This window comes from Vanellus vanellus (genome assembly GCF_965231255.1).
Source record: "Vanellus vanellus genome assembly, chromosome: 2".
Taxonomy (NCBI): Eukaryota; Metazoa; Chordata; class Aves; order Charadriiformes; family Charadriidae; genus Vanellus; species Vanellus vanellus.
Window position 1 is genome coordinate 117,847,018 of NC_138906.1, and position 57,503 is coordinate 117,904,520.

The following is a 57,503-nucleotide window of genomic DNA, read 5'->3' on the forward strand; positions in this document are numbered from 1 at the left end:
GAAGCACAGAGGCACCTCAGATTACTAATCCCACTTTAAGGAAATTAGGAGGAAACGTATCTTTCACTTTTTCTCAGTGGACTGACTTTGTGTGTTTGGCAGCTCTTTGCATGTGTTTCTCCATGTAATGAGTGCCCCATTTTCTTCTCCTACCTGCTCTGGAGTAAGATAAAAACAACTTGAAAACAAGGAAAAAACGTGCCACAAAGTAATTTAAATCAGCAGTTAAGAGTCAAGGGCAAGTACAGAAAGTGAAACTAGTTCCAGCCATCACCCCTCAAACTTGTCCTTCCCCCAGGAGCCAGGGGAACTCTTTCCTGCAGTAGTGAATGCTCTCCTTCAGTTGCTTAACCAGCTCCCAGGTCCAGCAAAGCACAGGAACTCAACTAAGAATTTTTCTTTGGAGCTACCTGCGTGCTTCAGATGGTACTTAAATGTTTGCTGGTTTGCTTCAGACTCTTAGTTGCAAGCTTTAACTTTTTAGCTTCCTCAACCAACTTCTGAGCAAAGCAAAAACCTTAGCAGGCTGTATCATTAACAGTGTCCTAGTGAAGCCTTGTTCCTGAATTGCTTTTACAAATCTTTTGCTATCACAGCCTTGAGCACAAGCTCAAATGATCGGTTTAAAATCCAAAACCATACCTCAGTGGCTCAAAGCTTCTTATGCTGCCATACAAACACTCTAATTTTAATTACATGATTGTGAAATTCATCAACAATAAAAAGTCCAGTGGCCAGCAATTATGCTGAAATAATAGAATAGTTAGAGAGTTTAAGTCCATTATGAAGAAAAATAAGAAGCCAATACCAAATGTTGTGAGGAAACTGAAAATGTGAATAATACGATCATGAACAGACAAAGAATCCAGACTTGTCAGAGAGTCTGGGGAACCACCTAACCAAGGAGAGGAAGCACAGTGACACTCCAGGTACTACAGTGCTAGATACATCTTGTGATACATGCAGTTTGCTATTGGTTTTCATGAGAAATTCTGTCTCAAGACTATGACCAAGTCCCAGAAAAAGTGAGTAGGCTGAAAAGATCTTTCTTTAGTTTTGTAAGAAGTATCTGAAGCAAGCAGCCATCTGGAAAAGCAGCAGATCTGAGATTACCTTGAGCAAGTCAATTCAGCTGTTATTCCTAGGCTGCAGCCTGAAGGAAGGGTGGGTGCGCGCAATGAATGAAAATCATCCTGGCAGTATGCTGGTCTGCTCCACCTGCCAGTTAGGAACACGGCATGAGAGAAATAGGGCAGATCATTAACTTATTTCTGTCATTCAGATCCATCCCACCCAATTTATGGTACTTAACTGAGTGCCTAAGAGAAAAGCCTGCCTGCCCTAGGCTCCTGTAAGGACAACACACCACCACAGCATCATTCATGCCACGTCAAACCTGCATCACCCTTGGTTTCATCAGAATTGCTGCTCAGGAAGACTGTGCTCCTAACCTGGGCTCCACAGATGATGTGGACTGGGCCATACTGAAGGAACAGGGCTAGCTATGAGATATGCAAGTGAATACAGAGTGGTAGGTCTTTTACCCCTCACCTTCTCTCCTCTCAATGCGTCTGAGCCTGCCACCCCCACATCTTTTGTAGGAGTGGCCTAGCTTCAAGGCTTTTCATCTAGGAGGGACCCCAGCGGAAAACAGCCCATTTCCCACTCTCCCCAGTGATGATTAGGGAGATCTTTTGAGCAGTCTCGGAACCAGAAAGAGCTCTGCTATCAACCAAAGCCATTTTGCCATTGTGGGTATTAGTGTTCTCTTTGGTCCTTTGTTGTCACTTAGCCTGATTCACCTGCTGGGAGACTGGGGATGACTTTCCATAACAGGTCCCAGTAACCTGCTCACCACATGTCATGGTCATACAGAGTATGAGGAGCCCTTGGAAAGGAGCTGGGTTGCATCACCATAGTGGGTTGCATCACCATAGTGGGTTGCACCATGGCAATAATACTGCATCTTCTGGGCCTGTACTGTCTTCTTACATGTAGAGAAACAGCTCGCCTTGGTGTACTGTGTGACATGTGAGGCTGCCTGGAAGAAGACGACTTCTACTAGCAGCAAGCACTTGGAGATAACTGACAAAAATGTAAACACTGTGCTGATTCCAAGACTGTTCAGACGTTTTGGTTGAACAAACCATACTTCCAGATGCTTTTCCATACTTCTGTAGGTGAACTGTGCTTTAGTAGTTAGATAGAGAGTTGCATTAAGACAATGTTCAAAACAAGAAATCCTCTGGGGCATTTATTTCATGGGGAGACATATTGATGTTGCAGGGATTTTAAAGTGATTGGATTCTCTAAAGCAATAACAGTGACTAATTTCCCTTTCAATGAATCCACATATGCTCAGCTTTCATGTTTTGAAAGGCAGCCAAAGCGACATTCTTTCAGGCTTTAAGTTGATATAAATAAAGTATAACAGAGAGCCCCGATAGCAAAGTTTATCAATGACACATGCCTTAGTTAGAATTTACACATGGACACGGCTGGATTTTCCACTTTGTCTTCAGCTGGCTCTTAAAGAATGTCATCAGTTGCCTTAAGCTGGCAGTTTCCAGCAACAATCCATCTGAGAGGGTGACACGAGACCCCCACACACAGACGATCTAGAATGACATTTGGAGAGCAGCAGGCTGAGGTGAAACACAGGTCCACAAAGTGCAAGGTACTTCACAAACCTCCATTTGGGCATGGAGACCTTATGCTTTTTACAATATAAAGAACAAGAAAAAGTAGAAAGGGACATACTAGGGAAGTGAGCCAGGACATGTGACACACAAAGTTTGCCGATTCCCCTTCCGGCCCTTCCCATGGGTGTTTTTTTTGGTGTATCTTAATAAAATTGTTAGCTGTAGACCTTACCTATTTGAACATATTTAACTGAATTACACTACAGTATTTAAAATCATGGTTTTTCATCCTTTCTTTTCTTCATTCTTTGCTGGGGAAAATCAACACATCAGAGCAGAACATAGTGATGAACACCTGGAGGTGTTCAAGGCCAGGCTGGACATGGCCTTGGGCAACCTGGTCTAGTGAGAGGTGTCCCTGCCTATGGCAGGGGGGTTGGAACTCGATGATCTTCAAGGTCCTTTCCAACCTAAACCATTCTATGATTCTATGATTCTATGATGCAGTGCCTAAGCTAGAGGATCCCCTCTCCTAAACTGTGTCCTGTGCTGAAGCACAGGAGGGAAGCAGCAGCTGGCAGAGCAACAACTTCTGATCTAAGGACTTTGCCCAGATAGTTTGCCTTGGTTGGGGGAGATTTTTGGATGAATTCCTGCTACACAACCTGAGCGGGGCTTTTCCAGACTGTATTTCTGTAGCTTGAACTACAAGAGTTTATTCCTTCTTTTCATCCTGCCTATGAATGTGACAGTAAGAGGTTATTGGGACCGGACTAAACACCAGTTAGGGATCATTTCCTCATTAACCAAGCCTGCCACACAGAGCTATTGGGCAGACAAAGGATAAACATTTGGAGCATGATGGATTTCTTCCGTTTCAGGGCAAAGCAGGCTAAATGTGCTCTCCCTGCCCTTAGTTTCTCTTTTATTCCTCCAAGGGTTCCTTCTCTCCCTCTCCATTGAGGCCAGGTCTTCATGGCTCTGATTCTGCCTCCTTCATACATCTTACTAACTCCCACTCTCTTCGCCAATGTCTTTCTGGGATTCTCACTTTCCTGTCTTCTTCCATCCCACCCCAAGCCAGGACTGCTGAGTAGTTCTCTCACTTCAAATTTGTCATCAAAGAAAAGCTCATTTGCAAAAGCAAATGCACTAGTTGCCTACCTCTGCCACTGGCTTTTGTATTTTTTTCATGTGTATGTTTGAATTAGGCTTCAAATTCTTTGGGGCAGAGCCGTATTTTACCTGAATATTGACAAGGAAGGTCAAAAAGAGGATGACGAGGAAGTAATGAGCTTCAGCAGTGCAATCTACAAGAACTGAATCTGCAAAAACAGTATCATTTTTCAGCAGCATAACCACAAAACAACAGTATTCTTCAGTGTTCATACCAATGGCAGATGTAAAAGTAAAGAAGTAACCCCAGGCACTCGTGGTATAGAAACATAGGTATGTGGTCTGAAAATGCCTTCCTTCATTCTTTAATAACTAACACTGACATTACAAAGCACTCATGAATAAAAATAAAGGGGTTCCATGTCAGAGTATGCTCAAAATGAGAGGTATGTTGCAAGGAAATTCTAGCTGAAAAATGCCCACCTAATCCAAGTTCTCTCCTGAACTCACAGTAGTGTTATTAAGTTATAATCCAAAAAATATTACTGACTGAGGGAAGGAGCTGTTGATAGCATGATTATTGCAAATAGCAGCCAGATGTGTGACATCAGATATGAATTTTAGTAAATTCTCTTGGCAACAGAAATGACACATGTTCTTTGCACTGGGATAAAACAAACAATATATGGTAACTGCTTTCACAAACTGATATTCAAGACACCCGGATCTTGATGATAAATTAGCCAAATACAAAAGATACATTTAAAGGTACCAAATAATACTATTTGAAAATATTTCATGGACTTTTATATCTGTAGAATATTAATATTTACGTACAAAAATTGTGTATGTTGATAATTATGATGGCAACAATAAAACGTATAGAAATAGTGCAAAGTTTTAGACACAGGCCAAAAAAATAGTCCTTTTTCCTAACTCACCATGTAGAATCAATGCTGAAAAAGGGAGTCATTCAGCTCCTGGGATTTGGGTCATTGCAGGTATCTAGCTGCACTACGTTGCCTGATCATCATCTCTTGTTAGAGTAGAACAATTTGTTCAGCTCAATGTAGATAGAGACCATGGATTCTAGTTTGGGCAAAATCAACCATAAGTGTCTTTACCATGCTGCAGGAGCATGCTCCATGCTCTCAGCTTCCACTGACTCCCATTTTTATTCTACTCTAAGGTCAAAACCCTGGTCTTGATCATAAAAATCATTAGTGGGTGAGACCTATTGCCATTTGTGACCATATTTCCATTTATATGCAGAGTGGCAGTATTCTAGGACAGCTGTGCTAGTAAGTCCCGTGTCCCAGATGAAAGATGAGGAGTAGAAAAATCAATCATTCGCAGGTTCATGTGTGAAACAGTCTTCTAGGTTAATCCAGGTAAATGAACCCTTTCCAGGTACCCTTACCAAGCTATTTGAAAAATGCCACCAAAATATATTGGTGAAACACTTCTGCTGTAACTGACATGACAGAATGGGATCGTATGGTATATATTCCCCAGTAATTTATTCAGGAAATTGAGAAGAAACCCAGAAAGTATTATATGCAGCAGAATATCACCATGAATTGTAACAAACATAAAAGTTCTATGTATGCTCTGCTGAAAAGTGTAACATACTGATAAAAGGTAGAAAGATTCTCTGTTATACACTTTTTTGAAGTGCAATTTAAATTTTCCTGAGGGGCTATTTTTTGTGTTAATCTAGTTTCTCCTTCATCAGTCCATACATTATTAATTGTATCCCACAGTCAGTAACAAACTAAAGTGGCTGGCAGGATGCCACCTAAAAATTAAGTACCAAAGGTAGTACAGCTTTTATTCATAATTGTTTAAAAGATGAAAGTATCTTGTGCAACTTCCCATGACTGGTTTGGAAATAACAGCTAAACTACTTAAACCCAGCTAATAAGGCAATTTATCCACCTTTCAAGCCAGTCCTTCTACAACAAATGTGTGCAACTCTGTCCAGGGAGGAAAAGGGTTGAAAAGAAGAGCTCTTGAGCACAAGGGAGGGCAATGAAAGAGAGAGAACAAAGCACCACACACTAGTGCCATCAGAGACGGGAAGCTTGGGAGGGTCCAAGTATACCCTTCTGTAGGAATGATAGCACAAATTAAAATGGAAACTCAATTTGGTCTTGGAAGAGGGTTTTATTTGGAAAGATAGCATCTGGTTTAGGTGAAGTTTTTTGTAATTCAAACTACACAACCTATTGACATAAGGTAATATGATCTCTGTTCTATCAACTGCCCTCTGAGCACAGAGATGTTCTGAGATTTTTGTTAAATTTTTGTTAATTGCTTTCATCCATCTGGGCTTTCAGCTGGTGATAGTGTTTAAATCTGGTCTGAAAATTTATTTTGCTTACTATAGTTTTAAAGAAAATAATACTAAGTTATTTGCTCCCCTCTTAGATTCCCACCTAGCACATACTACAAGACCTAGCCTAACTGATGCTGTACTTTTCTAACATATTGCTAGCTAATTTAAGACACTGGCTCCTCTTCACATCAACAACAGTTGTGGCATTTGAATTTATTACTGCCTTACAGATACACAGCACTACTCCTCTGACTGAGTTTCTGATCCCCAAAACACAGACCAATTTTTGTCTGCCAGTCCCATGCATAGTTTGGAATCTCTGCTTCAACAGTTGATGAAGATGGCTTTAAGAAGCATTGTCAGATTTTGCATTGTGGCAACACCAAGTGGCAAGCAGAAGCAACATGCTGCTGTCATTGCTGCGGGAACAGTAATCTCTACCAGGGGTGCACAGCAACTGCTGGGGCGCTAACACCTTCAGTCACTGCAGCCAGTTTGCTAGACTTGTTTGTCAGTATCCCAACACGAGCATTAACAGCTCAGTGTTGATCTCCTCTCTGCATGAGATCTATGGGAAAGTAACAAACACTGTTCTAAACAGAGGAAAAGTTCAGTATCAAACAAGAAGTGGCTATAAAATGTTATTAAAACACAGTGGCAACATTGTTCTTCCTCTTTATCTGTCCCTACCCCAGGGAAAAAAAAAAAAAGTCTTTGTCTATGCTGTACTCACTAACAATTATATTGTACAGCTTTTCAGCATGTGCTGAATCTCTCACAGTGGTGTTAGCGCGGAGACAGATACATAACCAATTTTCTTCAGTTATATGCGGTGCTTTATTTCAAGGCGCCGGGAACCAGGGGTACGCACCCAAATCTGTTCAGTTACTATGACTACGTTTTACAAATACATTCTAATATACAATACGGTTCGCTACTTAATACTTATATTTCCTAACAGTGGTACTCTCTGTTCACGTACAACATCAGTCTTGGCTTAAGGAATATTTGTATTCTAAAAAAGGCTGCATTTACATTGGCATTATCTCCTTAGGACACTTGTAATTGGCTTTCTACTGTCTTTGTAAAATTTTAAAAGCTTTTTTTTATCCTATTCAAAGAGCTCTTCTCTGTTTTTCTTTCATACAGTAAGAGGTGGGGGCTAGAATAATCTCAAATGATTTATTTAGAATGGACCTTTATTCAGCTGATAGTATGGTTCAATTTATCAAAATAAGAGACGAGAAATAGTGAGAAAACCTTGTAAAAAAACCCAAGCAAACTGTCTCCCAAGCCTGAATGGCTAATACTCATCATGTCTACACAGGTGACTCATTCAAAATGATAAATCACGTTGAGCCCATTTTCAATGTTAGAAAGCCCCTTTCCCCGTGATTTGAAATGAACTGGCGTGGCTCTGACATATCCCGCATTTTTAGGCGGTGACAAACAATGGTTTCATTTGTAGATGAAGTGACAGACCCCGGGCTGGCGGCATGCCCCCAGCTCCCCGCCAGCGGAGCAGCCTCGGCGCCGCCTCCCCAAGCGCAGCCCACGCGGTCCCGCACCCTGCGCCTTCATTTTCTGGGCAAACACTTCCCTCTCCCGGTACAAACAACTAACTACAACCACATCACAGCAAAAACACTCCCACCTATCCTTTCACGTTATTTTAAATATTTGCTTTTAATAATAACAATAAATTTAATTTTAATATTATTTGCCTCTTACATAAAGAGCAGGATAATGGATGTTTGAGCTTTTTCTCGCCAAAGCAACAGGAGCTGGGCAGTACCTGAGCTTTCCAGCCAGACACCAAACAGCGTGCTTAGGAGCTCTGGGAAACCACACTGGGGCTTGGCTTTCTCTCAGTTCTCTGAATCAACACACAGGCTGAAGCCATGGCAGTCCTTTACCTTACAGAAAGAAATTAAAAAAGAAAAACTTAGCAATGGCGGACATCTAATTCCAGTCACACCCTCCCCTTGCAAGCACCTACCCTCCAAAACACACATTTCACCCCACACTGCCTTGGCCCAGGCTGCTCTGCCGCTGGAAAGGATCCTGGGAGCACCGCTGAGATGCCGAGCTTGCGCAGACCCTGGGCAGGCATGGGTGAGCTGACCTGCTGTCCTAGCTAGCTCAACCCAAAGCATACACGCGATCCCCTCTGCCAGCAAGGTGGTAAAGGCTCATCCCAGCCTGCTGGTGCGTGGTGGAGAAACACTGGAGCCTCCAGCCCACAAAGCTGGATGCAGGAAAGGACTTCAGGTCCAGAAGAAGACTTCTGCTCTTAGCCTGTTAATAGAAATCAAAGCATATAGTGGAGCATGCCATAATTTGGGGACATCCCAGCTGAGCATGTTCCCTTCAGGGATTCAGAGACAACTGCTGAAATACTCATGGGAAGAGCCAGAGATGGGCAGGAGCACTGCCTGCACATGCCATACTTCAGACGGCACAACAGACCAAAAGCCTGAGGTTACAGTACTGGAAAAGAGCGAGATCCATGACATGGAAGGCTTCAGTTCTGAGTTGAATTCCTCACACTATCCTAGTGATTTAAAAGATAAATGACTACTAAAGAAGGAGAGTTAAGAGGAGAAAAAAAAAATGGCTGGTTAGGTATCTGCAGTGCAGACCAATTCAGCAACTTAAAAGAGTTATGAAAATGGCCGATATTTCTCTTTCCCGAGACAAAAAATGACTACTTGTAACTCAACTGAAAGCAATGTTCTCGCTCAAAAAAACCCAGCCATTTGGAGCTCATCTGAAAAAAAAGCTCCTGCACAAGAAGTGACCATTTGTAACTCAGATGCTCAGGAGCAATGTTCTCACTCCACTGGGATTTTCCTCAGTACTGTTAGGATAGCATGTTGTTACAATTTTCAGCGTGGCACCATACCCGGGTGGGGAAATGTATTGGTTATGGTAGTTTGGCCTCTGCAAGTTGTTCATGGACTGGTGAGAATGGCAAGGTCAACAGAAATAAGAAATGTCTCCTCCAGCTGTCCCAGGAGACCATCATAGCTGTGTGACAAAGACGGATCACTGCTGTGCTTACCATGAGATTTAGCTAAGAAAAAGCTATGGGATGAGCTCATTTGTATTTGAATCAGGGCAGGCTCAGCCTCTCCTGACAGCAAAAATAGGAAGGGACACAGGAAAATTAAAATATCTTCCATACTACTCAGCAAACCAATTTTCTGTGCCTATTTCCTACGTGTTTTGCATAGTGCCAGCCCTGTGCTGTCTTTACACACTGGTATTGTATAAAAAGGGAAAAACACATCACCCAGGGTAGGATGCATCTCCCCTAACCTTAGCTGTCTAAATCAGATCATTGTAGTGAATGAACACAGAGAAACAGGCACTGGCAGTGTCATGTTCCTCTACCTTATCCCAGATGCTTTAAGCTGAGATGATTCATGCCTGAGAGATGAGTCTGAGTCTCCTTCTCCCCATGAAGTACAAAGGACAAGCTCAGCATAGACATCTACAGGGCAGAGAGGTGAATCCCACCATTACTTTCTACAGTTGCAAATTCAGGTCTTTACTGCCGATTTAGATGTGGAAGGACATCCCGCCTGGCCTCCAGCTGCTACTTCAGAAGGATGCAGGTCCCACAGCTCCCACTTGCATCTGTCAGCTCTGGGTAGATGCCTCCAGTACCCTGAGATGTTTAACATGGCACTGGACACCTTTCTTTAGGTACCTGAATCATAGAATTGTTTAGGTTGGAAGGGACCTTGAAGATCATCGAGTTCCAACCCCCCTGCCACAGGCAGAGACACAAATTGCTCCCTGTGTTTCTAACTGCGAAGTAAAACAGGCTGGGGTTGAAAAAGCTATTTTCAATATGAGAATTGGAGAATTTGTGACAAACTTCTGCTCTATTATATACTGGGAGTAGCAGGGGGAGGGGAGACTCCACATAAACTCCAAATAAATGAGACAATGCTTTCCTTATTTAAAATTATTGGGGGTTTTGTGGGGAAAAAAAAAATAAGGGAATCGAAGGGTAAGAAGGAGGGGAGAGGTGTTTGTTTTGTTTTTTTTTAAAAGGCCAAAAAATGATAGCACATTTTTTTCAGATTTAAAACCATCAAAAAATTGTGCTTGATTTTCTCATTTTAGGAAAAAAAGAAAAAGCTATACAGAAATATTTCCAGCAAATTTACACTTTTCATGATCATAGACTCACAGAATCATAGAATTGATTGGCGGGTTGGAAGTGACCTTTAAAGGTCATCTAGTCCACCCCCCCTGCAATGAGCATGGATATCTTCAACTCCATCAGGTTACTCAGAGCCCCAGCCAACCTGACCTTGAATGTTTCCAGGGGTGGGGCATCTACCACCTCTCTGGGCAACCTGTGCCAGTGTTTCACCACCCTCATTGTAAAATATATCTTCCTTATAATTAGTCTGAATCTACCCTCTTTAAAGCCATTACCCCATGTCCTGTCAGTACAGGCCCTGGTAAAAAGCCTCTCTCCATCTTTCGCATAAGCCCCCTTGAAGTACTGGAAGGCCACAACAAGGTCTCCCTGGAGCCTTCTCTTCTCCAGGCTGAACCCCAATTCTCTCAGATTTCACCGATGATGTGAAAATTCCTAATTATTCTTCCCTTAGTGACACTTTGAAGAGGGCAGCAGACTTGTGGCTCGGAGGTGGCTGTCACAAGAAACCACTACCGCATCTGTCACTCCCCCACACCTTAACCTTCAACAGTCATTTCCATTTTGACAACATCCGACAGCCAAACCGGCCGGCAACCTCCCTCCCTCCCCCCGTCCCCGTCCCCGTCCCCGTCCCCGTCCCCGTCCCCCCACCCTCACCACAGCGCGGCGCGGCGCCACCGCCCCCCGCCCAGCCTCAGTGGCCCTCCCCTGCGCACGCGCCCCGCCCTAGGCCGGAGGCGAGAGCGAGGCTTCCGCCCCGGGGGGGCGGGGCGAGGAGGGAGGAGGCGGGGCGTCTCCAGGATGTACGCAGCGCCGTTCGGCGGGGTATGGCGTCATCGGCGCGCGCCGCGGAGCGTCGTTCAGCAGCCGCGATGTCGCCGCCGCTCTTTAGCCTGCCCGAGGCGCGGCTTCGCTTCACGGTGAGCCCAGGCGGCGGTGGAGGCTTCCCCTTCCCTCCGTACCGCTCCGAGTGGGGCCGGTGTAAGGCTCTGACTCAGCGCACCGCGCGCCCCCCCCCCCCCCCCCCCCCCGCCCCCCTCTTCCGCCTGAGAGGCCGGGCCGGGCCTCCCCTGGGCCCGCAGTCCCGACCGGTGCTCCCGCTGAGGAGGGGCACGGGCCCTCCTTCAACGAGCGCTCAGCGGCTTTTTTGAGATAAAGCGGTTTAACTTTGGGGACAGGGCTTCTTACCGGCTCAGCCCGGCCTGCCGAGGGGAGGATCGGCTGTTTAGTTTTAACTAAAGTCAATATAAAACTGAATGAAGTTAAATTCTGGCGTACCCCCGCAGCAAAACGTGTGTAGCTTATTGCGTGTATCTCTTTTGTGCTTCTGCGGAATGTCGCTTTTCCGTTACCAGAGCAGGTGGGGCTGGGTGTGCGCCCCGGCCTCTGGGTCCCGCCATTTGCGGCCCAGTTTGTCAGACAGGGGGATGGGGCTCGCACAGAAGCGGTCGAGATACAGGCACTTGCTCTGTTAGATTGATTTCGTGACAGAATATGGTAATTTTCAGATCATCTTACTAGCAGGAGTCATGTTCCAAACCACCATAACCTGCCTGCGGGGCAGGTGAAGTTGTGCGCGTGGGACTTGAGAGTGTTGTAGATGCAGCATCAGTAACAACAGCGTATTCCTCTGTGTTTCTGTTGTGGTTTGGGCCGGATTGGCCACTTGGGCAGAACTACAGGTGCTTTCCCCACTATTTTTACCACACTGTTAGCCCAGGTTTGAAGTGTGATGCTCCACTAGCTCACATGCCTAATTTGTTAGGCACTTCTTATTTGCCTTACAAGAAGAACTTTGTAACAAGTAAACTTACACATGGTTTGAGGCAAATAAATTCCTTACTATTTCTGTGCACTGTCAGATAGAGGAAAGGGGAGATCCTTCTGGTTTTATACTGCTTTTGTAACTTTTCTTTCTTTACATTTTGGTAGACATCCACCAGAGATGCTCTGAATAACAAAAGTATCAAGCCATTGTTGAATGCATTTAATCAGATTCCTGGGAGGTAAGTAATGCAGCCTGATTTTTAAAAGTGTCTATTCGGATAATTTTTCAGTAATCTTGTCCCTAATACCTGATATGGAATGTTTGCATTTGCAGTGAAAATGAAAAGAAGTGTACCTTGGATCAAGCTTTTCGAGTTATTATAGAAGAAGAAATAGTAAGTACTTTTAAACTGCTACAGCTTATCTCTTGGTAAAGCTCAAATTTGTATTTGCAAGTTAACGTATAAATTTAACAGCAAACTTACTTTAGTATAAGGAAATACTGTCCGTTTAAAAACCTGAATTATGTAAAAGTTTGAATACAGATGATCAAAGGAGGTTGTAAAATACTTCCATTCTGTCCTACACCTACCAGATACCACATTATAGCGAGAGTTGTTGACTTAGCTTTTCCCAGCAGTTCTTTGTAATGCTTATGAAAGTCTGCTATGTCTTAAAATTCTAGTTCATAAATATGCATTATTCTACAACTATACTTTAAGAGTGGGGTGGAGTGGGTTATCTGTTACTAGCATGCAAGAAAGCTGCCTGTCAGCTGAAAAGAATAATGAAAGGAATCAAATAATGTTTTTGTTGGTATTACTTGAATGAACGCTGAATGTAGGATACTAATCTTCAGCAGTAAATGATTCTTTCTATGCAGCAGGTATTGTAGGGTCTTTATTAGCTGGAAGCAGTCAAGAAATGTTGCTAACTCGATAAAAGCTTCGTATAGTTAAGTGACAGGTCTAATTTCATAGATTTTTTGAAGTTTTGCAAGTTTGAATGTCAATGTTCATTTTAAGTATGCCTACTTGGAAACAAGAATTTTCGTTTTGTTGGATATATTTGGGTCAGAATAGAGAAGTTTAACACTGTTTTGTTTGTTTAGATAAACAAAGCTCCATGTGAAAATCTCCTGGCAATTATTTCTCTTGCTATTAGTGGCGTCACAGAAGGTGAGCATCTTTCTCTCAAATCTGTTGGCAGTTTTAGGGACCACTTGGGGGAATTTTAAAATCTTGATTTTTGTAAGTCATCTATAGCAATTAGCTTTGATAATATGTGGCCCTTACACTTGTGGTTATTAAGTCTGTTTCACGAGAGGAATGAAGTATAATATAATTAAATTCAGTTATATGTGTGACATTGGAGTTGGAATTTCTAAATTTTTTTTTAATGGAGGAAGATGCATGGTTTTGGCTGCAATATAATTAGCGTTTCCTATCTTTGTCCACCACTCTAAAATGTTTAGAAGTCCCATCTCTGAAATTATGATAGGAGACCACTGAGGCAGAGAGATTAAGTGACTTGTAGTTTTTGCTGGCAGAGAGAGAAATAACTTTTCCTGAATAGCTCTCGTCTCCCACTACTGACCTGTCAGTACACCACTGGTTTTTAGATACTTGGATCTGTTTCTATAACTGTGGTTTTGTGTCAGAAATCAGTATGCTAATCTCTTCTGAAGAGGCTTTCATGCTCTTCCCTTTGTTTATTTGTTCACATTACACATCAAATACTTACTTGTTTTAGTAAGTATAGATCAATTACATATGTGTTTTATGAACTGTAGAATGACAAGACCTGTGATTATGAGGACTGCAAACACTACTGAACTACAGAATGCGTGTAGACAGACTTGGAACACTGCTTTAGTGGTGCTTTGCTCCAGGAAAAGACTGTCAAACTTCATGGGTGTGTGTAGTATAACTAACTGTGGATTTAGAAGTCTGAAAGAGTTCACTTGCAGTCCGCAAGGAGGTGCAACATTGTTTCAGACTTGGAGGTTTTTAGAAGTTATTCTTTATTATTTGCTTTACTTTTGTGCAAAGCTCATGTAAAGCTCATCTACGTGTGTGTACATGTAGAAATAGCTTTAATGGAAGTTCATGCTTTAGGCCAAGCTTTTTGTTAGGATTTGAAGGATCCTAGGATAACTTTTTTTCTTCTTGTTTGGCATAATATCCCTCAACTGCTGTGCATCTTTAGTGCGTTTCAGTTCAAATTTGCTGAATAAAATATTCCCTGTTCCTCATAGGTATCTGCACTGCATCAACCCCTTTTGTGCTTCTGGGGGATGTTTTGGATTGTCTGCCTTTGGATCAGTGTGACAAAATTTTCACTTTTGTGGAGAAAAATGTTGCTACATGGAAATCAGTAGGTATTTTTCCAAAATGTGGTATAGTTGTGCCAAAGTCTCTGTCTACCCAAACCATTTTTACAAACAGATTTTAACTGTCTTTGTGTCTGTCTGTCTTAAAATAGTAGCATCGAGCACATTGTTGTTTTAAGGCTTAATAATGTCTGGGCAGCAGAGGTCAGAAAATTAGTAATAAAAGAAACCATAATTTTGATTGATGTTCTGATTCCTTTCTACAGTATACAGTGTTTGTGACATTCAGAAACTGGAAACTTAACTTCTGATGCACAATTTGTATGAGTAGCGTCTCTCTTGACTTATTATTCAGCTTCTTCCTCAGAGCTGCGGGAGATTCCTCCATCTCCAATTTGCAGGGAAAGAAGTCTTCTGGGTCACTTGCTTAATGAGCTTTCCACTACAGGACTGTAGCAATGTTCCTCTTGAGGAACAATTGGTGTTTTGAGGCCTGCGTGACTGTTTTACGTTCTTGCTGTGTCATGGTGCTGTAGCAGGAGAAGAGCTGCTGCAACAGGCTGCTGAGCTTCTTGTGCTGTAGGCGTTCTTAATTAAAGAGGGAATTAAGGGTCTTGGGCAGAAGTCCCAAGCTGCCTGCATTTTATTCCAAGATCATAAGAAACCTTGGATCTCTGTATCCTTGGTTTACTCTTTGGCAATACTGCCAGGACCACAAGTGTCAGCAACTTTATAGGTAACACCTGAAGAGCATTCCAGTTCCTCTGTGTTTTCTTAACCTGGATTTTGTAATCGGGACTACCTCCCATAGGCATTCACTTAGGCTGTTCTGTTTCAGGTAACATTGTGCCCCCTGGTATATTCACAAACTGTTCTTTATTGTTAATTCAAGTACCTATCAATTTCTTTCTCCTGCTGCCAAATTACTAGTACTGTGAATGCTCTGTATGTTTTGTGTATTGCTCTTCGTGTTTGCGTATAAATAATGCATGGAGTAATAAAGGCAATGAGTGTGAAAATTAGTGTGTTCCAGGAAAACTGCTCTTACAATTCACTGTCAAATGCGCTTTTTCTGTACGGAGGCTGAATTTAAATGTTGTTTTATGCTTTCTTGGAATTTGTGGAACTGCTTGTTTTATTTTGCCTTTTTGTGAAACCTGCCTCTTATTTAAGGGAAAACTGAAATTTAGAGTTAACAGTAGGAATGACTCATACTTACTCATGGCTTGTGATTGATCTAAATTCTGCTCAAGAAGGTTTTGTGTTCTCTTAATGATCTAAATACTTTTACTCCCTTTCAGAATACATTTTACTCTGCAGGGAAGAATTACTTGCTACGAATGTGCAATGGTGAGTTGTAGTTTTTCGGGGGATAGTGGGGAATTAAAGAACTCCCTATCTCGTTATTAAACTCGCTTTCATTTGCTTTGATTTACATTCAGTGTGTTCAATAAGTAATAAAGTTAAAAGGCAGATCACTCAGCTGAGCACATACTTGTGAGTCTTGCTGATTAATGTAAAAGTCATTCGGACCTTAGGGAAATCTCTTCATCAGTGGAAGTCGTTATAGGAGAACATCTAAGAAATATTTATTCTTCAGCAATGGCAAGACCCGTATCAGAGGCTGTATTTGAGTAGGGTTCGCTTGAATATATTTTTTTTTATTGCCATTGAAGGTGTTAGCGGGTTTGGTGGAATGCATTCGGAACAAATATGTTTGATCTGAGGAAGTTACTAGTATTTAAATTAAAAAATTTTAGTTTCCTTTCATTAGCTGTGTAGGTCTAATTGGCAAGTCTTAAATTCTAGTGCATGAGAAATTGAAAGAGGGATTAATACTAATATTCTTTACTTTTTACAATATTTAGACCTCCTAAGAAGATTATCGAAGTCACAAAACACAGTCTTCTGTGGAAGAATTCAGCTGTTCTTGGCTAGGTTATTTCCACTTTCAGAAAAATCAGGTGAGATTTTTTTTGCAGTTCATCACACAACATCTAACAAAGACTGAATATGCAAAATCTTTTAAGTTTATGATGGTTGCTTACCAAATTCAGTTGGAGGAAATAGCTTTGGGCTTGTATCTTAGTTCTTGTCTCTACCTTTGATATTGCAAGTGACTTCTATTTGTTGTGATTTCAAACACAAGTTTTGAATGCCATTTCTGAGAATTTGATATCAGCATCTCATAAACAACTGAGTGAACGGACTTAAGAACTTCACATCTTCTAAGGCTGACCCTTTGTTTTTTACAGGACTTAATCTGCAGAGTCAGTTCAACCTGGAAAATGTCACTGTTTTCAATACCAATGAACATGAGAGCACTCTAGGACAGAAGGTAAAACTTCCTATGTAATTTTTCACTCATTCTGCAGGAAATGTGTAAGACTATTTCCACAGAAATGCACTACTGTGCATAATGTTCAGAACTTTATGTTCACAATTTGAATGTCCCTCTTCCACCCTCTTCCAGATCAAGCTGCTGATTCTGGAAATAGGCATGTTACCTAGTACATTAAACTGTGCAGACTTGGGGGGGGGGGGGGGGGGGAGTCGATTTAGATTGTGAAGGATAAGCACTGTCACTTACTGTACCAAGTTTTCCCCACAGCGTACAGAGGACAGAGCTGGCCTTTCAGCTTTTTTTCAAGGGAAGTCAAGCTACCATTGCTTGTGTAGTGTAGTAAGGTATAAAGACAGGAATTCGTTGCGATTCAAAAGATCTCTAAAATATTATTCCAGTAAAATGTGCCAGCTTAAGTTTTGTGACCCAATATATAATAGAATGTTTAAAATAAAGAACATCATAAAAACTGTATGCAAATTATACTGGCAATTGTATAAGTTTTTAATTATTATTTCCTATTAGCACACTGAGGAGAGAGAAGAAGGAATGGACGTAGAAGAGGGTGAAATGGGAGATGATGAAGCACCAACAAGTTGGTGAGTTTATAGCAATTCTAAAAGCTGAAATAACATTTTATAAAGTGAAAGTAAAGATCTGTTTGGGAAATGCCCTTAAATGTTGTACTCAAAATTCTACTTACCTCCTCTCCTTTCAAGATTAGATACAACCTAGCAGTGTCTTAATCTGTTTAACTGGAGGTGCCTGGAAGAGGAAAGAAATTTACAGATTATTTGGAAAAAGTTGCATGACCTCACTGAGAACCACTGTTATTCTCTCTTTCACAATTTTCCCAGTTATCTTGACAAAACTTGTTCTGGTGTCATGTATTCAGTGATTCTAAGTACCTGCTGTCCATGCTTTTAGGAGAAAAAGCTGTGTTCCTCTTCATTCGCCAGGTAGCGCAAAACTCCTAAGATACCTTTCTCTCACTATTTTTGCTTTTATGGTGAGAGAGTAACAATAGACTGGGTGGAAAACTCTTTTTAGGGACAAATTCTGAATTACAGATTTTCTGTAAGGGCTCACTATTGACTCATCATTTCACTTACAAAATGAATACTTTTTACTGAGATGGCACATTCCTGAGTGGACTTGAATATTGGTAGTGATTATTTTTATTTTTATTTTTTCCCCCCAGTTCCATTCCAATAGATTATAACCTGTATAGAAAATTCTGGTCGCTTCAAGATTACTTTAGAAATCCTGTGCAGTGCTATGAGAAGGTCTCATGGAAAACTTTTCTTAAGGTAATCTGAGTTCATGCTTCCAACCATTCAGCCTGAGTAAAAATCACAGTTTACACAAGTAGAAGACTGATTGTGTAAGCTTAGAACAGTTCAGCTGCTAATGCCATTGAGGAAATGCATTTTGCTGTTTTTTAAAGTGAGCCTTTGATGGTACACAGTATATTAAGATGTACAGTAAATCCCCTAATAAAACTTGTGTAAATCAATAACAGAAAGACTTCATATTTTTCAACAATGTCATAAGTACCTTTTCTATGATTTATCAGCTGCAAAAAGCAGAACTTGTGGGTTGGGGGTGTTTTTTTCCCCAACAAGAAAAATAGTTCTACCTAATCCTGGATCTTACTTTTGAATAGTTATATTGGTCCCAGTGTGATCCTAAAGGTAACAGGTTTTTAGTGAAACAAATCTCTTTAGAGAAGCAGACTTAAACGTCCCCTTCGGTTAGCTGTTTCAATTTTGTTTAGTATGAATGCTGAGGATGATTGATTGCTAAGCTACCTGTTACTTCACAATTTGCCATTCACTGTTTATTTAATAGCAAGAAGCCTGTTGTGGTTTTTTGTTTTTTGTTTTAATCTTCATTCTCTGTGTTCTGGTAATAAGAGGTAACATCTACTCAGACATTCTAATATAAACCAAGTTAATGAATTCTATGTTCTCAGCTTTCAAAAAAAAAAAAAAGCCACAAAAAAACCCCACGTATGGTCCAAAGAAACTGAACAAGGCCAAGCTTAAGTCTTTCAGATGAAATCTTTTAGTTTTTCTTCATTGCAGCTTTAAGGCTCTGAATTGATTTTTAAGAGCAGCACTGCAAATTTAACTCTCACTTGTATGCCTTTCTTAGTATATATTCTGAAAAACTTCTGAGTTTGAATATAGCACTATCATCACATTTTTTTTCTTCATAACATCTAAACAACAAAGCAATTGTGCACTGTTCACAACCCATAACATTGTTTTTCTTAGCATGTTTTAAATACTCCAAATGATTACATGTTCTGAAATGATAAATAGCATTTTCACTGTTATTTGTGGTGTTTAGAGAAGCCCTGCATATTCATTGCAAATGGGTCTTGTTTCAACTGGCTGATAGCAAGTTTACAAAGTATTTTACTTTCTTTGCACGAAGTCTAGTGTAGTTCTTCAATTACAAAGTTTTTGTATTATTTTCGTGTGGTAAATAACTCTGTTTTAATAGTACTCAGAAGAAGTTTTGGCTGTTTTCAAAAGTTACAAATTGGACGACACTCAGGCTTCCCGAAAAAAGCTGGAAGAACTCAAAACAGGAGGAGAACATGTATATTTTGCAAAGTTCCTAACTAGTGAAAAGGTATGTGATTTCTTTTCTCAGAATTGCAGACTGGTTGAGGTTAGAAGGAACCTATGTATAGTTCAACCTCGCTGTACAGAGCCCAAAGCTAGAGCAGCTTGATCAGTGCTTTGTCCAGTTGGGTTTTGAATGTCTCCACAAATAGAGACTCCACAGCTTCTCTGGGTATTCTGTTAAATTGTGTGGATTTCCTCTGTTAGCCGATGATTCAGGGACTCTTATTCCTGGAATAAGAGTCTGCAGTAAAGCTGACATTTATTTATTGCACTTGATGTGCATTGTTACATTTAGAAAGGTAAGTTAAAAGAGAGTAAATACTAAAGATCTGTTGCTTTTTTATTGCCTTTAGAATTACATTTTTAGAACTTAGCTGATGATGTGTTAACTGTATTTTCTGTCTCATAATGGTCTTATTTAAAATTGCTTCTAAGGAGATCTTGAGACATTTTAATTCTGTTAATATTAACTCAAAAATACAACACTATTGAATTTAATCCTAAAATTGTTGTCTTCATTTTGGAATAATATGTAACTTTAACTTTTAAATGCATGAATTAGCAAATGACAGAAAGGAAGTCTCAAACCAGCATGTCTTCTCTTTCTGAGACAGAAGAGTAGGTAAATTCATCTTAAGCCTTTGACTTGTGTATTGACAATTTTAAAATACAGTCTAGAATGTATAGAACCAGTTGCTTAGTTTACACCCAGTAGTCAAAGGTCTTTTTCTTTAAAGAATCTTCAAATGTTTCCTTTATATGGTCTATCATGCTGTAGCACATAGAATAGAAACCAAGCAGTGTATCACTGTGCAAGTGCTGATGACAATGAACCCTTCTATGGTAACCAAACCCTGTGTTACAGCCAGTAGTTCATAGGAAAAGGGAGCAAGTTGTCCTTCAGTCACTGAAAAAATGGATTATTTTTTTTCCAAATTCGTGTTCACTTCAAAGTGAATGTTGTAAAATCTAGCAGTATGAAATTAGTTGAACAAAAATCTAGGGATACACTTTGGTTTTAAAGGCAGTTCCTCATGCTTTTTAAAAAATTAATTTCATTAGAAATTTTGATAACTGTCTTTCCTAAATGACATCTTTCCTAGATGATGGTTTACCAATCTTAGTACCTTATGGAGCACTGTCCTGATAAGTGATACTGAATAGAGGTCCTGTAATGGCTTACCATCTTGTTGTAAAAACAGTCCCCATCTAGTTTACCTGAAAACGTTTGTTGGATTTTTTTTCACTTATGCACATTTAGTGTCTTTAGAATATATGTGTAATTCCTGTTTAGTTTGATTTTTTTTTTTTTTTCTTTTTGTTTAGCTGATGGATTTACAGCTGAGTGACAGTAACTTCCGCCGTCACATCTTGTTGCAGTACCTAATACTATTTCAGTATCTAAAGGGACAGGTCAAATTTAAAAGGTAATATGGGAATATCTTGTGTTTTGGGAATGGGGAGCTAAGAACTTGGAGACATAAAAAAAAAAATTAAAAGCTCTTATATCTACTTGTTCTAAGGTTCTTGTGAAACTTGCAGAGCCTTGAATCAGTAAATACAGGGTGAGGCTGAAGTTATTTAACAGCAGGAAAGGGGAGGTCTTGTTCTTGCCTTTCTCCCCTCCTCTCTATGTGATTCTCTGCCCACCCTTGCAGTTGCTCTAGTGTTCATTAAACTTAAATCTGTGAAGTTTAATAAACCAGCAAAAACCAATCTGCTCATCTCTGCAGAATTAATTTTCTGCCAAACTGGAGGAGTTGAGTGGAGTCTTAGAGAAGTAGAGGCCACTAAAGCTTACTTAAGGTGAGTGCCAGCCATGAGAGAGGAGTCTCTCTTTGGCAGCAGCAAGCTGTTAGACCAATGCCAGCTACTTGTACATGGCATCATTTTGAATCTATGTTGACTCCACAATGTGGCATTGTTTGCTGATTTGTTTTTTCCTGGTGTGCTACAGAATTCTGTCTAAAATAACAATGGTGACTATTGCTTTTATAAATTAATGGGGCAGAACAAAACACTATCTTTTCCTACTCTGTAGGGGTTATGCTAATGTTATGCTGGACAAAACCCTGCTTCTCAGTTCATTTCCTGTGCACATGTGGTCAAGGACACATTATAATTAACACTTAAGGCATCTCTTTCACCTGCAGTATGCTGCTTTTTATAAACAGATGTCAAAGAACTTTACAAACTAGATTAGTGTCATTATCCTTATTCTGTAGATTATTTACCAAGGCAGTGCAGTGGCAGAGAAGGAATAGAATTCATGTCTTCTGAACTGCAGTTCAGTCCTGTAGTGGTGATAGTCAATCATTTCAATGACAATTCATTAATGTGTTCATTAGAAGCACTCATTTATCAGTTGTTGAGGATGGTATGATGTACAAATGACGTAGTATAACACTTGGTGCAGTTCTTGTAAAATAATACTCATTAATCCCTTCCTTAAAAAAGATGAGTAGTAACTAAGAGAAGTCTTTCTCATGGTATTGACTTAGCCATAGTCATGTTTATATTGCTATTTAGGGTATCTAGCACTTCATAGAAAGCTGGCTTGTGTTATATTGCTTTTGAACATGGTAAATAGAAGGTTAATGGTTATGCCTCCAATGGATTCTTGAACCAGTGAAAAAAAATTAGATTATCTGGGGTTTTTTTAACATGTTTTTTAGAGTTCTGGTCTCTGCTTGGGAACGAAGTGAGCCATTTTATATTTATTTGTGTTGTTTTTAATTCACTTCTACTTGCTGATTGCATCATTATTCTGAATGTACTGAGCAACTTGTTTAATGACTTCATGTTATGCTATATATAATTCATGTTTTGAGATATTCAATGTCTGTGTTCTGTATACAGCTGGTAGATTAATTGTTTCTTTTACAATGGTTTCTCTACAGAAGTGCTTTAGTACTAGGTTAGGTTAGGGTTTTTTGAAGCCTCTTCATTGTGCCCACTTGCTTAGGCACTTTGTGTCCAACATCAAGGTGTGATCTTGAATCACACAAATGGACTTCCTATTGGGTGAAGCTAAACCTGAAAGTATATTCTGTAAGCATCGAACTCCACAAACTAGTAAGTGGCCAGTCTATGAGACCAGACCAGAGCATATTCAAAATACTTTGATCATATCCCCTCTAACACCCCTCAAAAAGTATGTAGTGTAAATGGTGTGTCCTCAGCAATATTTTGATGTGTAGTAAAATCTTCAAATATAATTTAAAAAACAAAAAGTGACCTGACTTAATGATGCTTTCTTTGTTTGTTTTTGTTTCAATTCCAGCTCAAACTATGTTCTAACAGATGAACAGTCTCTTTGGATTGAAGATACTACAAAAGCGGTTTACCAGGTTGGTACAGTAGATACTTGTCTGAAAATGACATGGAAAAATATTTATTGTGTAATATTGTATCAACCACCTCTGAAGCAGTAACCACCATTTTTGTTGGGTTTTTTTTTTCTATGTATTGTGCTACAAATGTAATGCAAAAAGCTAACTCTTTTTCTCCCTCCCAACCATAGCTTCTTTCAGAAAATCCTCCAGATGGGGAAAGATTCTCGAAAATGGTAGAGGTAAGTACTTCAGTGCCAGGCTGAACAAAGTTTATATAGAGCGTAAAAAAGCAGTATTAGTTTAAACTAGCTTTTGGAATGCAGATGTAACACCTGAGGGGACTCTTATCTCATCTCAGTAAAAAAGGTCTTATAGTGTCTTTATTTTGTTGTCACATTTTTCCCATGTTTTCATTAATGTGCTTTTTTTCATTCTCCTGGAGAGAAATGGAAATGTGCATATATGTGCATGTGTACATACAGGAGACATTGGTTATTGGGGGAAAAAAAAGAAAGATTTTTTTAAAAGTCTTTGCTGAAAGGAGTACTGTGCCCAGAGACATAGGGATAAGATGCAAGTGGAATTAAAAAATAAAAAATGTTGTTTTGCTGTCGTTTTTTCATGTACTTTGGCTGCATCTATTTTCTTGTTTAGAGAAGGAGAAATAAAGCCTTTCCCATGATTATTGAAGAGAGGAGATACACTATTTTTGAGTAAACTAAACCAGCTGCCTAAGATTATACTGATGACCTTCAAAATAGTGGCTGCAATACACAGAGTAACAAAGTTTTCCCTTTAATAGCTCAATTAAAAATTTTGAGGTCAGCTCTGAAGGTGATTATGACCCTAGTAATGTGCAATATTATGTTTCTCCAGCATATATTAAATACTGAAGAAAACTGGAACTCGTGGAAAAATGAGGGCTGCCCAAGCTTTGTGAAAGAAAGGTAACTATCACAAAGTAGCTTACTGCTGCTTGTTCAAAATGATGGTTCACCTTCAGAATATGTACCCATGGTGTATGTGAAGGTTAATGATTCACACAAGTTTGGGATTTGTTTAGTTGGATGTCCTTTCTGTGCGTGCAGAAGGCTCTTAGATTTCTGCCAAAAGTCTTAAGGTTTCATTATGTCAGTGAAGAGGTGGTTATGAATGTGCAGGGTCTCAGGAGAGCATTCTTCACTTTCTCATGGCAATCTTTTGTTTCCTTAATACTAAGGATCCAGTGACTGAGGAGACTGGAGCAAGTTGTCTCCCCTCCTGCCTTCAGCAGACCCTAGGTTGAAGAAGTTAGTGCCGGACTTCCCCATATACTGCTTTGGATTGCCTGTAATGAAGCCTTTGGCTTTATGGCTTTGGTGGGGCAGTGTACTTGGAGTTTTGCATAACAGTTCTCTTAACGCAATTTATTAATTAGGTTTGCCACTTGGTGGTGATCACTTACCTGAAAGGAAATTATGATTAGGTGGCTTTTGCCATTGAAAGGTTTCTTCTGTAATTAGTTACTAAATAGTGGCAACACTTGATCTTTGACTCCATATGTCTACTTGACTATGTTGAGTTGGTGACCAAATATTCCTCTTCCATCCTTCTTTGTTCTACACACACTGTAGCCTCTGTGTGGTAAGGAGCAGCTGGGTCATTATCTCTGCAGATTTCTTTTTATGGAGAGATCGGGGGGGAGCCACCTCTTCGTGACTTCAGCTGCTTGCAAAAAAGGGATGGGGGCTGTGAGAAGAGAGAAATTACTATGGGGGGGTAGGAAAGTAAAATTATGAAACTTGACTTTTATAAATGTTCTGTCTCCTTCTTTAGATCTCAGCCAGAGTTTCAGCTTGGGTAGGTCTTACCCTAACCTCAGTGGTCTGGGATCTCCATTCTCTGATCCCATGAAATCAGGTGCACCTGGGGAAGGGAAACTTGCAATCATAGAGCAGATGATCCCAGCAGCAGGGTAGATAATAATTAGTATGTGCTGCTGGTACCAATGTGATTTGCTTCTTTTTCTATATCAGGACTCTGAGACCTTTAAATTTGTGAGTGAACTAATCTTGGTGTCTGGCAAATCCCTTTCCTTATCCTTACTTTACCTTCTTTCTCCTTTCCCCTCCCCCTTCTGCCTCCTTCCACTCCTAGAATCCCAGTTCTTATGAATACTTTCATGATGATTTAACTTGACACCATCTGAAGTGGAATGGCTTGATTTTGTTCTCTAAATATTGCTGGTTTGATACTAAAGAGTATCTTTTCCTTTAGGCCTCCTGATTCTAAGCCGATGAGGCCTGTGAGAAAGAGGCCAGCTCCGGAGGACTTCTTAGGAAAAGGACCACACAAAAAAATCCTTATGGGGAAGTATGTTGGAATCTTTTTTTTTTTTTTTTTTTTTTCCCTCATTACAGGGTTTCTGGGTTTTGGTTGGTTAGTTGGTTTGGGGGTTCTGGCTGTTTTTCTAGTCAGTAGTATTCAAACTTGCTCACTTTGGAACTGCCAGGAAAGAACAGCCAAGGGCTATGCCAGTCTTTTAAAACTTGCAGTAGGCTCCCTTTCCTTGTAGTCATCTCTTGTAGATCCCTTTTAAATAGTCTGTGAGTTACAGGCTGAAAATCAGTGGTTTGTACTTGTTGGATCAGTTTTTACACTTTTGTCCTCTTTATTTTTTTGCTTAAAATGTATCTGTGCCATGGGTTTTAAAATAATACCCACTGGTATTTTATCCCTGGAGTGAAGAATTCTTCTTGATATGTCATCTCCAATAAAAGTGCCCTATTTTGCACGGTATTAAGTGCTGCATTTTTCCACTTCCTTAGGAGAAATGATAGTCTTTTCATTGTAACAATTCGCCTAACCTAGATGTTGAAATTTTGACCTTGTCCTGAGCTTCAGGACCTTGTACTGAGTGCTTAGTAAAATACCCCTTCTGAAAAAGAAAGTGATTAAACTATTTCATTTACCAAAACAAAATGGCCTGACCTTAGCTAGTTTGGAAAGTGAGATTTTATTACTGTTTCTGACCGCATATCAGCAAGAGATTATAATAGAAATTTAATACATAATTTTCCGAATTTGCGACATCAAGATGAGTTTTCTGTCACTTCTGATAATTCCTAATACGTATGTGTTGTAAAGTTTATATGGTATGCTGGGGTGAGAATTTCTGTAGTGTTGTTTCGTGTGTCTGTCTCTTGGTGAATGATGGAACATGGAATGATAGAATGATGAATGTGGAATTTCATACGTGTTTATGCTTCTCTTTTCAGTGAGGAACTCACCCGCCTTTGGAATTTATGTCCCGATAACATGGAAGCTTGTAAATCTGAGAGTAGGTAGGTAAAAAATGGTACATCACTGGTTAAAGTTAGCTTTCAGCACTCTAATTGCACACAAAATTACAATTATTACAAAATTGGCATAAGGGAAGAAGGTAATATATTCTTACATGGTATGCCATTTCACTGTGTGTCCTGAGAGAGGGGTTGGTTGTATGAATCTTTGTCTTGAAATCTCCTTACAATTTTCTTCACTGGTGTTTATGCTGTCAGTAATTTTCATTGCTTAGTAAAGTAAAATCTAAACTAAAAACCAGATGGAAACTCCCAGTTTTGTAGACTGTGATTGTGTAATTAATTACCTTGTATAATAGAGGAAAACAGCCAAGTCTGGCTCTAATGAAGTTAGCATGCTGTTTGGCTATGATTTTCAAGCAGGCATGTGCTTTGAATAATACTAGATAAGAGGAAATTGGCTAGCAGGCATTGTTTCAGTGCATGCCGGATCTACTAGTGGTGCAGATGTAGAAAAATACAATTATTGGTTATCCCTTCTGTTTGCACAATTGTAGGAAATGCTGAAAATGTACTTTGCTACATAGCTTTCTATTTGTTAACAATAGCGTAGGTTTTTTTTGTGCAGATGTGATACCGAGTATGACAGTTTGGAAGAGGAGTGGGACGGTTCCTAAAGAGAACTTTTGCTAGTACTGGCTGTAAAGGCAGGGTGCCTGGGGAGAGGTGCTGGCTGTGCAAATGTCCTGAGTGGAAAAATTGCTTTTCCAGAGGTTGAGAGCTCTGCAGAGGAAGTGCCCTCCGTTCTTGTGAGACTGGGATGTGCAGGCAGGCCTCTGATGGGATATTTGCCTTTAGTAGGCCAAGGGCTAAAGGTGGAGTTGTGTTTGGAACCAAAGCTTTTGATTCCCTGTGCATGATTGTATTGTGCTGTGACTTCTTTAAATAAATAAATAAAACCCAAACCCGAACTAAACAAATGGAGATAAACCAACAAAATACATGCCATGGTAAACAGGAAAGGTAAGATCGTGGGGGATCTGGATTCAGTTCCAAGTTTTATTATAGACTTTGTGACTGAACGTGGTCAAGCGATTAACTTTTTGCTTTGGTTCCTCCTGTCTTTATTCAAATGGGGTAATACTTCCTTACCTGTCTTCTTAGATAGCTGTTCTTGGGATAATATAGCAGGATCCTAATCAGATGGGTTTTCAAGATGCTGCCTTTGGTTCCAGTAGTCAGTGATACTACTACACTTAAACATGCATGGAGCACAGCTTTCCTGAGCAAAATATGTATTTTTCAAGGCAAAATTAAAGTGAATTTATTGACCAGTGTGCTTCCCTGTTCTGCCCCATCTGATTACTAGGTTCCTTTGTAGAAGCAGGTCTATGTCAAACATTAGGTAGGAGAAATACAGATCATTATGAGCTTGCTTTGCACCACTAAATCTTGGCTCACAATAACCTACAGCTCTTAAGTAATCTGTATTTCTTGCTTGTAGTCTTCAAAGCAGCAAACTGTCCTGATCGTTGTGAATATTGTTTCTGTTATTTTTTTCAGGTCATGGTTCCTTACGTACTGGTTTGAATACCTTTCAGAAGCAACTGCTAGCTGTTCTAAGAGCAGAAACATTGATTGCCTTTTTAATATGTCCCATGTGAACCATAAATATGGTCTTTTAAATCGCAGAAGAGCTGAGGTTGGAAGGGACCTCTAGATATCTCCTAGTCCACCCCCTTGCTCAAAGAAGGGTCAGCTAGAGCAAGCTGCCTAGGACCTTCTCCAGTCAGGTTTTGAGTGTCTCTTTAGAGAGTGGAAGTTCCACAGCCTTCCTGGGCAACCTGTTCCAGTGTTTGATCACCATCACAGAAAAGTTGGGGTGTTTTTTTCCTGATGCTTAAGTGAAATTTCCGTGTGTGTGTGTTTTGGTTTTGTTTTTTTTTTTTTTTTCCAGTTTGTGCCAGCTGCTGCTTATACTTTCACTGAGTAGCATTGAGTCTGACTCTTTCTTGCTGCCCCCATCAGGTGTTTACTGCCCCGAGCCCTCTCTTCTCCAGGGTAAACAGTCCTAGCTCCCTCAGCCTCTCCTTGGATATCAAGTGTCCCTGTCCACGCGCACAGACCCATGGACCCATGTCTCCTGTGCTGGGGAGCCCAGAATTGGACCCAGCACTCCAGATTTACCCTGACAGTGCTGAGCAGAAGAAGGGAAGGATCATCTCCCTTGACTTGTTGGCAGCCTTCTTCCTAATGCAGCCCAAGATATTGCTGGCCACCTTTGCCAGAAGGGTGCAGTGCTGGCTCGTGTTAGTGGTGTCCACCACGACTTTTTCTGTAAAGCTGCTCTCCAGCCAGTCAGTCCCCAGCCTGTATTGGTGCCTGGCAGCGTTCCTCCCCAGGGGCAGGACATTTCCCTTTCCTGAACTTCATGAGGTTCCTGTCAGTCAATTTCTCCGGTCTGTCAAGGTCCCTCTGAATCGCAGCACAACCCTCTAGGCTATCAACCATTTCTCCCAATTTAACATTGCCCGCAAGCTTGCTGAGCGTGCACTCTCCCATCATCACTAGGTCAGTAACAAATACTGACCCCAGTATCAAGCCCTGGCATATGATAATGATGGATTTCCAGCTGGACTTCATGCCACTGATCACACCTCTTTGAACCTAGGAGCTCAGTTGCTTTTCAATTCACTTCAAATAAACCAGTTTCTCCTGATCCCTGCAGACTTTGGACCCGTACTGAATGAACTTCAATACCTTCAGCAGAAGGTGCAGGGATCGCCATGGGGGGGTGAAATGAACATGTATGAGCAAGTCGGGGAGCCATTAAGATGGGATCATGAAGTACAATATTAAGCTGCCTAATATTTTCCCCCCTCTAAAATTAGTAAATTAGTGATCATGCATAATTGAAATTAGGGAGTAATAGTAGTCTAGCTTTCTCTGATAGCCAATGAAACTGAAATGGGGGGGAGGAGGGGGGGAGCGTAAAGAGGCTGTGTTTTACTTACCCTGTCCTGTCAAACTGCACAAAACTGAACCATTTTAGACTCCTGAGCACTTGTGAGCTGTGTGAGTGGCAGCACATTTATAACATAGCCAGTCAGTTGTCAGAGGTAGTTTTATTGAAGTCTTATTTCCTTATTGCCAGAATTCTTGTCTTGCGTCTCCTAGTCCTTTTTCACCGAATGCTTATTGACAGATGTTCCTGTCACATTTTGGTATGGAAGAAAGTTTAAATATGTATAATAGGCAGTGCTAGCAACTACTGGTATGCTTCAGTGGTTATGCAGTAAATAATTTCATAGCAACGTTTATCAAACAGATTCTTTGCTTATTTGCAGTTATTAAATTTGAATAGGTTGGGTTTGGTTTGTTTCTTTTTTTCTTCAGTGGATAAGCTCGAGATGTGTATGAAGGAACTGAAAACCAGCTATTTTAGAGTAGATTGTGAGGAGTATTAAGCTCCTTATCTTATTTTTTAGGGAATATATGCCAACGTTGGAGGAATTTTTTGAAGAAGCTATTGAACAAGCAGACCCTGAAAACATGGTTGAAAATAAGTATAAGTATGTCAATCTTTGTTTTGCTTTATTTTGATGTCTTTCATGTTTGGATTGTTGAAGAAAACAACCTGTTCTCTGCATTAATAGTATCTGTGCAGGACTCCAGTAACATACAAAAAATTTATAAGCATCAATTAGTAAATGCTTCAGATATTTTTCTGTGCTTTTAGAGATGCCAGACTGTTACCAACCAAACTTGTATTTTATTATAGGGCTGTGAACAATTCTAACTATGGCTGGAGAGCATTGAGACTTCTAGCACGCAGAAGTCCCCACTTCTTCCAGCCAACAAACCAACAGTTCAAGAGTTTACCTGAGTATCTAGAAAACATGGTAATCAAATTAGCCAAGGAGCTGCCTGTAAGTAATATTATTGTATAATAATAAATGCTGAATTCATTTGACTTCCTGCTTGTCTCTCTGCAGTCCATTTGATATGTGGGGAGGGAGGGGGGGAAAAGGAGGGGGGGAAGCTTGTACACTAAAGATTACAAATAAATTTGGCTTAATCTGTGAAGGTCCCAGTAACACTAAACTGAATAACATTGACTAACCAAGTAAGTGCTGAGCTCTGCCTTGTATTCTGTGAAGAAGCAGCTGTGGCAGTCCTGTTGGCAGGCAGGAATATATTTGTACCCATCTCCTTGGGTTCTGTGTTGCAGCGAAAACCACTTTTATCGAAGATGTAAGCTGGTGTTATGGCTCACGAGTATCAGTACCTGAGGCTACTGAGATGGCAGTAAAAGGGGCAGAGTTTGCAGCTGCGGATACTGCGCTAAGTGTTACCAGAGCTTTACAGCAAGATTTACCAGAGCTCTTCTGTCAGGTCCCTGACTTCTAAAATATGTAAAGAAAAATAGACCTTGTGGAGCTTTGAGTTTACAGCATTAACCCTTTGCATGTTCAGCAGTACAAATTTGAGGCCAGGGCGGGTCTTTCAGATCACTTTATACACAATGGTAAGAGATTAAGAATTGGGGAATCGGGGAAGAGAGCGTTTTCTAAACCTTTGACTTAGCGCACAACCCAGCAATTTCTGGCAACTATGAACCCCTGCTTCTGTATTTGAGACCTTCCTTGTCTGTAATGTGAAAACACTGAGGTGTAAAGGTTGGATTGTAGTATATAGCTTTTTGTTTGTTCAGCTATCAGAGTTAACGAGATGCTAATAGGAATTTTAGAAAAAATACTGGGAGGGGAATGCTGTTGAATATATTAAGGTGTAACTTTATGCAATATTCCTGATGGTACCGCTGTCATGTACCAAATGTTATGGCAAGAAACAAATACGTAGATAAGGCCTGTGATTGAAACGTAGGAAAAGAGGAAGCCTTTTGTTCACCTTGGCTGACCAATAGCTAAATCGGAGAGTGAAAAGTTTGAGGTGTGCAGATTTGTTTGCAACCTTTAAGAAGTTTGAAAGTACAGAAAACTTTGAGGAATTCCTGCGTGACGAATAAAATTAGTGAAGAATAACTTAAAAAAAAAAAAAGTTCATAAGTAGTGGTCTCGTAGAAAGAAAGTTGGTTGGTTTGTTGGTTGTTTTTTTTTTTTTTAAAGGAAGTAATAAAGCTAGGTATGTAATGCTTAGTTGTAGTCACTATGAAAAGGAGAGAATCCTGTGAAGTCAGTGGATACTTCCATTGGGATTTTTAGTTTATGCTGTGCATTTTTAGAACACTTGTTTAGTGGTGTTTTGGATACAGGAGACTGTAGGGGACTTTTAATTCTCTTATGGGATCATATCAGGTTTTCCATTCTAACACGCATTCCCGGGGCCATCACAGAGCAGTAGAATTTCTCCTTAAACACAAAATTCATCCAGTGATGTTTAGTTCTCTCATTGTAGCCTCCTTCTGAAGAAATAAAAACAGGCGAAGATGAAGATGAGGAAGATAATGATGCTTTATTAAAGGAAAACAATGAAAGTAAGATTTGCATGTTCTCAGTCTTTTCAGTTTGTCTCTCGTGTATTGTAGAAGCTGTGTTTTAACATAGTTTCTACTGAGGGTCACCAGGACTGGTGACCCCAGTGCTTCTGACTTGAACCCCCATTTGTACCAAAAAGTGCAGCCTTTTCAGGACACAGGGCACCAGTAGCCACCCCTCAGTCTCGTGGCCTGCAGTGCTGAAAGCGTCTGGCTTGTCGAAGTTGGGTTAGTACTTTCATTAGGAGCCACTTCCACCTTTTATGCTCCGTGTTGGATGTTTGCAGTGTTAGTAGGTGTGTATAGCTAAAATGCCAGCATTGCTGTGTACAAACCTACCCGAGGTTCCTCTCCCCGCTTTCCTGTGCTTTTTGTTCTTTAATAGCCAAGGGTAAGTGCCTCCCTCTGCCCCTGCTGGGGTGGGTAGCTGTGGGACTTTGAGAAATGGATATATTCCAGCTCTGGAATCCTTACTTCCTCTTTCTTTAAAATATCTTAAAGACAAAAGCTTCTCTCTGAGAAGAGCAACCTTCCTGACAAACGTCATCTCTTGTTTGTTCCTCTCCGTGAACCAGTCCTTCCATTTTTGTTTCTTGCCTGTAACCCTGGTATTTTGTGCTCCTAAGCGTCCTTCCTTGTCACCTGTGTCTGAGATTCTGCCTTCTTCCATCCTAGTTTGTGACTTCATCTCACAGCACCTTCTCCTTTGCATGTTGTAGCTCTGTATGCTAGCTGTTGGATCCAGCATGGGCAACATGGGATATGCAGGGCATGGAAGTTGCACACCGGGTACCACTGGCAATTTTGCTGAAAGATTATTATTTTTTTTCTGTTAGTGGAAAGCTGCCTCTGGGCCTCTGTGAATCTCTTTTCTGTTGCCCTTTTCCATCCAGCACCTGACCCTTTCCACAGTCTCTTTGCCAATAGTGGAGAAGCTCTCCTCTTCAGCTTAATGCTGCCTGAAACAGCCTTTGTAGTTTCGCTGTGTTGAGTTTATGTCTTTCTTTCAATCTTGTGTTAAAGCAAAAGACGGCAGAGCTGTGGTCAGCGATATCCCATTGTGCTTAGAAATAAGGGAAGTGCTCTGAGTGCATTTGTTGTTTTGTCATTCATGATCTTCTCTTCTTTCCCCTTGATGTAGTGAGTTGTTTAGTTCAGACAAATAAGTGTGACTGGTAAGCACAGGGAGAGCTGAAACTTCCACTCCATGCCAACTGGCTCTTCAGGTGGCATGAGGGTGAGACATTTATTAAAAATAGGATTAATTTCTATGCCTAAGTAATTCAGTCTTTGGTTGTTGTTTTTTTTTTTTCTTTAAAAGTGTGAAATAAACATAGGTGGTAAGCCATAGACTGTAGACCATGATAAGCTATAAATGTGCAAACCCACCTGTGTAATCACTGCAGCCATTGGCTTCTCAGCAGAGCACAGTATTCCATGGTTTTTCTAATCTCAATGCCTGAATGACAGAAAATTCCTTAAAGTGCTAACTACATGTTAAAGTTACTGTCCTATTCGCACTCCTGCTGCTGATAGGAATATGATGCTTTAGTAATTCAGGGAAAAAGGGAAGCAAACTCTTTTTGACCTGGGTTTACTCCCAAGTAAAGTGACTAAAATAAGTCTGAAACATAATTAAATGTTAAAGATCACTCTGTATTTTAATATTACAATTGATTCATATATTGAAACTTGCAGGCTGCCTGTCAAAATCCTTGTTTTCATTTGGAAGAGGCAGTTCTGGTGTACTTAAGACTGTAGCAATTCTCATTGAGTCAAACAGGAAATAACATAAAGAAAATCTTTTTTTTCTATCGTGGGCAATAAGGGACGTTCCTCTTGAAACCCACGTAATACATCTGTAAAAACCCGTCTGTTCTCAGAGCTCTTGAGTAGGTTTTAACAACTAAAGGAACGGTGTAAGTCAGTCTGCTAGTAAATAAGAGGTTTAAAATGGGGCAGATCAGGGAAGATTTATTTGCAGTACCTGGAGGCATTCCCTGTGTCTCACTGATTTTTATTAATTTTTTTTTTTCCCCCCAGGTCCAGAGGTACAACGGGACAAAGCCATGACGGGTGAACAAATTGAGTCATTTGCTAACAGGCTTGGGGAGCAGTGGAAGGCTTTGGCCCCTTACTTGGAAATGAAGGATTCTGATATACGGCAGATTGAGTTGGACAGCGAGGACATGAAGATGAGAGCGAAGCAGCTGCTGGTCGCCTGGCAGGATCAGGAGGGTGCACATGCAACCCCCGAGAATCTGATTACCGCCCTGAACAAAGCCGGGTTAAGTGACCTTGCAGAAAGCCTAAGCAATGACACTGAAAGCAGCAGCTAACTCGATTCAGATCCTAACTTGTTGTTTGGTTTTGGTGGTCGTTATTGTTCTCATTGTTAATTGTGACTGTTTTGGTGGCTGTTGTTAATTGTTACTGTTGTTGCTAGGTAGCAGATTTTTGATAGGTATTATGTTCAATAAATGGTGATGTTTTCTAATAATATTGTTCAGTTGTCCGGGTTTTCAGAGAAAACGATTAGTCATCCTGATCCAGAAATAGGAAGTTTCATCTTGGATGGTGGAAATGTAGAAGGGAGGATGGAGAGTGAAGGCAGCTTTCTGTGCAGGCTGCAGTAGGAGGGTTTGGGATCAGCAGAGCTTGGCTTGCTCCCTGTTGGACAGAGGGGTCCGTAGTCTCTGTAGCTGCCTGCTGTCTCTGTGGTTTCTTAGAGCATGGGTAGGTGTGAAGGACTTCTAAGTCATTGCTTGGGGTGTTGGGGAGCTGTAGCCCATCATAATGTACCTGTTGTTAACGAGTGATTCAACTTTGAGAAAATAATAGGGTTGTGATGGAGACCCAAGTTGTAGTATTCACTGTGAGTGAAGAACTGGTGTCCTCAGAGGGGTGCTGGGGTCAGTCTGCTCTCCTGCTGAAGAACTGCTTCTCTCTGGACACTGTCAGTCAATAATTGGGGGAGGGATATGTGTGTCTATACTTGTTTTTATTAGCAATTAACTTCAGTCTCTGCATATGTTTGGCTCTGTAGGAACTCCCCTGAGGCATGATAAACAAGGTAGCTTTTTTGATTAAGGTCACAGTGATGTGACAACTGGTTTCATTTAAAGGCTATGGCTGCCATCTGTCAGTGGGTACAGGCTCTTGAGATTTTCGTGGTGGTCTAGCTTGCTACAACTTGTTTTGTGGCTATTTCTTGTAGGATTTGTGTCGTTCAATGAAATCTCTTAATTGCTGTGTGTTTGGAAAACTAGATATCATAGAACTCTTCTCTGCAGAATATAATTTCAGTTATTAAATTATACCTGTGGGTTTCCAGGGTGGTTCGCCACTGGCTCAGAGGCAGGCCCCTGCCTGCAGAGCTGTTGAGGAGAGCTTTGTGCCTGCTCCCTGTTGTTGGATTTAGCATTATTAGCAATTTGATTATTGGGTGCTTCAGTGAAAGTTGGTATAGGCTGATATATGGGACAGTTGTTGGAAATAATACAGCCCAAGTCTTAGCTCCTGCTGCAGGTAAAATTGGGTAGAAGGTATGAAATGCAATGATTTCAACTGATAAAGGGATGGGGATGACTAACAGCTCTTGAACACAGCCTAGCTGCCACCTTGATGCTGGGAAAGCTGAGGATGAGGACAGCCACAGTGAAGGTGGCTGAAGGAAGCCATCATCTCCAGTGAATTATATTCTCAATGCTTCAGGCACATACCATACTCCCAGTGCTAATGCTCCAAGGCAGGAGACTTGGGCACTGAGCTGCCCCCCCGGTTTAGCTTTGATCACTTTCTCTGACCTGGCAGCAGCAGTCTTGTGTCTTTTTTTGCATGGAGGAGTGCAGATTGTTTTATTTTTCTGCATCATCTGCCAAGTATGACCTCATCAAAATGTGACAGCGCTGCTCTGGCCCTCAGACAGGTTTGAAATTAGATGTACCTGGAGAGCGATCCTGACCATGAGGACCCCCATCACTGATTCAAGGCTCCAGCCCTGAGGCTTAAGTAAAGGGTTTGACAGACCTAGAGCGACCTCCACTAGAAATGGAGCTGGCAGGCTTGTAGACCCATGTAGCAACTGCTGCTTCTCCTACAGGGTTTTCAGGGGCCTGGCTGTTAATTACTAAGTATCTTTTGTCCCAGTGAGAACTTGTAGCACAGTTGTCAGATGTGATAAATGCACACATCTCAAAACTAGGAAAAAGCAAGAGCAGCAGAAAAATGGTCAGAACCCTTTATGAGAAGGAAAACCAGTTAACCTTCTTTTTAATAGCTATCAGCCTGTGACCAGTAATAAAAGATTATTTTATAGGTGTAGGGTCATGTAATTGTTCAGAACAGAAGGCTCTTTTCACAGGCCCACAGCAGCTTTAAGAGAAGAAATTTTGACCACAAGACCACAACTGGGAGAATGTTGTTCCACAAAGTATCAATCAGGCCCAGGCACTGTCTCCTGTTGCTCCTGAACGAGCCAGAACAAGCCTTTAAAATCAGAGGCGCAGGTAGTTTCTGTGGGGTACAAGGGAACAGCACTAGTACGGCGCTGGGGCTTCTGTAATGGGTGGCACTTGCCTTGCACTTTTTAAAATACATCCTTAGGCCTTCAGCGTGCTGCCAGGGGAGCTGTGTGGTGAAGGCAACAGTGCAATAACCAGCAACACGAGTTGTAAGGCAGAAAAACTACCTGGGAAGGTCATAGCTAAAGGTAGTGTCCCCAGGGGAAAGGTAGAAGATTCCTTTCTGAGCAAGTCAGGCACAGTTAGTTAAACTCGCCACACAGTCACTGTTAATGAGGACACAACTGAAGGTATTTCACACAAACTAGAATCAGTACAGCTCTCCCAGAAGGGACTGGGACACATTAAAAACCAGGGCTGAGTTCTGTTGATGGCCTAGTGCTTTTCTGGCTGTACTAACACTAAAATACTTTCTCACAGCAGCTCCCACTAGCACACAGCTACTGTATTCTGGTGGGGAAGGAACAGAAGTTATTGCAAGTAAGCAAAGCCCAGTTTTGCAGCCACCATAGGAGACATACCTACTGAGTAAAGAGTAGCAGGACAGGAGAGAAATACCTACAGCTTAAAAAAAAGTGGCTTTATTACATGACTGCTTTGAGACATTCATCAGTGGTGGCCCAAGAAGTGAAAACAAAGACATACTAACTACACTACCAAGACATGAACTTTTTTTTAATGGAGACACATTATTGATCACAATTTATTTTGAAGTCATGAGATGCCAGCAACAGAACAGACTGAGTCAGCAGGTCAGGCTGGGCACATACTTGATTGATTGTAGCCACGGTTGTTGGCTATGGGCATCAGCACTGAGTTACGCAACAAGGCAACGCTTTCTCTTCTACCTTCCTAACAAAACTGCCAGGTAAGGCAAAGGATGGACAGCTACTGAACTGTGGTATAAACCATGCAAGAGTAACAAATGTGAGAGTAGGTGTGTAATAAATACTTGATGACATTAGAGAGGAAGGGAAGGGGGGAGGGGGGGGGAGAGGCTCATTTAAAAAAATTATCTCCTGCAAGACATTAAAGCTATTTTAAGTATTGTCACCACCACAGTGGGCAGTCCAGTCCAGTAGTGACTAACTGGTAAATGGATCGATTTTGAAACCATATCCCTCTTCACAAATTATTTATCCACTTGCTAAAGCTCTGGGGTTAAAGAAGTGATCAGTAATCAACATTTATTTCACACCTAGGCAGAATGACTAAAACTGAAGACTACTGTTCGGCTTCATCTTCAAGTACTTCAATTCTGCGAGGCCCGTAGAGTAGAACATAAGCTATATGCCAGTCTCCACCCCCAGATAACCTCAAAATATCTTCAGGTGTAACAATGCTGACTTTGTCATCATCAAATTTGATCCATTCATCTGAAAGAAAAACAAGAGGATTATTTGTAAAAATCTAAGTGTTTCTTAAATGAAAGAAGCTGTGAAGGATAACAGTGCTATAACTTTTTTTTTTTACCTTGTTTCCTTTTAACCCAAGACACATAATGCCCAGAGGAACTTGATCTGCCTTGATGTGTTAGCACTGCCTGCAGGTCATAATAGCCGCAATTATTAGAACCAATATCTGAAGAAAGAGGGTGGAAAAAAAAAAAAGTTATACAACTCCTACATGAACAGTTTCAGCATTTTTAACAGCATGCAGACCAAAGCTGTGTAAAACCCCATTTATAGAATGGTTCTAAGTCACTGTGGCTTTCAGCCAGGAGAGCCCCTCAGGAAACTGGCAATGTTGTCCATTTTCATGACATAAATACATATATTCTGGATATAATGCAAATGCAGTAAGCTTGAAGCATTAAAATGATGATCTATGGTCAGTAAACCTTCTGGACAGGTTGAGCCAGTATTTCAACCATTCTTCCATTAGTTCAAGTACACTGTTCAATTATACAATGGAAAAAAGATGGCTAATTCCAAATGTACCAAGAAGGGTGTTAGAGTCCCCAACACGTCTTCACTGCATTTCACAGCACTTTAGAATATCCTGTTTTCACTGTGCTCTGGAGCTAGTCAAGGCCCCCCACTGCTTCTCATGTAGTGTATCACACACAAAGCCCCACGAAGCACTGAACGGTAACAATTTGGGTAAAGACCACCTCCAAAATACTTTCTGCACAGTGTTCTCAACATAAGGGTGAATGCTTAGGACATTCAAGCCCCCCAAAATTAGGCAACACTAGCACCCCCACAGTCCAATTTAAGTTTTTGTTTTGATTTCAGCTTTCTGCCACCCACTGACAAAGACGCATACAAAACAGCACACTACATGCAAATATCTTTTGATGTGTGTGTCTTCTATGTATCATGAACTCGTCAGATAGATGCCAATTAGGTCTGACCATCTCAACTGCATTCTGACTTGCCTAATCTTTCCATTCCTTAAATTTCTGTCAGTTTCTGAAGATTATTTTCAAAGGCATTAAAAATAACCAGGGTTCTCAAAATATTCCTATATCAAGTCCACTTAAACATGAGCAAATAGAAAGTTACTTTAAAATAGATTTACTTCCCTGTACTCACCATCAGGAAAAGAAAATGGTTCATATTTAACTTCTTTCTGTGCACCATCACTTTTACTGGACTAAAGAACAGAATATGCTGAATTAATGTGGAATGGTTTTGAGAAAGTTTTAGCACAATCACATCAAATACCAACTCTCCATTCTTTTAAAGATCTTTCTAAGCCTAAACTTTTTTTGTTCAACTTGAAACAAGTTCCATTACCGTATTTCTAGCTGGATATCCAAAAGACTAATCTAAACAAGACCATTTTTTAAAGCAAATATATAACCATTTTACTACATGTTGCCTAGACTGTTTACCCACTGGATTTACAGGTTTGGAGCATGAAAACAATTCAGCAGGTAAAGATTTTATTCCTTGTTAGGGACTTGCCAGCAGCAGAAGTGGCAACAAGAAAATAGCAGAGACAGACTCTAAGTGCCAATACATTCTGTTTTAAAATAGCACTCTTTCCTTGCTCCTAACTGTCAAAAGAGATGCAAGCCATACTCATATGTTCAATTTAAACTGCCAGGAGTTAGGCCAGGAAAAGAATAGCAAACTTTAAAAAAATTGGCTAAAACATTACAGTTTTAGCTCATTTACTTTTTTTCCTTCATTAAAGAAAGGCAAGTCAATTTTAGACTATGTAGACAGCATAGGAGATTAAACCATTTACCAAGTTTTTAGAGTACAGTCTTAAAGCTCACTAGTACATATACTCTAAATTTTATCAGTCAGACGTGTAGTACTCCCTTGCACAACCCTTTCCAGTTGGTGAGCAGGAAATAGCTAGCTATACTCTGCTGCACAAGTGACCTGCCAGCAAGCAATGACGTTTGAAGAGAATCATTTTGTGTAATTCACAGAAAACCTTTAGGCATAATACTGGTAAGCAGAAGCACTACATTTTAATACATTTTGAAATAAAAATCTAAGCAATGAATTTGCCTACAGCATTTAACATTTCTCATCAAGCAGTCATACTAAAGCAGATATTGTGTTTTCATGAAAATACACAAAAAAGACCTAAAGCTCAATACCAAGGAGTTGGAATGCTAAATAAGAAAACAATATATTTGAAGAGGTCAAGTCTTCTCTAGTCCTTATTGGTACCCCAATTTCAGATGTACGACTTATTTAATCCAAACATCCAGGAAATTGCCAGAATACTTACATTCTTTGGCTGCTGATTTACTTTTTTGTCTTCTAGATCTTTGAATTTTGATCGATAAGAAACCATTTTTTCCTGAAGATCTGGAGTACACAACTCATAGACATCCAACATAAGAGGAAATTTAACATCCTAGGAAGTAAAAAGCATAAAGATTATTAGCGTGATTTGGTACTTCACGATAAAGCATTCTCCCACAGGAAGACAACACTAAGTCCAATTAAATGCAACTCTCATCACATTTTATGACAATTTGACCTACTGAAATGTTGCTGACAGTACTTACCTAAGGAGCCACAATACTCTCACAGAAGAATGTCTGATTCAGTATAAACAAACCATCATAAATTAGTGCATTCAGGATAAATATTTAGATTTTTTATTATCAGCTGCCATACTTCTATCCTACAGAAATATTTATGTGAGCCTAAGGAAAAAAAATGCATGTAGAATGACCGTACACTTGAAAAAAATGTCAATTTGTGTCATCCAAACAATCTTCTGAAGTAGCTGACATGTGACTTCAATCTTTATTCCCTTGCTTGTCCTGTAAGGAACAGGCATCACCTATCATGGTGCTCCCTAGGCAGCCTAGGGGGGGCTGCCAGCCAAGGCCAACAGAAAGCAAAACTGGAACATTTAGCTGTCTGCAGCTGGTTCTTACATTTATCAATCAGAAAGCCAGACAATTAAAAAAAACTAATACAGGAAGTGTTTATTAGCACAAATATTTCTCATCAACTTTAGAACACTGTCCAGTGACTGAGAGCATGGCCCTCTCCTTAATAAAACAGTTTCCTCTAAATCACTGGTGAAAAGAGACCAAAAAACATCCTAACAGTATTGGAGCAAATTCACTTCTGTCCCTTACCTCCTCCCCCAGTCTTTTTTGGTGGTAAAGTTTGCTACACATCATCACAACTGGGAATAAAGTGACTTTGTACTTAAGCAAAGAAACTGCACTGTTAATATTTTTAAATCCAACTTAAAAGCGAACAGCCTTCAAATATTAGTTGTCTACCTATAATAAAAACTCACTGAAAATCATAAAGAGGAATTAAACATCAATATGCAGAAAACTTACTCACCTTAAGAACTTTGGCATTCACAGATTCTTTTTCTTTGTAAAAAAATCTAACCATCTGAATAGTCAGGTACGCTGGCAAGCGACTAATTTTAGACTATAAAAAAAAAATTAGAAAAGGCTATTACTTTAGATATTCACAGATCTTTTATACCTTAAACACTGCTCATCCTAAATTACAGGCTATTCTGGGAACATATCTGTACACAAACACAGAAATATTACAAGGCCTCTTACTTTGAAGCTCTGTATAGTAGTGTACTCAATTTTCAACTGGTCTTAAATTTCTTGGTAGTGGATATTCAGATGCTTTATAAACATAAATCACATGCTGTTGCAGCAATAATTGCGTTTTGGGACAGAAAATTAACAGTTAAAAGAATCATAAAGAAAGCAACAGAAGTATCACTCACAGATTTAATATAGAGTGCATTTCTCTGCAGTGTTGGAGAGAGTTTGGTGATTTCCTCTTGAAGACGCTGTTAAAAAAACAACCATTCATCATAAAACACAGTGTAAAGAAAAGCACAGCATGGATAAACAAACCATGAACTAACTCTTGTTCTGCCAATCTGTTCTGCTGCTATCAGCCATTACGACACACATAATTTCGAAATCCCTGGGTAGAAAGACCATCCCCATTCATTTGTTCAGCTCCAGGCTCATTCCTGAGCCTTGACAACACTACATTTCTCTCTGCATAAAATTTTATTCTACAGGAGTAAAACTTGCAACTGGACTTGGTTACAAATGTGTCATGCCATGCTTGGAACACAATGAAGGAAAACCTAAAATTTCTTGTGACAGGAATATTTGCATGTTTCTCAACTCTCAGTCTAAAGCAGAGAGCACTGCATATAAGGAGACACACGGTGATACTCTGCTTCCAGGGATCTTTCCAAATTCAGGGAAAGACTGGCCTGGTTGTTAGTGTTATGACTTTCTTGCTACAGGCAATCCAGCATAAGAACTCTACAAGACTTTTTTTTTGGCCTGAAAGTGAGGTTTCTTTTTTCATAATCTTTTTAATTTGTGAGCTTTAACTATTTTATCTTACTTTTCCTTCTAAATTCTGTCAAAAAAGAAAAAGCAGACACAAAGATTATTTGAGAACCATGCAACTTGGTCCAGTCCTGTACAAACCAGATCACTGCTTCCATCCCTGCTCTTGTACAAATACTCTGCAAGAGCAGTTACTACAAAGGTTTTGTAGTAGCTCCTCTCCTTGCTCCTTTAGATTCTCCAAAAAACCCTGAAAACTTAGAAATACACATATCAAAAGCACAGACTATCTTAGGGAGTTCTACTTAAATACACACCTTAAAGACGATGTTCTGTTATGGAAAATAACACCCCCTTCAAAATCTGCAAGATTAAATTTAAGCTTAATTGTTCCATCATCTGTTGGATTTTTTTCTTAGCAACCAAAATGCCACCCTATTTTAAAATGGACTTTTGGGGAACCATTTACAGCATGCTTAAATCATAATACCACTCAGTCTGAAGTGAAAGCCAGCTAAACAAACAAGTAGCAAATTGGCTTGCATTTGGTTACCTGCACAGGGAAGCCCATGTCAGGGTCAAGAAAACGCTCTGTTGAAGTCTGCTTTACAATTCATTTTCACTGCCATCTTCCCATTGAACACCAAAAAAAATCTTGCAACTTCATAAAGCTTGGACAGCAGATGTGAATTCCAAGTCATAGATTAAAAACACAGGTCATTTAGAATTTCATTTAAATAAAAGTTGGAATCACTTACCAATTTTAGTCCTGTAAACAGATATTTCACTTCTTGATTGATAAAGCAGCTAAGCTGAAGCAGATTTTCCTTTCCTTTAGTTACTTCCTCTTCTTCAGCTTCTGTACATTTCATGCTTCACAAAATTAAGGAAAACCATCATGCACCAAGAGCTGAACTACTGCTCTTGTGAAAATATCATGCTGAACAGCACGATAATTTAAGCTAATCCTGGGCTTGTGCACCAATAGTACTTCTCATAGCATAAAAAAGAAGATTTGAAACAGCCCCTCCTTCTAACCAATCTGTTCCTTTGTGTCTAATGACAAGTGGCAGCTGAGGCAGACAGCATACCAAAAAAAGTAGAGTTATTAATTATCATTTAAGCTTGTGAGCCCTGCTTTGTTCTTTCTTCTCCCCACTCCATTCCGCAACCCCCAGGACACAGATCATACTAACTGGCTGCCAATGGCAAGTTACGAAGCCCTCCTGCAACCTTATGCTCCATTTTTGTTTACAATTAATGAAGTTCTTCTATTCCTTCTGCTGGCCAGACTTCCCGTTTCTTTCAACACGCAGAGCCTCCTTTCCCTGCCTTGTATCTGTCCTCTTCACTGAAATGAAGTCCATTTCTTCATTATTTTCTATTCATTCTTCTAATCGTTCTGTCCAACCTCTTCTTTTTCATACTTCTACCCCAATCCTTTTCTCTCATCCACTTCCTTCTAACCAGTTATTTTTCTGACTGCTCTGAATGCATCTATTCTACAAATGCTGCCATAATCGCATCTGGAAGCCTTGCAACACGACTTTTCTACCAAGTCTCTTTCTCCTGCCATTGGTCTATGCATCATTCCTCTTAGCTACTCATTCTGCTCCTCCCAGCTATTTCAGGGGTAACAAACATCACAATACTGGGAGAGAGATGCATGGCTCTTACCTGACAAAAGGCTTTACTCTAATTACTACAAAGCTATGAGATACAGTACCTCATCTAAGGGGATGTTTCCTTATTCCAGATGAGCAAAACAAATAGTATAGTTCTTTTAAAAAGTGGTGGTCAGTTTCATGACGGCCAGGATTTTGGGGTGGAGAAGTGGGAAGAGTAATACTTGGCATGAGATGTATGCCCCATGTAGTCACACGCCTTTTGTCCTTGCAACAAAAAAAGCTACTAGAAAGTTGTCAGCTGCATTAGTTTCTTACTCATCTAACAGTGTGCATCTAATTTATTTCTTTAAAAAAAATCAAGCAAGCTATCTTTTGTGCACATTTAGTATGCCAAGTATATTAGCAACACTCCTTTACAAGCCAAAAAAGGCTATTTAGGATGATAATTACTTTTAGTTAGATAAAACATGGCAGCCTCCTTGAAGTGGGTAACTGGCAATTTTCTCTGGGGAGGAAATCTGGCATCTAAATTCAGTGGGTTTTCCCTGTAAATTTCCATTAAATTCCAAATTTCCATTCTTCTTTCCCACATCATCCTCTCTCTCAAAATATACCCAGTCTGAACTTTAACTTCTGTGCATTCCTGCAATACATCATTCCCTCCCTTCCCCAATACACATCTTTATTTTCTTTTCTATACTATTCTGAACCATGCTTTTTATCCTCCCTGCACTCAACTCCTAAAGTGTGAAATTATTATCATTCTGTATATCTTGCCTAAGTCTTTAGGATACGCTGTTTCAAATTCAATACTGAAGAACTGATCAATTAGACTCTTCTTTTTAGAAGATGCTGCTGTAGCTCCAGAGTCTGTCTGTAAAACAAATTCTCTTATGATGCAACTTTAAATAGCACGTAAAGACAGTAAAAAATAACCCAATTTAAATAAATTCTTTAAAGTCTATTCTGTCACCTTTCTATAGGTCCATTTTCTCTTAGTCAGTCAATCTCCTTACACAGTATAAAAGCTTCAGAAGAAATGCATTTATAGCATGCTGTTAAAGCCACCTCAAAGCATATTAGCAAGCAAGATTTCTACCAAAAAGTCACACCTCCCCGCCCCCCAGCTTAAACCTGTCTTAAATGTTAGAGTAGTCTATCAGATTTTTGCCACTGCCAAGACTCTGCAGAAAACAGTTTACAGAAAGAGAGTTGGTCTGGCAAAGTCTTAAGAAATTAGTTTTTCCCATCAGGTTGATTAAACTAGTTGTTTGTTTGAAATAGCATTCTTGTAGCCAAGAATACTGTAGCCCACTTTTTTCAGAAAAGAAGTTCTTATGAGCTAAATTCACAGATTACCAGGGCCAGCTGCTGGATACTCACAGTCACCACCACCCTGGTCCAACATGTGCCTTACAAAGCCCAAAGGGAAAGAATTCCCATAGTATACTCCATAGCACAGCTGACATTATGCTGACTGGACATATCAGAAAGAAATTTCACTTACTGGACTATAGATACATGTTAAAGAACTCACATAACAGATAAATCTTTACCAAAAGATATGTGAATCACAAGTACAACACTATAAAGCCTAACTCTGCTTAGAGTGAGACTACAATTACCTCCATAACTGTATCACCTTCTATGCCTTCCAGCTTCTGCTGTAGTACCCTCATCATCTGCACCCAGCACTCATTGGCATCCTACAAAGGAAACAGAACATTAAGTCTGGCTAGTAGCGTTATGATTTATTAATATTAAATCCATCAATCTTTACAGTATAAAACCAAATTTAAGGATTCCTTAACTAAGAATTTCTCCCTAATCCACCATCCATTTTCAGAGCTAGCACTTGGTATTTCATTCAACTTTTCTACATGATACAAAAGCAAACACTTTTCTGGGATAAATTATTTTCACAGAAGAAGGGACACTTTAAACCATTCTTGTTCTCAACTTCCAACATGCTATAGAATTTTCAAACAATAAGCTAATAATTGGTCCTTACCTGTTGAAGGTACTGGCCTTGATCGCCTTTCTCTGCAAACTGTGGGAAGGCCATATGTAAAAACTGCAGGAGAATGATAGGTGGGATACTGGAGGAAGTTTTATCCATGGAATCAAACAAGTCTCTAAGAGCTTGAAGAAAAAGTAAGTGAATGCTTTGAGAAGTGGAAAAAAAAAAATCAAACATGGCAGGAAGTTTAAAAAGAATAGTAAAACAGCAGCAACATTTAAAGACTGATTATTTAACAATGTCCAATTTGATCTTTCCAAAGCAGGACCAAGTTTTCCAGGTGGCATAACAGGTGCACCTAAGATCCCATTTGTGAACATGACTTTGCAATAGTAAAGATAACAATTCTGAGAGTTTGGCACATAGTGCCTTGTCTTTCCTGGCTGCTATCAGAAGAAAAAAACATTTTTGAGCAGTTAAGATTTCATTTGAAACACATCTGAGAAACAATGTTTTCACAAGAGGACTACACCTAGAGAAACCAGAAAGCATTCACAATCTATCCTCTAGAGGAGCTTAAGTTTCACCAACTACTGGGAAAAAAACTTTCATTTTTCCCAACTAAAATACCTAGAAAATACTCATGCTTAATTTAAGACCCAGGAAAAAAAGTATGTGTACGCATACGTGCAGACAGTTCATAACTATGTGCAATTCAATGAATGCTACTGATTGCATGACAATACACATGGCTTTCTTTTTTGCTCCAGACACACTACTATATATGTCTTATCTACCCAGGTTACACTATTTGAAATACACAAATCTCTTCAGAGACCTGTTAACCCTCACAACCCTGTGAGGTAGACAACAGTCTGCACGGTCACTAATTTACATGTGGAGAGACTGACGAATGATACTCTTGAATAGTGAATATAGGCAAGATTACAAGGAACCGAGGTCAGTTGCTTCCTCGCTTTACGAAATATCTTCACTGACCTTAATAAGAGGGACAACTGATGTGACACAGCAATTAAAAAAAAATGCCATAAGTGTCATGCAGGAGTTCTTGACCAGCTCAATACCAAAGAATTAACTACGAATTACTTAAACTATTAAGATTCCTAAAAAGCAGAGCTGTCACCTTAAAAAGAAAACAAGGGACACGAAGTAAAGGCAGTGAAAAGGGGAGGGGCAGGCATGGTTGTATAGAGTAACCATTGAACTTACCACCCCAAAATTCGATCAGCAGGCATACCCACAAACTGGACCTTTCCTTCCTTATATTGTTTTGTTTTTCCTTAAATGGACTGGTAGAAATCCCAGTGTCCTGGCCCAGCATCTTAGTGGGGCAATGAAATAGAGTAAAAAAAGAAAAAGTGGACAAGTAGTACCCTTGTTCAAGTGTAAGGGGTCTAACTAGAATTCTAGTTAGAACTTGGAGATACAGGGCCATCGTGATGTCCCACATTGTGAGCACCCACATCACCACAACAAAGAGTAACTTTCCTTTTGAAGACACTACTTTCTATTTTGGTTATGAAATCTGGATCCTTAGGGTAAAGGCTAAGACCACCGATAAAGCATCAGCTACCACCTTAACAATAATGCTCAGCCAATAAATCATATTAAAAAATAGCTATGAAATACATATTCCAGGAGTATGGCGTTAGCCTACCATTAAGTGAAACAAAGAACTGTACACTAAAAGATTTCTACACAAAATGATGAAGTCAACAGATGCTTGAGTCTGCTTTAGGAAGTTCCAATTACTTTATGCCTACACGCAAAACAGTTAAGAGATGCAAATGATTTCTATCGAAGCCTAGAGCACAATTGAAAATATTTTTCCTAGCATGCAGCTAGGTAATATGCAGAAATGTATGCTTTGCAGCCACGGTTAGAATAACCTTTAAAGGTATTAACGACAGAGCAAAATGAATCCTCCAGTGCTAGCAGATCTGAAATTCCTAAGGCATATACGCTAAAGAAAAATACGCAGTGCTCTAACCGCAATTTTTATCTGCGGTTAGCAGGAACTCAACATACTAGCCTAAACCCCTGTGTTCTACTCTAAACACCAACCTGCAGTGATGTATTGAGCAGAGGCCATTTCTCCTGAAGCTCTTAAGGCACCACCATACCTAAAAGAGAAGAAAAATAATTTGTATGCAATTAAACACAATCAAGAAGAGCAGTCAGTTTTTTAAAATCACAAAGCAGGCAGCAGCTAAATTTATTTAAATGTATCAAAAGAAATCAATCACCAAAACAGAAGTAACTGAAGAAAAGATTCACTCACGCTCACCTCAAAGCCTCGGCTATTTTGCAAGTACTTCATGGAAGCAAAGGAAAACTGACATCCTTAAGACAATAAATAAATGCAGACTGAGAAGTCTGGATACATCACTGCTGCTTCTCTAATCCAATGCCTCAAAGACTCAATCTATTTTTAAAGAAGCTGAGAAAAAGGCTGAATAGAAGCTACAACGTTTCTGAAACATTTGCCACAGGTTCTTCAGATACATGGAAAAAAAACACCTTCAAGGATAGATGGCAGATAAAATGCACAGAGATGGAGGGCTGGCCTGCTTTCTCCCTCCACAGCAGAATCAAAACAGTGACAGGCGAGACATTTTTCTTGAGGAGATATTTCCTACACTGAAAAAGTATGAGTCCATTCATATTACTAGAATTTACCACTCTTTGAATGATTTCTTATTTACCAGCTGCCTGAAGAACAGATGGCCTCCTCAAAGCATATAAGCCTTCAAGCAAAAGGAAGGTCTCATGCATTCTTTAATCTCAGACTGAACTTCACGAATTCTGTCCATTGCTAGATAATGAATAGGAAACTTCACTCCATCATGCTACAAAACAGGGAGTTACCCTTGCAGAGATCAATGGAGCAGCTGGTGAGAAATGAAGCTGTAATAGTAAGCTTTCCCATTTGAGTCCTTTCACCTCTCTCCCACTGCCATATACCCTTCAATGCTGTCATCAGGCAGGGAAGACCAAATAAAGGCTTAGTCCCCAGGGGAAAACAGAGCGGCTGCCTATGAATCTGACTTCCCACAGACGATAAGGCCACATCTTGTATTGCAGTCTGCCAGTTTTATAGGGTACATTTTGACATTTGGTATGTTAAATTTGTCAAATACTCTGATTCAGTGCAGTAACTCAGAGTTCTTTACATGGAAATAAACAGACTTTCCTAAAACGACAATACTGAAAAACAAGAAAAAGCTTTAAAACAGAGTTTCTGTACTTCACAAATACTTCTCAGTGCTAAATAATTAAGGTCCACCTGCTACCAGAATAAAGAAAAATTTATAAATGCTTAAACAACTAATGTTTACAGTAATCTAGACTATACAGTTGGGTACCAAGGTATCAAGAAAGCAGTGCATTTTAAAGGAATTAAATTAATTCTAAAATAGCAAAGCTCTACCTAATCCTCACATTTTTTAAATACTGATGGTTTTCTCATTATAATTCATCTCAAGGACGAATTCAGGCTCACATTGACACATATTCTTTTTTTCCCCTGGTCATCGTAATTTTCAAGTTTCTCATAGATTCCTCACAAAAAATAATTGGCCGTTTTCACATTTCAGTCCAGAATAACAAAACAAAACAAAAAAAAAAAACCACACACCACAAAAAACCAACCAAATAAAAAAAATCAGAAAAGTTATTCTACAATCAGAACAAATAAAACTAATTGCATAAGGGCATGTCTTCTGTTCCCTACACATCCACATGGCAGTAACTCCAGTTTATTCCAGTTTGCTGCCACAGAAACACCCATGGTCCTATCTCAGAGCTTCCTGCTATACCTCCAAGTACCAAATTTTGGCAACATCAGAGTTTCATAGCTGAAAACACATTGTGCAACAAAGCCACTGACAAAAAAAAAAAAAAAAGGAACAGGACTCCCATATGATTCTTTTATACAGAACAAGATCACACAAACCAACCCCAGAAAACAGGGTTAGGAATTCAGTAGCTTGTTTAAACATTTTAAACAAGTCTTAATAGAACTATTTTTTAGCTAGGCAAAACACATTCTCTCCACTAAAAGCCAGTTCCAACAAATACATAGTCTTAAGTTCTTTAAAAAAATACAGACTAACATAGCATAGGATAAACTTTAATTGATCATAATGTTAACTTTGAATGGATTTAAAGAATAACAGATTGTTATGATAACCCATACCAGTATTAAGATGACTGTTCCACAAAATATCTATTTCATAAGCTAAAGAAAACATTTTAGGCGTGATATTTTTGTACTGAATCTTACCTTTTAAGGGCCTCTTTCACTTCTGGCACTGAGCGGATACACTGAACCGTAGCATTCATGTAGCAAGTGTTGCCAAGGTTTGTCAATCCACACGGTAATTCCATCTACCAAAAAATATACCAGGGTACTTGACGGTCTTAGAGTGAGATGAGCAACCATTTTTGAATAAACGCTATAATTTGACATCAACTTCTAAGAAAAGGAATGACCAAAGATGTGTAAAACCTGGAATATTCCAAACTGTATGAAGTTTTCCAGATCCATTTTCTCATTAATCATTTCACCATTCGGTGCTTTTAGGATGCAAGAATGCTTTGGGGTTTTTTTCTGTGCATGTTTAGTTTAATGAACATATTCTTCAAGCAGGCAGTCATTCAGAAAGTTCAATTATAATCCCACTCAAGTTTTGACCTTAAGAATCTATTTCCATGAAATTTCCACATGAATACATTTGTACAAAACATTGATGTTTTAATTAAAATCAGTTTTCAGTAAAACTCTGAATGTGATGAAGTTCATAGTTAGAAACAAAAGCATTATTTAAACCCCTCTCCAGAAGTCTGCAACAGATCATTTTTTCAATTTGATCCTTCCAGACAACTTGTAAATTTCTGAAGTTTTGACAAATGTGAAGGCCAACTAATAATTAAACTAACCAGTTTCAGAAACAACTATAAATCACAATATAATAGCATTTTTCTTTTTTTTTTTCTTTTTTTAATCCTGCATATTTCAATAGTTGTCAGGGACAGGCACGTAGTTTCATGAAACTGAAGTAGTACTGCATACCAATGCCACTTAATTATTTTAGGAAGAGAGAATTCATTTAGCTGTGCATTCTATTTTTAATGAATACATGCAGTACAGACAACTGAATGTGAATTTTGATGTATAACAAAATTTGAATCAGAGAAACGCAATGTGACCAACTTTTTCAAAATGTTATCTGACACTGAATCATCTCTGCCTCTCGGTTATATCAGAGTCTATGTACAGGGTTAGACTCAAAATACATAAATATGCTTCACCTGCAGATAATGTGGAAAGCATTAAATACTGAAGCACAAAACCAGTCCTAAACTACAGATACATTTTGATACAGACATGCATAAAAGTATTACCATTCTGCATGCGCAGCTTGACAACAATCATGCAACTGGTTTATGTCAAAGAGCTCCTAGTTCAAATGACTGATGAGAAAATTAAGCCTTTCAAATTGTAAAAAAAGGAAACAACTCAAACAGAAGTTACTTCATTAGAAAAAAGAGATTAATTATGCTCTTCTAGACTTTACTCCCTTTAAGGAAAACATATAATCTATCCCACTAATGTCCAACTTATTTTCATTTTTCAGAAAGAAAAGTTTACCTAATACTACTAATACTAACAAGGACAAACAAACCCCAAACATACCGCATCCCAAACAAACCCTAGTTTCCCTTCACAGATATGAAGAAGGCAGGAACCAATTTTGCACATCTAAAAGCCTTTATTCAGGCTAAGTTCAGGAGAGTAATACAGCAAAGGCAATACAACTTTGTCTATAAAAACATCAGCAATGCTGTTTTAAGAAAATTTACTAAGCTGCCTGCTTAAAGAAAAAATAGCACTACTTATATGACTTTTAAATTAAATTCCAGGCTTCTCATCACTGCTACCAGTTGGGTCATCAAGGTAAATTTGCAATTCTTTGAGAAGTTATGAGTGCTAAACAGACATTACAGTTTCAAAATCCACTTTTAAGCAACTGCAAGGGTTTAAAAACTTGCAATTATTCAAAGGTTTACAAGAAAACAAAGTTTGAAATATGCTTACAGCTGAAGCCAACTGCTCCTCTGTCATGTCTTCTACAAAGACAGGTCGAGCAATTGGCTCTTCTGGAAGGGCATCTGCGGAACCCATCATTAATAAGGTCATCCCCTTGAAACACAGTAAAAATAGTAATGAATATTTAAGGGCAGTTATTTCCACTTAATAAAATAAAATAAAATCATTAAGCTCGACATATTTCAGCTATTTTCCCAAAAATAAACACAATGTTTCTCTTAGTTTACAGAACCGATACTGCACTGTTGTTTCATAAGGGTATACCTTAACTTTCTCATTACCTAGAAAGTACTTATTGAGAACAACGCCACAGCATTATTTGTGCTAGACGTTTCCACTGAGCCTGGTGAGCTTGCCAGCAGCTGACAACACAGATTCCAATCAGAACCAAGTATAACATTCATAGAATACCCCAATGTGAAGTGTTCAGAAAAGCTTCCTTTCCTGATGGATTGCTAAGGATCAAGCATCTTCAACACTTCAGTGCAAATATTCCTCTTTCCCTTAAGTCATAAAAAATACCTTGGAACCAAGGATAACTGAGCAGCTAAATTCTGATTTGAAAGCAGTTGCAATGTTAGAGCTTCTCAATCGACAGAGTCTCAAGTTCTCCAATTCAGACTTCTCTAAACAACAACAAAAACATCCCTCATCTTTGGCCTAGAATCTAAGGAAACACTTCAGACACATGTGGGTAATAATGAGAAGCACAGCTTTATTCACCTGAAAAGCAAGTGGGAAAGGGAAGTGCCATCCTTTGGTCTGGTAAGTTATGAGCACATTAAACTAATTGAAAAGTGAAAAACAACGAAAATGACCCCATACATTCAGGCATGATGACTCACATTCAAGGGGCAGAAAAAAAGCAATGAAGCTACCATGCTTGCTGGACTAGCATAAGGAAAAGGAGTTTTTCAGCATTCAATCAGAGTACATCTACACAATAAGATCTATCAAAGGGGGAGAAAATGGCTATTTGGGGCTTTGAAAAATACAGTGCTAAGGAAAAGGATGGACAACAGAATCGAAAGAAACTGCTTTGACAGTGTAAATAAATCCCTAGAACTTGTATACAACATTATTACAATTAATAAAGGCAGTTATTAGCATAACAGTATGCAGAAAAGGACAAGAATATTATGTCCTGTTTTTTGCTGAATGACTTTGCTACAATAGCTGCAGCTACAGGCTGCTAATAGATGCTTGCAAACTAATTACAAGGGTAAGAGCAATGCTACCTAATTCAATTTGCTCAGTGAAGAACTGGAGTAAAACCTGTACTAGACAGATGTTACAAGATACCTACAGAAATGAAAATGACCAAAAAACACCCAAACAATAATCTTTGGGATTCCCTGTTACAAAATTATATAGGTAAGAAACACAAATACATTCACTTTTTTTTTAATTTTTGAACTAGTCAAAGGTATGAGAAAACATTACTAATGACTTTGTTTTTAAACAGCATCAATTTGTTCAGGAGAAGAAATTTCAGCACCTTGATAAAAAATGAAATAGGTAGAACTGTAACTTCAGCATTTCTAATGCAACGATTTTGCATGCTAGGGATGTGCAAGCACAATGGACCGCAGACAGTGCATGGGTTCACAAGCTGTCTCTAGACAACACTGCTTATTGTTATGGTCATAGACACACAACATAGAAGGACCACTGGTCTGACCCAGAACATTTCTTACAAGAAAGAAACAAATATACGCTCCCAAGTATTTCAGGAAGATGGTGTAATTTCCCTACTGATGCCAAAAAAGGTTTTTTGCAAATCAATGGTGAGAACTTTCTAAGAATGCTTAGGTATGACAACTATAAAATTATTTTTCATCAACGTCTGATTTTTAAGAGCAAGCTACCCATTCAAACAGCAAGAACTTGAAATCTTTCTTTAAATGCCAAAATAAAAATCAAAATAGTAAAATGTAGTCATTCCTCAGAACTTACATTCTTTATTTTTATGTTCCCCCAGTCATCATCCTGTATTTGAAATGAAATAAAAGACAGGTTAATTATCTTCAAGCAGAAGACAAGCAAGTATTTTCATTAATATTAATCACACATTTCTAAATATACAATTGTGTTTCATCCAAGATTTCACAATATTAACTATTTACACATCATCAAGTCTTGTCAGACTAAAATAAAAAGCAGCCAAGTCATCTCTTCAGTAAGGTTCTTCATCTGTTGTTCAAGACTGGTTAGATGTAAACAACTTCTTGTAGGCAAGTCGCCTATATCACATTACTCCAATAAGTCTTCAGCAAAGAAGTTCCAGAGAAACTTTTCTTAAACAAGCTAAAAAGCAGAAAGCTGCATTCAGATTCTGAAGGAATCAGGAAAGGATCAGAAAAAAAACCACCAAGCAGAGTACTGTTTAGTATAAAAGAGTGAAGAAGTGCTTTAAAACAGCAATGAATCTCTCAACCATTTAGCAACAAACTTTTGCCGGTATTTTCTAGTAGTGGGCAATGAACCAAACAGAATTATTTCTGAAAAGCATAATTTATACATACAATGAAACATCTTCTGGAGAAACACTCGGAAATATGGTCATTGCTCATTATGTTATAATTTAATAAAGTTAGAAATAATATAAAAAACCACATATTTGTACCTTCAGAGTTCCTCCTTTGACCATAACCTTCTGTCTAGCTGGCTGAACTCCAGTCAGTGCAAACAACTGGGCTTTGAAGACCATTGGAGGTTCGTCAGTATTAAGCTCCACACCATCGAATTTCTCTTTTCCCCATTTCACGTTAACTGTAGACAAAATGTTTTGAAACTAAATTATTTCCTAATATACAGGAATTTAAATACCAAGGTTAACTTATTATTTCAGATTCCAGACTTTATGCTATCTCAAACCATTCAGCTTTTAACTCTAAAACTTGTCACTAATCAAGCTAAAGGACAGCTTTTCTACCGAGGCATCTCAGCCATCAGAACATACTATTTCCAACAAGTCTAAAAATATCCTACAAAACAATTGTAAGCAACACACATACTGAGAAATTTTGCAAGCAATAAATGTGTATAATAGCATCGGAAATTATTTGGGCAAATCTTCACAAAAGCAGCTCAAAAGCAACTCTCCCAGTCTCTTGGCACTGTTCATTGCAAACAAATTTCTGAAGGAAGTTCAGACGTGCGATTCCAGTTCAGTTTTCCATAGCATTTCTGTTCTCCTTCAATGGCAAACAATACCATGTTCTTTAAAAGCAAAGCAACTGTTTGACAGCCATAGTTTTGGCTACCACTAACGTTCATTTGGAGCTACATGAGGAGGTTAAGTGTGCATCAAGACAAGACCCATAAAATAGCACACCTTCCCTTCAATGGAAGGTTAACCTCACAGTGCCATTTACAACCCCATCACTGCTACCCTATTGAGTTCTGACAGTGTTCACACAAGCAACATACCTGCATGCAAATAGGGACAAGAGCCCAGCACAGGTTGCAGCTCCAGAAGCCCTGACCCCAGTAAAGGTGCAGGACTGGAATTAAGAAGAGAAGTGAAATTTGGTCACGCAAAGTGTAACTCTTGACACTGGAAATGGCATCACCAGCGGAAACAGGCAGAACGACAAAGGCACATTAACTTCACTTCAGTAAAGCCAGTGCCAACCAAGAGCAGCCAAAAACGCCTGGAATAAACAGCGTGCTTCTAAAGAGCGGTCACACATCTTTGATCACTTCCAATCGCTACCATAGGTACACAAGGCTACTTTAGCAAGCTACAGTTTCACTGAAAATCTGCAAAACACAGTACACAGTAATACCCTATGTGCAAAGCAATTGGCTCAAACACCATACTTTAAGAAAGCCGCAGCCTTCCTTCTACCTATGCATCACTTTTAAGTAAATATACTACAGCAACCCTAGGGTTTTTTCAACACAAAATTCTTCACGGTTGTGATTTAAAAAAACCTTCCAAGAAGGTTCAGATTTCAGATGTATGCAGAGCTTGTGATGGGTAATAAGGAAGAATAACCAAAACTTAGTCAAAATTAGCCTACAAAGCAACTCAAATGACTGGCTTTTCAGTATTTCCAGCAGAAAGTACCTTCTGATTTGCCAAAGGTTCTGATTTTTTTTCTTTAAACACATTTATTATTTTGCATATTTAATAACTACCAAGTACAAGTCTTTTCCCATTTTCTGGGAAGACAACGCACTCAGTCACTGAACAAGTCAGCTCCAGTCTTTTAAGTTTTGCATTTTTGAACAGTCGTGCATTCACCACTAAATATGCGGGAGAGTTAGCAATCATTCATCTGCAGTGTCACTGGTTTTGACAACTCAGCACGCAAGAGGAGGAAACTGAAGAGCGCAAGCGTCTTCTCTTCAGAGATTGCAACCAGAATTTCACCAAAAGTTTCAAAAATAAAAGAGAAAATTGTTAATTTGAAAACAATGGAAACTAAGAAAAAGGAAGGACACGTTTGCCCCACTGAACAGAAAACACAGCTTATACACATGTGCTAGAGTTCAGGAAAAGTCCTGTTACATCAGGATCCCAGTTTGCCAACCACAATTAAAAGAGCAGAGAAACAGGGACACAACTGTGTACTGAGGCCTTCTACAATCTGTTCCTCAGGTACTAAAAAGCCCCAAGAGGCCAGACCTGTGAAACATAAACAAGCCAGTAACTGGTCCCAGAAGTGTCACCGGAGATTCTGCTCTTGCAGCCTTCACTAAGAAACTCTCCTTCATGACAAAGAGGGCAAGTGGAACGCAACACAACTTCAGAAAATTTCAACTTCTCTGGTTTTAGCTAGGAAATAATGGATTTACAAGAGTGGAGGCAGATGCACCTAAATAAATTTGTAAGTGCGGATGCAGAATTATAGCTCACTTGACAGCAGCACTTACTTTAGTACAAAACCAAAATAAACCAAGAGCAATACCGAGGCACGATCGCACGCGGCACACGTATGACACCCGTTCGCACGACCGAGCCCTGCCGAAAGGGCCCTCCCGGCCATCGACAGCGCTCGCCCCTCGCCCCAGCCGGGCCAGGCCAACACTTCCTCCTCAGCCGGCCGGGCCGCCTCCCGGCCCGGGCCTCACGTCCCGGGGAGCTCCCGCTGCCGCCCTCGGCGGACACGTGTGGGGGCCGGCGGCAGGACAGCCGGAGGAGCCTCCCGCTGCCCCTTGGGAGGCACCGCCCGCCTCCCCCCGCCCGGTGGCGGGAAGGGCCCGGCCGGGGGCGCCGGGGCCGCCGAGGAGGGCTCGTCGCTGAGGCAACGACACCCGCCGCCGCAGGCGCTGCCCTCCCCCCTTCCCGCCCGCCCCACGCTGTGGGCGGCGGCCGCAGACCGGGCCGGGAGCGGGCGGCGGAGCCGGCTCACCTGAGAAGAGCGGCATGGCGGAGGGGGGCGGGCGAGGCGCCGTGTCCCGGGAGGGCGCGGTGGTGGCGGCAGGAGGAGGGAGCGTAAATAGCTGCAGGGAGCAGCGCTAGCAGGAAGGGAGCGGGCGAGCGATGGCGGCGGCAGCGACAGCGACAGCAGCGGCGGTGCGTCCCTCCCTCCCTCGGGGTCTCATTCAAACCGGCCCCTCAGGATGACGCTGCAAGCGGGGCCCGCTCTCCGGAAGCGGGGGGGGCTGCGCGCGCAGCGCCGGAAGGGCGGGGCGGTGGCCGGGGCGGGGGCGGAAGGGGGAAAGGGAAAGGGGAAAGGGGGTAGTGCGCGCGCGCGGAGCGGCTAGTTAACGACTGCTCGGCGGGGCGGCGGCCGCAGCGGCTTCTCATAGGGTAGAGCGGGGCAGGGAATGGAGTCTGGCTTGAGGAGGGAGGCTGCTGCCGCCGCCCCTCAGACGGGAGAAGAGAAACTGCTCCGGCCGTGGGGTGTCCACGCGTCAACGGTGTTTTTTCGGGGGGGGGGGAGGGGGGGACGGTATGAGAAACCGTGACTGAATAACCGGGCCTCTCTAACCCCGGAACGTATAACCGACCCCAGGGTGGCCGGTGGGGAGGTGCCAGGTCTGACTAAACCC

At 40.1% G+C, this 57,503-nt stretch overlaps 2 protein-coding genes across 2 annotated transcripts; one reads left to right on the plus strand and one right to left on the minus strand.

Annotated features, from left to right (window-relative positions):
• Positions 1 to 11,106: 11,106 nt before the first annotated feature.
• On the plus strand, positions 11,107 to 33,968 carry THOC1 (THO complex subunit 1; the record flags this gene model as incomplete). Its single annotated transcript, XM_082499347.1, has 21 exons — positions 11,107 to 11,199; positions 12,212 to 12,285; positions 12,381 to 12,441; positions 13,158 to 13,224; positions 14,304 to 14,422; positions 15,680 to 15,728; positions 16,247 to 16,342; positions 16,634 to 16,716; positions 17,248 to 17,321; positions 17,924 to 18,032; positions 19,234 to 19,365; positions 20,688 to 20,788; positions 22,645 to 22,711; positions 22,885 to 22,935; positions 23,573 to 23,643; positions 24,953 to 25,048; positions 25,954 to 26,019; positions 29,466 to 29,549; positions 29,759 to 29,906; positions 31,396 to 31,474; positions 33,518 to 33,968. The coding sequence occupies 21 exons, from the start codon at positions 11,107 to 11,109 to the stop codon at positions 33,811 to 33,813; spliced, it is 2,016 nt and encodes a 671-aa protein (XP_082355473.1). The 3' UTR covers positions 33,814 to 33,968.
• Positions 33,969 to 36,556: 2,588 nt separating this feature from the next.
• USP14 (ubiquitin specific peptidase 14) lies at positions 36,557 to 57,118 on the minus strand. Its single transcript, XM_082479791.1, has 16 exons — positions 56,861 to 57,118; positions 54,124 to 54,269; positions 53,454 to 53,486; positions 51,486 to 51,590; positions 49,671 to 49,774; positions 47,450 to 47,508; positions 45,416 to 45,546; positions 45,030 to 45,110; positions 44,199 to 44,278; positions 42,535 to 42,649; positions 41,188 to 41,253; positions 40,779 to 40,871; positions 39,694 to 39,822; positions 38,535 to 38,595; positions 37,471 to 37,578; positions 36,557 to 37,373 (listed from the first exon to the last, which is right to left on the minus strand). Exons 1-16 carry the CDS (start codon positions 56,874 to 56,876, stop codon positions 37,222 to 37,224), a joined length of 1,479 nt encoding a protein of 492 aa, XP_082335917.1. The 5' UTR covers positions 56,877 to 57,118; the 3' UTR covers positions 36,557 to 37,221.
• Between the last annotated feature and the right edge of the window lie 385 nt (positions 57,119 to 57,503).

Coding starts and splice junctions, on each gene's coding strand:
- USP14 (XM_082479791.1), bottom strand. Junction 44,279..45,029: donor AAGGTGATACAGTTATGGAG/GTAATTGTAGTC, acceptor TTTGTTTTACAG/ACAGACTCTGGAGCTACAGC. Junction 40,872..41,187: donor ATGCACTCTATATTAAATCT/GTGAGTGATACT, acceptor TTTTTTTTATAG/TCTAAAATTAGTCGCTTGCC.